Genomic DNA, 72089 nt, shown 5'->3' with positions numbered 1-72089 from the left:
ATGGGGTACGGCACCATCTCAGATGAGAAAGTGATGAGGGATGAGGGTTGGAACCCTGTGAGAGAGACCTTGGTTGAGATTTAAATAAATAAATGAGTGGATAAATACATAAATAAATAAATTTCCTTAAAAATCAAACTTTAATGGTTCAGGTAGCAAAGCAGGATTCTTCATATGATTTACTTGTGGTATTTACATTCTTTTGACATTTCTGTTGCTAAGTACTATAGAGGTTTTAAGTTAATTGTACACAGTAAGTTGATATTTCTACATGAATTCTCTTTCTTCTTTTTACTTTGTAAAATGAATATTCCCTTGCTGCTGAGTTTACTCAAAATATCCTTGCTGATAGTGACTTTGTAACCTTTCTCTTGAAAAGATTTGAATACCCTCTCATTGAGAATAGTTGAAATATTTTACTGTAGCTTCAATTCTATTCCCTAATTATAACTTGTCTGGATACATAAAAATATTGTGAATTTAAGGTTCCATTTTTTACTACAGTTACTCTTATATGAAAATATTATGTGCCTGTTTATTTGTAATTCATTTAATTTAAAAATTGTTTAGATACACATACATGTTGTAAATGTGTTCATTGTGTATCTGTGTGCATGTATGTGTGTGCACAGAATAAGTATGTATGTATATTGGCACATGGAGTCCAGGAGACAGTGTTGGCGTCACCTGCTGTTTCTGTTTGTTGTGCTGTTGCCATCCACCTACTGTCTTAATAGAGCATCTCTCTCTATGACCTCTGTCAAGACGGTAGTCCAAGGGCTTCTCCTGTCTCTGCCTCTCCAGCTCTGGGATTAGAAGTATTCACCACCTTCACCCTCATTTCAAAATTATGCTTTTTTTATTGAGAAAATTTTTTCATACAATATAGTCTGATTAGGGTTTCCCCTCTCCCTAGTCCTTCCAGTTCCTCCTCACCTCCTACCCCATCCAGTTTGACACCATTTCTTTCTCTCTTTAAAAAAGAAGCAGGGCCGGGTGGTAGTGGTGCACGCCTTTAGTCCCAGCACTTGGGAGGCAGAGGCAGGCGGATTTCTGAGTTCGAGGCCAGCCTGGTCTACAGAGTGAGTTCCAGGACAGCAAGGGCTACACAGAGAAACCCTGTCTCAAAAAAAAAAAAAAAAAAAAAGAAGCAAGCCTCTAAGTAATAACAATAAAAATAGACAAGATAAATGAAAAAATAAATGAATGACAATAGGACAAAACACACTGTAGAAAAAGTGCCAAAGCAAAGCACAACAAACAGAAAGGGAAACATACAAGTTCTCACAGAGGGATCTCATAAAATGCAAAACCAGAAGTCCTAATATAGATGCGAAGGATCAGTAAGACTCCATTAAGATTGTTTTGTGCTGGCCATAACTGCACGGCATGGAGCCTACTCTTAAGAGTGGATAGTTCCAAGGCTCCTTAAAAGAAAACTAAATTTTTATTTGCAAGTGGCTATGAAAAGGAGATAGTTTCTCTGTCATGGAGGGGATGTGTATCCACTACTTCTGTTCTAGGACCTCACTGGGTACATAACTGTGCAGTTCCTGTGCATGCTGTCACAGACTCTGGGTTTATATGGGAGTCCACTGTGGTGTGTTTAGAAGGCTTTTGCCTTAGTTTTCTCCATCAATTTTGGCTCCTCTAGTCTTTCTACCACATCTTCCACTGAGTTACATGTGCTATGAGAGAAAGTATTTAATGGAAACTTCCCATATAAGGCTGACTGTCTTAATGTTCCTCACTCTCTTCATATTTTCTAGCTGTGGGTCACTGTATTTATTGCCTTCTTTTGCTGGAGGAAGCTCTGACGATGGCTGAGTGAGACTCAGATCTATGAGCCCAGCAGAATGTCATTAGGAATTATTTTATTGCTCTATTCTTTTACAAGAACACTAGTATTTGGTTTTCTCCTTGGTCCTAGGCCTATATAATAGTCCCATGTTCTTGAAAACCCCAAGCAGTGCTGGGTATGAATTCAGTTTCATGGATTCCATGCTTTAACTCAAATCAGATATTGGTTGGTTACTCCCACAAGCTTTGTGCCACTACAACACCTGCAAATCTTTTTATTTCCATTTAGTCTTTTTTTTTACACCCTCCCAGTTCACCCTCTGACTGTTTCACATCCCACAGCTTCTCTCCTTGTCTCCACGAGGATTTCTCAACACTCACCACCAACCCTACAGCACTCTCTACAAGTCTCTTGAGGCTTAGGTGTATCTTCTCTGACTGAGTCTAGATCAGGTAGTCCTCTGTTGTCTATGTGTTGGAGGCCTCATATCAGGTGGTGTATGCTGCTTGGTGGGTGGCCCAGTGTCTGAGAGATCTCGGGGTTCCAGGTTAGTTGAGACTGCTGGTCCTCCTACAGGGTCACCCTCCTCCACAGCTTTTTCCAGCTTTTCTATGATTCAACCACAGGGGTCAGCAGCTTCTGTCCATTGGTTGTATATAAATTAAAATATGTGATATATATCATATATTATATCAAATATATGCATGTGACTCTTTCAGCTGCTTGTTGGGTATTTTGGAGGGCTGTCATGATAGGCTCCTGTTTGTAAGCACACCATAGCATCAGCAGTAGGGTCAGGCCCTGCCTCCACCCCAGAGCTGGATCCCAACTTGGACCTGCTGCTGGACCTCCTTTTCTCAGGCTCTTCTCCATTTTTGTTCCTGCAGTTATTTCAGATAGGAACAATTATGGGTCAGAGTTTTTTACTGTGGGATGGCTACCCCATCTCTCCACTTGATGGCCTATCTTTATGCTAGAGGTAGACTTTACAAGTCCCCTCTCCCTACTGTAAGGCATTTTATCTAAGGTCTCTACCTTTGCATCCAGAGAGACTCTCACATTCCAGGTCTCTGGTACATTGTGGAGGGTCCCCTGACCTCCTACCTCCCAAGGTTGCCTGCTTTGATTCTTCCTGTTGGCCCTTGGGGCTTCAGTCCTGTTCCCCAAACCCAATACCTGAATGGGTTCTCTTCTTCTACTCCCTGTTCCCTTTACCACCCATGTCCCTCCTTCCTCCTTACTGTTAATGGTTTTTTTCCCACCCAAGTGGGATTGAGGCATCCTTACTTGGGCCCTTCATCTTGATAAGCCCTTTGAGTTCTATGGACTGTATCCTGGGTATTCTGTACTTTTCTTGGCTAATATCCACTTATTAGTGAGTACATACCATGCATGTCTTTTTGGGTCTGAGGTACCTCACTCCGGATGATATTTTCTTTTTTTTTTTAATTTTTTTAAAGATTTATTTATTTAATGTATATGAGTACTGTAGCTGTCTTCAGAGTACCAGAAAAGGGTATCAAATTCTATTACAGGGTGGTTGTGAGCCACAATGTGGTTGCTGGGAATTGAATTCAGGACCTCTGGAAGAGCAAGCAGTCAGTGCTCTTAACCACTGAGCCATCTCTCCAGCCCCAGATGATATTTTCTAGTTCCTTACATTTGCCTTCAAAACTCAGGATGTCCTCATTCTTAATAACTGAGTAGATTTCACATCAAAATTCTAACAAAATTCTTCAAAAACATGGAAAGAGCAATTTTCAAATTTAATTGGAAGGGCAAAAAAAAAAAAACACTGTATAGTGAACGCAATTTTTAACAATAAGAGAAAGGCTGGGGGAATCACCATCCCTGACCTAAAGCTATACTATAGAACAGTAGTGATTAAAAACTCCATGATTCTGGTACAGAGACAGACATGTTGATAAATGGAATAGAATTAAAGATCCAGAAATAAAACCACACACTTACAGACACTTGAAGTTTGACAAAGAAGCCAAAAATATACAATGGAAAAAAGAAAGCATCTTCAACAAATGGTGCTGGTCTAACTAACTGTCTGTATGTAGAAAAATGAAAATAGATCCATATTTGTCACCTTGCACAAAGCTCAAGTCCAAGTGGATCAAGGACTTCAACATAAAACCAGATACACTGAATCTAATAGAAGAGAAAGTAGGAAAGAGCCTTGAACCCATTGGAGCAGGGGGACATTTCCTAAACAGAACTTCAATGGCTCATGATCTAAGATTAAGAAAAAAATAAATGGGACATCATGAAACTGGAAAGAACATAGAAAGTGGGACAAATCAGCAACCTACAGATTGTGAAAAAATGTCACTAACCCCACATCAGATAGGGGGCTAATATCCAAAATATATAAAGAACTCAAGAAGCTACCCACCAAAACACCAAACAACCCAATCAAAATATGGGGTATAGAACTAAACAGAAAATTCACAACAGAGGAATCTCGAATAGCTGATTAACATTTAAAGAAAAGTTCAAAGTCCTCAGTGATGAGGGAAATGAAAATTGAAAAGACCGTGAGATTCCACCATATACCAGTCAAAATAACTAAGATCAGAATCTCAGGTGACATCACATGTTGGCAAGGATGTGGAGAAAGAAGAACACTCCTCCATAGCTGGTGGGACTGCAAATTGGTACAAACACTCTGGAAATCAATCTAGAGATTCCTCAAAAAAATGAAAATAAATATATTTGAAGATTCAGGTATACAACTCTTGGGAATAAACCCAAAAGATGCCTCACCATGCTACCTGGGCAAATGTTCCACCATGTTCATAGTGGCCTTGTTTGTGATAGCCAGAAGTTGGGAAAAACCCAGATGTCCCACATCATAAGAATGGATGCAGAAAATGTGGTTCATTTACACAATGGATTACTATGCACCAGCACATCTTACAGGCAGGTCACCATTGTAGACTTAAGGTTTTATACCTGGGTTGATTTTACCTTTCTCCTTTGGTAGTGTGCAGTAACATAAGTGGACATCCACAGGTGTGAACACTTTTGATCACCATCTTGATTTCTATGTTAAATTGAGTTGTGTAAGTGCTGTCTTCAGGAATAGGGTCTTAATGGAATATTGTAGAGAACACACAATGGCCGTGTGCATTGTTTTTAAATTCCCTTTGGCCAGCACTATCATGAGATATAAACAATTCCCAGTACTGGAAGCTTCTTTGGTAATGGGAAACTTCATTTGGGGCACTGTTTCTCCTGTTTTTTTTTATTTCATTTAGATTGCTTTTTATATATGTATATACTTTTAAAAATTACTACTGCATTAAGTTTCCACATTATTGTGTGTAATATTAAAAAAATAATCCACGCTACTTTCTTGCGGTCTCAGTGTGTTCCCAGCCTGCAATCAGGACCACCAGTTTCCACTAGCCAAAGCCTCTACCACCAGCACTGGCTCTGCCTCTCCAGAGCTCTGAGGTAGCTCTCTTGATCCCTGCAGGCAGCTGTGGGTTTGCTCTCACCAGCCTGTACTCTGCTTTCTACCTTTCTCCTATAACTCATTCCTTGCCCAATCTTCCCATCCCAATGCCTAGCCGAATTCTGCCTTGGCTAAGTTCTTTTTCTCTACCCCACCTGAGTCAACTTGGAATGGAAAAGAACAGACTCTCTTAGCTTAGAATCAATAGATAACACAACCGATGGGCGTGGAATATATCATCCTAAGTTCATCAACTATTCTGCCTGGTGGATTCTGCCACCAGATTTCACCGTCCCTGGCCTACATTGTGTCTGCTTTCACTCCTCTCCTGATCCAAAAGAGGCACATTCCTTTCCCTGTATTCCCTCTTCCTCTATCAGACCTGGAAGGCTTGTCTCCTCCTCACTTAGATTCTTGTCATCTTTATTACCCAATCAATTCATTAGGGAAAAATTCTGCTACACGATATGATCCTTAATGTTCCTTAGTCTAAGCATTTCTATTCTTGCCAAACTTCTTCTTCCCAGGTTGATACTCTCATTTCAGTCCCCTCATCGATCCATATCTGTATATTCTATATTCCCTTCCTAGAAAGACCCACTCTTACCTGCCTTCCCTTAATCTATACCTAACCTCTGTGGTTATGTAGATTATGACTTGCTTATCAATGACTTAATAAAATTCACGTATAAACAAACATATATCATATTTGTCTTTCTGAGTCTGTCTTACAAACTTAGAATCCATAATTCAGAATAAGGTGTTCTAGTTTTAGCCTTTTATCTGCAAAAATCATTTCTTTTAATGGCTGAGTAATAACCTACTATGTAAATAAACCCATTTCTTACTCATTCATCTGTTAATAAATATCTAGTTTCCAAATTCTGAATATTATAAATAAGCAGTGTCTCCGTAGTAGGATGAAGTATCAACTAGATATATGTCCAGTAGTGGTAAAGATATATGTTTAAGTAAATCTATTCTCAACTTCCTGATTTCCTGCGGGGAGCCGGCAGAAGGCGGCTATCATCCTTGCAGCCATCTTGAGCCATATACCCTGACAAGAGACTTGTTTACAATAGCCTACAACAGCTGAACACACTCTGATAGCATCTTGTTTTAAATACCCAGGATTTTCTCTTGGGTGTGTGAGACTCAAAGGTGTGACTTAAGGTGTAATTTAGAGATAAGACTTAAAGTGAGACATATAAAAGGCGAGAGGCAGACAGAAGAAATTATTAGACACTTGTACTTGGAAGAGTACTTGAGACTTGAGACTCAAGACAGGCACTTGGAAGAGAACTTGGAACTGGGAAAGAGACTAGCAACTTGGAACAGAGATTACGACTTGAGATTTATTACAGAGGAAGTAAGATTTAGGACCTGAGACTTGGTGCTAGGAACTAGGGACTTGGAAAGAGAGAAGAAGAGAGACTGAAGAATAAATGGGATTGAATCACACTCTGTCTGGTCTCCATTCTTCATGTCCATTCTCACTCTCTCTTGCTGAACCCTGACCCATGGACTGGAGCATCTTGGAACAGTGCAAGCTCTAACAATTTAGCCCCCAAGACTTTTGGCAATGCGGGTTCCAACATTGATAGAGCAGTCCCCGACGTTTTGGCTCCCAAACATGGGGCAGCTCAGGCTGCAACAATTTCCTGATTTCAATTTTCTGATTCCTACTATGAAAGTATAAGTTTGTCCTCCCAAACTCCACATAACTGTAAACATGAAGTGCCATTGCTATTATCCATTTTGACCATTATGCTGGTATAAGGTTAAATCTCAAATATTTTATATTTGCAGCACACCAAGGACTTGGGAGGATGACTGTTTATTAATGTCTCTCAACCATTTGACTTTCTTCTTTTGACATTCGCTGTTTAGGTGTGTATCCACTATTAAATTGATTTTTATTGTTGTTGTTTTCTTGATATTAAGGTTGCGTGTTCTTTATATATTTTGACTATTAGCCCTGAACTGGTTGGTTTTCTGTCAACTGACACAAGCTAGAGATGTCAGAGAGGAAGAAGCCTTCGTTGAGGAAACGCCTGTAGGAGGTCCATTGTAGTGAGTAAGGCATTTTAATGTACTGATCAATGGCAGAGTGTCCAGACCACTGTGAGTGCTGTCATACCTGAGATGGTTGTCCTTCATTCTATAAGAAAGCAGGCTGAGCAAGCCAGGGAAGTAGGTCAGAAAACATTACCCCTACATTCTTCTGCATCAGCTCCAACCTCCAGGATGCTGTATAATTGAAGTTCCTGTCCTGAATCTTTGCAGATTAACAGCAATGTATGAATGTAAGCTGGATAAATCCTTTACTCCTCAACTTAGTTTTTGTTCCTCATGTTTTGTCAGAACTATAGAAACCATGAATCAAGTCCTCTATCAGATGTGTAGTTGGTAAAAATCTTTCCCCATTCTGTAGCTATCTAATTAGTCTGAATGATGTTGTCTTTTGCCACACAGAACTTTAGTTTGCAGGGTCTCACTTATTGTTGTTCTCATTCCCTGTGTAATCAGTGTTCTGTTTTGACAAACTTTTTTCTGTAAAAATTAGTTCAAAACTACTCCAACACTTCTCATTTGTCAGGTTCAGTGAATCTGGTCCTATTTTGAGGTCTTTGATCTATTTGGAGTAAAATTTTGTGTAGTGTGACAAGTATAGATCTATTTGTATTCTTCTGTATGTAGACATTAAGTTTAACCATTATCATTTGTTTAAGATACCATGTTTTTCAAAAATACTCAAGGGAGCAAATATGGAAACAAAGTGTGGTACAGAAACTAAAGGAAGGGCCTTCTGGAGACCATTCCACCTGGGTATCCATTCCATGTGCAGTCACTAAAGGTAGATGCTGATGTGAATGTCAGGAAGTCCATGCTGACAAGAGCCTGATGTAGCTGTGTCCTTAGAGGTCTGCCAGGGTCTGACATATTCAGAGGCAGATGCTCATAGCTAACCATTGATCTGATCAAGGGGTTCTCAATGGAGGAGTTAGAGAGAAGACTGAAGGAGCTGAAAGGGTTTGTGGCCCCATGAGGAAAGCAACAATACCAACCAACCAGAGCTTCCCAGGGTCTAAACCACCAGCCTGGGAGCACATAGGGAGGGACCCATGACTCCATCTGTACATGAAGGGGAGGATGGCTTTGTCTGGCATAGGTGGGAGACGAGATTCTTGATCCCATGAAGGATGAAGACCAAGTGGGGGGGGGGGATTTGAGGGTAGGGAGGTGCGAGTGGCGGAGTAGATGGGGGCACATCCTCATAGAAGCATGAGGATGGGGGATGGGATAGAAGATTCCTGGGTGGTGGGGAGAAGGGGGGAAGGGGATAAAATCTGAAATGTAAATATAATATCCAATAAAAATAAATTTAAAAAGAAAGATATCATGTTTTTTCCCTTTTGTATTTCTTACTTGATTAAAAAAAATCAGGTATCTATTTGGATATAAACTAATGTCTGTGTCATTAATTCGATTCCTCTAATGTGTCTGTTTTGTTCCAATGCCATAATTTTTATTGGATATTTTATTTATTTACATTTCAGATGTCATCATCTTTCCCCATTTTCCCTCTCTAAAACCCCCTATTCCACCCTCTCCTCCTTTTTGCTTTTATACCATTTTAATTACATGCATATATTAAGGTCAGTTCTAGGTTGAGGGTCTAGAAATACAATAGATGCAAATAGTCAAGAAACAACCAAGACAATAAACACAAATAGTCAAAGAAAAAGCAAGGCATTAAACCCAATTATGTGAACACTCCTGTGTTCACTGTTTCTAAGGGTTTATCAGGATGACCAAAATATCTGAGCCTACTTCCCTGTCCTAGCCCAAAGTCATTTTCATGTCTGAAACCTACTTCCTTGTTCTAGCCTAAAATTTAGAATCCTACCTGAAATCACTTCTTTGTTCTAGCCTAATATTTAGATTCCTGCCTGAAATTACCTCCTTGTTCTAGCCTAAGATATAGATTCCTACCTGAAATTACTTCTTTGTTCTAGCCTAATGTCAGATTCCTGCCTGAAGCCTACTTCCTTGTCCTTGGCCATGTCAGATTCTTACTAAGCAGTCCCAAAGGCTCTCCACCTCTGCCCCTTTTTTATTTCATCAACAAGACTGAGCCTGTCTTAGGTCATTCCAACAAGAATGCCTTCCTTACCCATCATGGAATATGCATTATCCAAAGCAATTCACTTTTGTCTTAGGTTGGTAAGACTCTGTGTAGAATCTTACTTGTCCTTGGCTTGCCAGCCTGTTAACTTAATAACTCTGTCTGGGGGAACATTTTCAGGTTTAAGCCATGTACTTTGGCTGCCAACATGTTGATGTTGTTGAAGAAAAGCTTTAACACAATGGGCAGGAATAAAAGTATTCCCAGGACAAAAAGGGCTAGCATGATTAAGCTATATATGCCATTTTTGAAGCTTGACCAAAATAGAAATACTGACCTCAGGCCATGGGTAATTTTATCTGCAGTGTCTACTGTATCAACGCTCAGCAGAGCAGCATTCTTGAAATTCATAAGCTCACTATGTATCATTAAAACATCCAGAGAGGTGTTAGAATTATGCCAAATATACTACAAGTGTCTTTAAACTTCATCATAATTATAATGACTACCACTGTAAATTTTAGAACTAACATAAATCCAATGGTATTTGGCATGACACTCGAGATGGCTCCTTACCCTTAAATTCCGAACCTCCTTCCAAGAATTTGAAGAGGATAAAGAGCATCAATCCATTCTTCCCAATGCCTATCTAAATCCTCTTGTATATTCAACACATTAGTAACATTTTTTGCTAAATGATTAACAAAAGTAGCTGTCTTAACTTCTTGTATTATAGTAATTGCAGAAGCAGTGGTATTAGCAATTAATGTAATTAAAGCTGTTATATGAGCAATAATCAAGCCCACTACCCTCTTGCTTCTGCTTAAAGCCTGACTCATTTCTTCCATTACTTGCAAGCTATTTTTAGAATAGCAAGGTTCTGTGATACTCAGGACACTAAAACAAAAGCTGGTTGATAGACCTCCATAACGGACATGCTGGATTTCAAAACACAAACACAATTAGAAGGTGTACAATCAATGCAACTTACATTAAATACTGTAGAAGAAACAAAAGTATTTTAACTTGACAATTAAAAGAGCCTTAACACATGTGCTGACACCTGTTTGAAATCCAGATCCTGCCCCAACTTTATCTCTTGCTAGCATAGAGAACTGCAGCTAATTTCCATATATGTCTCTGAAAATGTCTAGAAGCAGACTTCCAAATGAAAACTGTTGTTTCCAATATTGGATTGATTTCTAGACCAGTACATGATTGAGTCTGAAGAACTGGTCACATTTAAGAACAATACAAGAGTCATTATAACTTCTCTTTTTGGTTCTCTGTTCCACAAGATCTAAAAACTTGAGGCAAGGCAGCTTGTCCCATCAGGGTAGGTATAGGTAAGCAATGGTGGGTCAGGAACATATGTTCAATATAGCTTCCCAGTCACCATTGTCAGGGCACTCAGCAAGCTCACAGGTCAGCATCATTCTTTGTCCTGGCATCAGCCTGTCTCACCAATCATTCTGGTGGCTTCCATGCTCCTTCAGCATCCTGCAGAAAAAAACACAATCATGCCCTCTTCCCCATATTTAATATCTGATTGGAATCATGCCTTATGCTAGTAAGTGGATCCTTCCCTTTAACCTATGCATAAGTATGCCTAGTTGTAGGGTGCTATAGACACTCAGCAGAAAGTTCCTTGGCATCCAAATTTAAAATAAAAAAAATTACAATAAAAAATAAAAAGAACATGATTTAAATAAATTTGTGGTGTGTGGGGATATATCTCCCCCTTTTTTATTTTATGAAAATATTGTTTTAATGTTCCATGGGCCCGTTTCACAGTCTCTTGTCCTTGGCAATTCTAAAGAATCCCCGTCATACAAGTAATGTTAAATTGCTGCTAAAAAAAAGTCTCAAATGTTCTACTTCGATAGCCAGTTCCATTATCTGTTTTTTGTTTGTTTGCTTGTTTGTTTTTCTACACTCCCTGGCATGTTAGAGCTTCTGGGAGTCTAGCCTCTGGGTTTGAGGGAGTTGGAGTACAGAGCTGAAGCCTTAGGGCTGCTCTAGGCACAGGCACAGTGCATGATTTCTTTTTCTATAGCTCTAAAGTACAATTTTAAATCTGGAATGGTGATACTGAAGAATCAGTCAGCCTTCATCTTAAGCTTAAAGCCATCTGATAGAGAAGAAAAAAATTAGATTCATTCCTATTTATGATTAAAACTCTATTTCTTAAGGATTGGGCTATGCCCCACCTGTAACCCATGTAATTGTACTTTTTCTACCTATTAAATGAATGACAATTGTGTATTTGGTTCAAAGATTTATTCATAACAAACTTGCACCCCATCTTTGTTTCAAAAGTTACATGACTACCATGTTATCCCCATTTTGTAACTGTGTCTTTATTTGGTCAAATGCAAAGATGCATTAGATCAAAATAAATTTAGGCTAAAATATTAAACTGTATAGTAATCTCTTCACTGTTGTGCACAAACAAAATTGTAACAACATAAAAATCTCTCTAAATAGCTGAAAAAGCAATTAAATTCTTTAGAGTTCGATGCCATTTCAAACAGCCAGCTCAGGTGGGCATGGTAACACACATTTGTAATCCCAGCACTTGGAAGGTAGAGAAAGAAGCTCATTTGAGGAAAACCTGTCCAGCTGTGCTCAGTGGTGTGTGCAGGTGGTTCAGTTGGAACCCAGAGACCCTCTGCAGTGGCAGAGGGGTGGTGATATTCCCCTTTTTCAGGAAGAGGTATTAACTAAATTGAGTTATTCTACACTAGTCTCTATCTATGAACTTTGAGTAAGGAGTTCTCCTTGAGAATGTGTCAGTTACCACATACAGGTGGGAGAGGGCTAAGACCTGAGAAGAAAGTCCCCATCCCCACCCCATCCCAAAGAGTAGAACCTGGTGGGAGAGACCATTCACTTTTCAATTCTAATTAGTGATAGCAGGTTTGCAGTCAACTACTAAAAAGTTCATTTTTCTGGGCCAGTTAATCCTGTAGAGAAAGCAAACTTCCCAACTAAAAACAGCTTTATACAATTTAATGCATCAATTTAACTGTGTGCTCTTTAACCCAACTTGCACACCGCTTTCCTCTCCTTTCAAGCACACATAAGACAGAAATGAACTAAAGAAAGAACACACACACACACACAGACACCTTACCCCCACTGGATCGGTAAGGTTTGTCTGAGATCCTTTATTACAGGTTTACTGGGCATCTTAGTCTTCCTGGTTAAAAAGAAAGAAAGAAAAAGAAAAAACAAACAAATATACATTTCAATTCAATACTAACATAGAAGACATCACAAATTCTGACAATGGTGAACTTCCTAAGGTTTAAAAAATCATTTCCCAGCAATCCCAAAATACTGCACAGCAAATAACATGAATATAAACAATAATAAACTGTATTAGAGAAATGTGGTATATGTAATCTAACTCATTAAATTGTGATTGGGAAAATATACTTTTGATACCAGAAGTACCCAGGGGGACTTTTGTTTGATTTCTTTCTTTCTCTTTCTTTCTTTCTTTCTTTCTTTTAAGTTGGAGAGCAAATTCAGAGCTTTGCTCATGCTGGGCAGGAAGAGATTATTCACAAGGCTGAAATTTCTTCCTATTTTAAGTAAACAATATAAAAAAATTTTGATTTATTTCAACATTCTCATCATTTAACTTTTTTTCATTTATAGGCTACAAGAATATTTAACACAAATTAAACCAGAAGATTCGTTTAGACTGTAGATTATTAAAATATTTTTCTCAGTAGAGTCACAGGTAAAATAGAAGCAAACCAGTTGGGAGATATATTGTGGTAGGTATCCTTAGGTAACTATAAAGACTGACGTTTCCTCATTTTAAAAAGTTCTGTGTGTGTGTGTGTGTGTGTGTGTGTGTGTGTGTACACGCACGCGTGTGAAAGTAACGATTTCTTAAACGAGCCCTCTTTCTCAGTAAAAGGTGTAACCAGGATATGGCTCTCCTGGAGTGTCTAGGAATTACTGAGGAATGTGGATATGGGAGATAGAGTAGGCGAGTGGTATAGCCTGGGGACAAAGCACAAGGAAACTTAGCAGCAGAAGGACCCTGACCTCAAGGCTAGAACTAGAGAAGGGATGCTGAAAGGAGCTGTGGAGGCTCAACTCCGGAAGTGCCAGCACGCAGCCCGGCTGCGAGCTCCCCGGAGTCCTTAGACCTGCCATATGTACAGCGGGCAAGAGAGAAGCTGAGGAAGGATGGGCAGCCCAAAGGATGGCAGCCCGGGGCGGTAGTGGCAGACAGCCCAATTTTGTAGCCAGCCTTCGCGGGCTGAGAGGACTGTGCGGGCGTGGACACTCCGGGGTCGGTAGCCACCAGAACTCTGCGGTGAGGAGCTCCGGAATCAGCTCCCGGGCAACCCCCAGTCTCAGCGTGAGGAGGGCGGCGACTCCCACCCAGTCATCCCACCAGTCCCTTCCTGGTACTCATGCCGACTTTGTGACAGTGCTATGGTGACGCGTGCGCGGGAGGTCGAGCAGGGCTGGCGGGAACTAGGCGGTGCAGACTGCGGCCGGCCTCGGGGATCCCGACTCAATGTGAAGAGAGCCCCGCCGCGACGCTGCAAGTCCAAGTGTGTGCACAGTTCAAACTGGTCTGCGGCTTAGGGCCGGGGCCTGGGGGGCTCTCCAAGCCAACGCTGCGCTCGTCTCCTTGGCAACCCAGGGGAACCAGCGGGAGACCTGAGGAGAGCAGTGCTTGGGGAAAACCAGAGAGGGAAATCCTGACCCTTCTGCCCTTCCCCTTCGGTTCTGACAGAACAGAAACTGAGGTCGCCCTGACTTTGTCCAGAGAACCTCTAAGGAAGTAAAGCTGTGGCTGGGCATGTTCTACTCTCAGGATGGCTGCTTGGCTTCCAAGCCATCATATCATCTTATTCATTTTATATTTTATCTTTACACTTAGTTCTACGTTTACATTTTATCTTTTGATATTTAATTTAAAACAAGGGTCTCTTGTAGCCCAGGCTGGCCTCAAACTTACAGTGATGATCTTTTGTATAGTCTATACCAACTTGACAGTCAACCTTTTGTTAAGTTTCCTTCTCTGGGTCCTCCAGTTCTCTCTCTCTCTCTCTCTCTCTCTCTCTCTCTCTCTCTCTCTCTCTCTCTCTCTCTCTGTGTGTGTGTGTGTGTGTGTGTGTGTGTGTGTGCTGGGAATCAAAACTAGAGGCTCACAATGCTGGGTAAAAAGTGTTACCACTAAGCTACACAGCCTTAACCTTAAAATTCTTGATTTTGGTGTTTCCTGGATATACAGAGGTGAATAAAATCTACCTTCTGCCCTTGTGCAACCACCAGACTCTACCCTTTTTCATCCACAAATGTATTATATCTCACTTAATCCCTGCCCCACACTGACGATCCACACACCTGCGTTCTGTGACTCAAGCCCCACTCAGAACTTCCTTTAGGGCCAGCACAGATAAGGATGGTCAGTTTAATATCCAGAGTTTAATGTCCAGATTACTGGGCACTAGTCTTTCCAATATTTACTGTTGCAAACTGCTACAATGAATAAACCTGAAAATGCATCCTTGTATAGGTCAGATAAATTTCCAGAAGCAGATAGAAAGCTAACAGGCTTTGCCACCAACACCATTCAAAACAGTCCCATTTGACAGCACTCTCATCTCTAAATCACAGGTCTAGGAGACACCCTAGGGTGGGTCATCACCCTTTGCTTGAGACACTCAGCGGGGGCCCTGAGGCTAGTCTTCCTTCTCCATAGTGTCACCTTTCACGTGTCCCAAACCCAATGCACATGTTTGGAATGTATCTGTCCCCACACTCGAGTCTCCCTTCTCTCAGTCTTCCTTTCCTCTGAGAATGCCTCACCTTCTCTAGATCCTGGAGCCCCTACCGCCCCTCACTGCACCATTGATTTCAGCATCATTCCCGCCCCCACCCCACCCACCAGTGCACAGGCCCTGTTTACTGAGTCCTCTCCCAGCATATCCCCCTCATCCTCACTAGATGGCACTGTTGCATGCGAGGCGCTTACCAGCATAGGCACGGCCCCTAAGCGTTGAAAGGCTGATGGAGGCTCTCCCATGCTCCATCTGTAGCTTTTCCTCAGCCTGGGTTCTCTGTCTTGCTCCTGTCCATTCACATTGCTCCTGTCCATTCACAGTAAGGCTCTCTAGCTCATTCTTTTTTTTTTTTTCTTTTTTTTTTTGTTTTGTTTTGTTTTGTTTTTGTTTTTTTGTTTTTCAAGACAGGGTTTCTCTGTGTAGCCCTGGCTGTCCTGGAACTCACTCTGTAGACCAGGCTGGCCTTGAACTCAGAAATCTGCCTGCCTCTGCCTCCCAAGTGCTGGGATTAAAGGCGTGCGCCATCACTGCCCGGCTGCTCATTCATTTTCTTACAAGTACAATCACTAAAGCCCTGAAAGATCTGCACTTCTCTCTAGAATTATTGATGCAGACCAGAGCAAGTATGAGAAGACATTTTTTAGAAGAAACATTTTTATACAATATATCCTGATTACACTTTTCCCCTCCCACAACTCTTCCCAGATCCCCATGAACTCTCCACCGGCCCATCTCCATCCCTTTCTTTTTTTAGGGAAAAAAAAAAAAAGACAAAAGAAGAAAGAGAAACTCACACACAAATCCACAAAAACACAAACTGGAGACCATCATATACACACAAAAGCCAATAAAACAAGCAAAAAGCCTAAACAAAGCAAAATGAGACCAAAAAAAAGTCTAAAAATATTCCATTGTGTTTGTTTTGTGTTGGGGGGCCACTGCTGGGCATGGGGCCTGACCATAAGTGGGATTTGTCCCACACAGTGAGATTCCATTGGAGAAAACTAACATTTCCTTTGCAAGCAGGTCTCAAGTGCAGATAGCCTCGTGGCTTGGGGTGAGAGCCCATGTGTACCTCCCTCCCTCAGCACTGGTACCCAGATGGCTGGTGCCCCTGCAAACCCGGCACACGCTGCCACAGTCCCTGTGAGTCTGTATGTGTACCAGCCCTGCTGTGCCTGGAAGACTCTTTCCTTGGAGTCATCACGCCCTCTGGTTCTTTCAAGCTTCCTTGTCTACACATACCCCTGAGCCCGGACGGGAGGAGTTGATGAAGCCATCCCATTGAAGACTAAATGTAAAATCTCTCGCTCTCCGCACAGTATCCAGGTGGGTCTCCGAGTTAGTTCCCATCTACGGCAAAAGGAAGCTTCTCTGATGAGGGCTGAATGGGGCACGTCCTCAGAGTCATTTGATTGCCATGTTCCTTTAGCAGAGTAATAGAGAATAGTATTTGGTTTTCCCTTAGACCCATATCCTACCCACTCTTAGGCTCTTAGCCACCCCAGCCATGTCAAGCTTAGGACCCATCTAGTAGAGTGGCCCTTAACTGGGAGATTTTTTTGGTTTTGTCTTTTGGTGGTGGTGGTGGTGGTGGGTTTTTTGTTTTGATTTCTGTGTTTCGGTTTTGGTTTTTCAAGACAGGGTTTCTCTGTTAGCCTTCGCTGTCTTGGAACTCTCTCTGTAAACCAGGCTAGCCTCAAACTCATAGAGAACGCCTACCTCTGCCTCCTGAGTGCTTGAATCAAAGGTGTGTACTGTCACCACCCGGCTGGGAGGCTTTTTTGAATATCAAATTTGATGGCTCAGTGGTTAAGGGTGATCACTGCTCTTTCAGTCGATCCAAGTTCTGTTCCCAGCACCTACTTTAGGCTGCTTACAACCACCTGTAAATAACAGCTTGGGGGGGGGGGCGCCCTGGAGAGATGGCCCAGTGGTTAAGAACACTGGCTGCTCTTCCAGAGGTCCTGAGGTCAACTCCCAGCACCCACATGATGGCTCACAGCCATCTGTAATGGGATCTGATGCTCTCTTCTGGTGTGTCTGAAGACAGCTACAGAGTACTCAAATACATAAAATGAATAAAAAAGAAAAACTAAACAGCTCCAGGGGATCCAACACCCTCTCTGTTCTCTAAGGGTACCTATATTCACATGCATATATACTCCTAGACAGACACACATTTTATATTGACACATTATTTATACATAATTAAAACATAAAAATAAATCTTTTAAACATTTATTATATTTTATGAATGTTTGCCTGCTTGTATGTCTGTACACCATAGGTGTGCAGTACCTGAAGAGGCCAGAGAGTGCATCAGATCCCCAAGAACTAGAGTGAGAGATGGCCGTGAGCCACCAGGTGGTGCTGGGTACCGAATCCAGGTCCTCTGTAAGAGCAGTGAGTACTTTTAACTGCTGAACCATCTCTCCAGTTGTCTAAAACACAAATCTTTTTTGTCTTAATCATATTGAGGAGCTGGCAATAGAGCTGGACTGCTTGCCTAACATACACAAAGCCCTGGGTTCTAGCCCCAGAGCTGTATAAACTGGGTTTAGTGGCGCATGCCTATAAACTGAGTACGTAGGAGGTGAAGGCAGACAGAGCCAAGAAGTTCATGTTGATTTTTAGCTCTAAAGCCTGTTCAGGACCAGCCTTGGCTACAGAAGATTGTCTAAAAAGAAGAACAACAATGAAACCAAGTCAGGCTGCTGGGTGTGTTTGTGCACACCTTTAATCCCAGCACTCAGGAGGCAGAGGCTGGTAGATTTCAGTGAGTTTGAAGCCAGCCTAGTCTACATAGGAGCCTCCCCAGAGCTGTGGGCTTATCAACGTGGCCATACAATGGCTTTCTCCCAGCTCCCTAGGTCTGTTTCCTTGGCAGAGATTATCTTTTTCCCTACTTATCTGCACAGCCAGCAGTAAGCCCACAAAGGCAGGCCTAGAAGGGTTTCCTCACATCTCTTTTCCAGAGTGTCAGCCCTGCACCTACTGTTTTTGGTATTGTTTTTCCAATGGTCTTGGGGAACCCCTGTAAAAGGGTCATTTGACCTGCAGTGGGGTCATGACCCACCAGTTGAGGGCCACTGAAGCAGAATTATCACTGCTAATTACCTAATGAATCTCAGACTGGCCTGGAACTCACTATGGAACTGAATATGGCCTGATCCTCCTGTCCCCATACTCCAAATGCTGGAATCACAGGCATGTACACCATGCCCAGTCTATGCAGTGCTTAGTATCAAAGCCAAGGGCTGCATGCATGCCAGGCAAAAACTCTACCACTGAGCCACACACCCAGCTCAACCTTATACCTCCCCCCTCTATAAAATTGGGGCTGTGGGAATGTGCAGTAGATGGGGATGCCACTGATAGCGGCAGATTGTTGCTAAAGAACAAGATTTGTAAGACAGTTTGCAGTTAATGTACCATAAAGTTAGCAGCCTATATAATGGTATCACTCACTGTCCCTTCCCCAGGGGAAGGTAACTGATAATAAAATAATGAAACCTTATTTCTTGACCATTCACATCCAAAATATATTGGTCCTTATCATTGGAGGGTGAGGCCGTGGGCTGCTGGCAAGGTCATTGACATGGCTGAACTGCTTACTCCTGGAGGGTGTGTTATAGAACAGAGGATATTCCAGAGTCAGCAAAGAAGATCCAGCATTGTGATGGACAGCTCCCCAAAGTCATAACCAGGTGCAGCATATCAGGGGCTGGCGGGCCTCTGTTAAACTTTGTTTTGTATCGGCAACGCTTGTGAGCTACTCAAGGCTTTAGAACAGTGTCAGTTGATTGTGTGTGCGTGTGTGTGTGTGTGTGTGACTGTGTGTGTGTCTGTGTGTGAGTCTGTGTGTGTATCTGTATGTAAGTCTCTGTGTGTGTGTGTGTGTGTGTGTGTGTGTGTGTGTGTGTGTGTGTTCAGAGAGACTTAACTGAGGAAGAAAACCTGCCCTCTGAGTGCCATCTTCCGAAGAACAGCGAAAAAGAAACAGAAAAGGTGGTGTCCCCTGCCTTCTTCCTCAGCAAGAACATCTCTTACTCCTCCCACCAACCTCCCCTGCCTTCAGATTTCAGCTTCTTCAGCTTCACAGCATGGACTGATTACTACCAACTCCTCAGGTCTCGATGAGGCCGCTGGTCCTAGTTTTGAACTGTTGGTGTATCCAGCTTTGTGAGCTGAACAGCTAGCAGCTTCTCTGCCTCTCCAGCGTGCTGCCAGGCATTGTTGGACTACCTAAACCCAATCTAGTAAATCATATATCATAGATATGCACCTATATATTAAGTTCATATATATATATATATATATATATGTGTGTGTGTGTGTGTGTGTGTGTGTGTGTGTGTGTGTGTGTAACTTCTGTTCTAGAGAACCCTGCCTGGTAACACCTTACTGTATTTTTAAAAATCAATACAAGAAAACTATGAAGACTAAATAAGCAAAAGCCCTCTTCTAAACCTCTTATGCATCAACCCCATTTTCCAAAGGAAACTGTTGGGCACCCTGCTCTCCCAGGGCTAACTCTGATGTCAGCAGCATAGGACCAGCCAGCCAAGTTTTCTGTCTGCCTCTTCTCAAGTGTCTTCGTTACAACTTCTGGCAAAACAGAGACATGACCAGGGACTCTCCTTCTGGGATGCCATGCTGGCCTGAGCTCACCAGCCCCGCAGTGGTGGATAGGAGCACAAGCAGGAGGGACAGGAGTAGGCAGGGTCATGAGAAAAGGAGTCCAGGGTTAGAGAATTGGACACAAAAGGCAGGATGAGAAGATGGTACTTTCCATGACTGAACTGTGGCTCTGAGCCATTTACTTCTGAACCATTCACATTGGAAAGCCCACCCAGTGGCTATCTTAGGAGGGATAGTTAAATTCCAGTGAGGTCACTGGATATCCCTAGCTCACTGTACATGGACACAATCTACACTGAGGAAGGGTCCCATAAGACTTTGAGAAGGTACTTATCCACAGGCCAAGGAAAGAGGAGGAAGACACCATCCCACTGAGACCTCCATGTCAACTATCAGCCTTCTGAGTGTGCTTTCCTTGTGTGTGGGAACTGCAGGCCTAGCAAACCAATACAACATGACAGTTAAATAGGGCTTCTCCTCCGGACATCTATACCCAGGTGTAGTGGCACCCACTTATAACATCAGCACTCTGTAGGCCTGTGCTCCCTTGGTGCATCCTTTGCTAGGTCTGGGCTCCAAAACCCGGTCAATCACACTTATCGCCCCCTCCATCTGTGAGATAAACACAAAACAAGAGCACTGTCCTCTAGGGATGTGATGTGTGGGATGAGGGCAGGGTTACTTATCAGAGCATCGAGATAAATCTCCAAGAGCTTCTGCTGGACAAATGAATGGAAGACACAGAAGACTTTGTTTGTTAAAGTCTGTGGTAGAAGAGTAAGAAGATAACACAAATGCTCGCGAGATACTCAAGGCTCTAGAACAGTGTCAGTTGATAGAAACGGAATTGTTGCTTAAGAGCGAAATGAGACAGACATGAGTAGGATTTTTAAAAACTTTATTAAAAGCTCCTTTAAGTTGATTTTCCTTGCATCCTGTTTAAAAGCTGTGCACATACAGACACGGCTCCTCAGGTAAAGGCACTTATAGCTTTTACAGAGGATATGGTCTTGGTTCCCAGCATCCAAGTTGTGGTTCACAACCACTGGCAACCCCAGTGACCATGAGATCCAACCCCCCTCTTCTGGCCTCTGCACACAAGTGGCGGGCACATGCACATAAAAATAAATAAATTATCTCTACTATAGTGATGGAATGTAGATTAGGCCTCAGATTCCCAAACGGGTAAAGAACTCGGCACACAGGGCAGTTGTTTCCCCTATGTCCCCTTCAGTGTTTCTGTTGGACTCATAGTTCAGTGTGATGAAGGCTCGGCAGAAGTCGTGGTTACAATCAGTACTCCCAGGAGTACTTCAGGAGCTCCGAATTGGACAGGTCACCTCCTCCTTTTTCATCTCCAAGACTGATGAGGCCATAGTTGCTGTGATCCTACGTCTGTCTGTCCTGACTCCTCGCGCTTCTGCACGGATCCAGCCCAGAAGAGGAGAAGAAGGTGAATGTCTGTGCACAACATGGAGAGAGAAACTCCAGATCTTCTGTAAGAAGGACATGATGACCATCTGCTGGCTTGATGAGAGATCTCAAGAGCACGTGGTCACCAGACAGCTCTCATTGAAGAGGTCGACCGTGAATACAAGAGGAGCTGCAGGAAGCTCTTCAGGGGCTGATGAAAAATGAGAAAAGATGTCATGAACGGCAGGATGGCCTTCAACAGCAGAGAGCTGACTGGGAGAACCAAATACAGAGGAAAACAGAAAATGTTCAGATAGAGTATAACGGGACTGAGAGGCCTCCTGGACTCCAAGGAGAATGAGGAGATGCAGGGGCTGATGAAAGAGAAGGAGGATATTACGAAAGAGCTGGAAGCATCTGAAAATGAGCTAGGGAAGCAGGGGGAGTTGAGAGACCTCACGTCAGTTGTGGAACACCAGTTGGAGCTCTCAACCATGGAAACGCAGCAGGGTGTAAATTATGTCCTGACAAGGAGTCAGACCTTGAGACTGAAAGAGGCCCCAAACAGTCCCCCCAAAAGAAGAACGTTCCAAGTTCCAGATCTGAAAGGCAAGCTGCAAGCATACATAGACATCCAGCGATACTGGGTTCATATGAAAAGAACCATGCAGTCATTGTGATTAACAAAGAATTTGTATTTCACAAATACAAATATTGTATTTGTCTTCAAATACAATATAGAGGTTACAATAGAAGAAATCTTCAAGTTTCTGAGGCTTACCCTTTGGGTGTCCTGAGATATCCAGCTATTTCTTCAGGGAAGCATTACTGGGACATAGATGTTTCTAGAAGTGATGCCTGGCTCCTCAGATTAAATGATGGGAAGTATGATCAACCCCAACTTCATTCAATGGATAAAATGGGCTTTGAAATAAAACATAATCCTAACGTTTAACAAAATGGAATATATCAGCCTAAATGTGGCTCCTGGATTATAGGGATGAAGAATAGGTCTGTATACAATGCCTTTGATGAGTGTTCTGTCATTCACAATCCAGTGTCTTGGCCCTCTCTCTGTCTGGTCTTCCCAGTCATGTCGGAGTTTTCCTGGACCGGGAAACTTGCACTCTCTCATTTTATGATGTTTCTAAGTACAGGTTTCATCTATAGGTTCTATGACCCTGCCTTCCCTGTTAAAGTCTATCCATATTTTAATCTTATATAATGTTCAGAGCCAATGACAGTACGTGGGCCACCCTCTTAAACCCTACCTATATCTGTGCAGGGCTGCCACTCTGGTGTATCTCACGTGCCAGAGCTTTCCTGCATCATTGTAACTTTTTTTTTGTCTTGGGCCCTTTATTTTACTGACCTTTACTTCTAATTACAAACCGGTGTGGATTCATTTCCTTTATCCAGCTGCTTGTCTGCTCACAAGATGATTACTGTCATTTGTCATTTCCCATATTCCCAAAGAAAGGGGTTGTTCCCTCACTAAGTGAAATAGAGCCTCTATCAAAACCATCTCTGTAGGAACACAGTCAAAAGAACGCCTCATGGTAAACAATGTCTTAGGGACCTGTAAGAGAGGCCCCAGAAAGAAGGGCCTTTTACCTCAAGTATATTTTGTTCCCTGGATTGCTTTGGATGTACATTCAATTTGTAAGACATGTTTATTCTTGTTGGATGTCAGAACATAGTACAGAACCCATTCCTGTGAAAGGATCCACTGAGGCTAGCCTCAGTGCGCACTGATTCTGAATATGGGCTTGTGCCTTGATTTCGTGCTTTTCAAGATATAATCTATAGTATAGTTCTGCATAACTGTGCTTATATGGCCTGCCCTGAGACAGTTGTAGAAACAGTTTGCTCTGTTAATATTTAGTGTGTTCTTACTGGTATTTATTTACATGTTTTTCTGATTTAGTTTTTCTGAAACCAAATAACCTTACTGCTTTCTTTTGTACATTCAGCTAGGTACACCTGTGTGTGTGTGGTTTTTTTTTTTTTTTTTTTTTTCTTAATTCTATAATTTGAAGTGAGAAGAACCACTTTTAATCTGGATCTTTTGAGGCAGGAGATCCACATGGAAGAAAAAAAGCTTTTCTTTGCCTGCTTGCTTGAGATGGTACATCTACACCTTAACTGGCGTTAGAGCCTACCTAGTCAGGACTCTGGCATACACTGAAGACCAGCTTAGACATCCAGCCTTGTGAACTGAACAACTACTGGATTATTGGAACTTCCTTTGGTAGTCAGCCATTGTTAGACTAGCTGGATCCCAGCCCTAGGCTCTGCAAGATAGGCTATGAATCGAAGGAAGGAAGAGTGAATATAATAGAAGCCAAATGGGTTGGTCCACTGGCCAACCGATGGGCCAGCACCATCCACTTTCGTCTCCCTACCTAAAGACAATGGCCTTGGTTTTATTTTGTGGAGTGTAACTTTCCTTTGAAGTCTTGATTTTGTTGGTGAACATACTTGATGGTCTGATCACATTCTCAGTTCTGCTTCTCGGTGAGTGTTCCTGGAGTTGATGGCAGGAGCTTTGTGAATCCAAGAGAGTCCCAGACATTGTCATAAACTGAATAAATCTTGTTTACTGCCTGTAATAATAATAATAATAATAATAATAATAATAATAATAATAATAAGCTTTCAAATGTATAGACACTGTTATTATCATTAATAAAGTTACCAATTAGTTTCAAGAAAAGGAATGAGAATATCTGGAGTATAAAATTCACAGATGTTTTTACTTTTATCAAAATATGAATCTATGTATTTACTAAAAATAAGCACTTAAAAATAAAAAATAAATAAATAAATCTAAAATGTCCTCTAGGGAGCAATGTTGGCAAACAAATCTGGACAAGGTGGATTTTAAGCATACAGGTAGCCTACAACTGTACTGAACTCATGAGGTTCAAGTTTACAATTGTTTACTTCTCCCTTGCAGATAGAAAGTCTGAAACACAAAGCCAAAACTGACAGAGACCCTCAGGATCCCTTAGAATTTCCTACAAATGAAAAGGGGCACAAAAGCACAGGGTAGACAGTAGCTAAGAACCCTCCTCTTCCGGGACTCAGTGCACCACCTCTGAGCTACACCTGGAAATGTCCATGTAATTTACAGGGGTTGGGGGGTCCTTTCAGCAGCTAATTCTCACCAACATTCTTCCATAGAGATCCCTACAGAGAGGAACAAGGAAGGTACAATCTTGTAAATTGAAAGGGTAACTTTCACACTGTGGCACTTAATGAAGGACATGGGCAACTGCTGATGTCAGGGCTATATCTCCTTCATAAAAGCCTCTGCTCTCCCCAGACACACACCCCGTTAGGTTTCTGTGGTCCTTCCCGAAATCTCTTCCAATGATGAAGACCCCAAGTGCTTACATGTCGGACCTCTCTACTATGACACTGTTTGATTAAGACATCAAGGAGGAAAGCTAACACATTCTTGCACTCAGCTAATCACAGGTCAGCAAACACATTCTGCCCTGCCCTTTCACAAGAAAGCAGAGGTCACTATGTAGTTACAAAAGTAAAGATTCCCCCACGGGTCCACATCTAAAAAGTCACTACATCCAGGAGCTAGAACATAGATAATGACAATCCCCTCACCCAAGAGCTATCAGAATCAAAACTGCCACCGTGAGTATCAAGGTGCTCATGATTACATGTTCTGGAGCGCGTTTCCTAGCCCCTGACTCTGAGACCTGCGGGTTGCAGGACTCCCCTTTTCCCTGACTGTGTTGCCAACAACCAGCTTGCTCTCAATGGCTCACTCAGCCTGCTCTCTATAGCTTCCAGGCTGGGCTAAGCTGGGCTCTCGCCCATCAGTCTCTAAGAAAATCCCTACAGGTTTGCCTATAGCCGGATTTTATGGAGGCATTTTCTCAACTAAGATTCCTTCCTCTCCGATGGCTCTAGCTTGAGTCAAGTAGACATAAAATTAGCCATCACAAAGGAATATTCTGGTTAGATTGACTGGATAGAAAGACCCAAAGTCTTCACTTAGAAAACAGGGAAAGAATGTAATGACTGTGCCATAAAGAGTAGCTGTCAGGAGTCATAATGGGACAAGCTAATAATTAGCAGGTGATCATCCTGAAATGGCTTGCCTTGGATTATTATATAATCTGCAACAAGTGAGTCCTCATCTAGCAAGGCTGTGGGGGACTTATTTTAGGAAAGATTCCTGCTATTAATATGCTTTTCCTATTATTATTATTATTATTATTATTATTATTATTATTAAACATATGTAACAATCACTAAGCAATAGCACTAAGCAATAGCACACCCCTTTTGAGCAGATCTCTGCATATTCACGAAGAATGTACTGTCTTGTAGAGATGCTATATAGACAAATAGATGACTTCTTAAGTCTTAATGATGATCCTATAAGAATTCCTAAAATTGTATCAATGATTATTAAGCTATTTTATAACGGGACTGCTATTAGGTCCCTCTCTGATAGTCAAAACTGCAATGAGAACTCTGCCAGTCTCCCGAGTGTCTTCAGTTAATTGCCCTTAGATAGTAACCAGACTTTCTCCTGCTCAGAGCACATTCTAATGAGGTTGTAAAACAATTAACCAAAGGTCACTAAAAAGGAACTCACGATTTATTATAAGTGCTGGTACATCTATACAAAACTTCACTAATTTCTTAGTTATAGTTTTAAACCTTCAGTGAACCTATGGAGCTAGACAGGTGATAGATGTTTAGCTAGATAATTTCTCCTGATGGATATGCATGTAAACATTCTCTGTTGTAAACTTCTATTTCAATTTATGATTTGATTTTTGGTGTGAACTTGTGATGAGCTTTGTAATGTGTGACGAAGTACTCTGAAAGATGCATAAGTACTGAAGACAAAGGCAACAGAGAGCAGCAGCAGTAGCAGTAGTCGTAGATGTAAAGGTTTGTTAGGAGCCACTCGTCCCTTCCTTTCCTTTTCCCCTGCCTAGAATTCTTTCCCTTAGAACGTTTCCCTTATCAGAATTTTTTCATTTTCCCCACTCAGGACCTTTTCACTTTTCCCCTCAGATAGATTTCATAGGAAACGTTTTACACTTAGTAATAAACTCTATAGCAACTTCTCTAAGTGTCTTTTCTTTCTGCGACCTCAGACTAGCAGGCAGAGCCCAGCAGTTCCTGCTGAGATAGAACAAAGGCCACTTTGCCTAATCCTCTGCTGTTAGGCTACAGGTGTTAATCAACTAAGCCTGCAGTCTCTTACCCTCAGAAGAAGTTTTTAGGACTTTTTAGACGTTATCACCAGCATTCCAGTACAGGTCAGAGAGCCAGAAAGCCCTGAGACCCTCAGACTTTAAAGCTATCACCAGAGTCCTACTCTGTGCCCCGGCCACTACCCTCTCCGGGCCAGGAGGCTCCCGGCAAGTAGGGGCAGGTAAAAAGACAGTCATGGCATGAACAGCTGGCTACTAGCATGTTCCAAGGGTAGGGCTACAGCTTAACTCTCCTATCTACCCAATCAAAGTTCAAACCTTCCATCCCAATCAAAGCCAAGCACCTGGCTGCCAGGCAAGGTGGGGAGAGGGAAGGCAATGACTGACTGACCAAATCTGCTATCTTAGACATCTCTTCTCCACCCCTTTCCCCAACAGAGGCCAGAGGTCAACCTCCATGTTTTCATAGATACCTAGTTTTCTGTTTGTTTGTTTGTTTGTTTGTTTGTTTGCTTGCTTGTTTTGCTTTAAATTTTATTTTATGTATGTGGGTGTTTTGCTTGTGTATTATATGTCTACACACCACTTACATGTCTGGTGACCACAGAGGCCACAAGAGAATGTTGGATCCCCTGGAACTGGAGTTACAGAAGTTTGTGAGTCACCATGTCAGTGTTGGGAATGGAGCCTGAGTCCTCTGGAAGAGCACAGAATGCTCTTAACCACTGAGCCATCTCTCCAGCACCCCTATCTAGTTTGGAGTCGTTTGTTTTGTTTGTTTGTTTGTTTGTTTGTTTGTTTGTTTGTTGAGACATTGTCTCTCACTGTAGCCTGGGACTTGCTGATTACCCTAGGCTGGTTGGGTGGCAAATCCTAGGGGTTCACCTGTCTCTGCCTCCCCGTGTGCTTCCTATGTGCACTGGAGAAAGGCAATTCCCAGGACCACCCCCAACTCAATATATCAACACACAAATACACACACACACACACAAGCACAAAGTTGCTGAGTAAAGAGGCAAATAATGCTAAGAGACCTTAGAAGAAAGCCACAAAGCGTTGTTAGCAGCTCCAACACACGCTCAGCTGCAATGACTCTGTCTACATGGCGTGATGGTTAAGATCTCTCTATTGACAGTGGGGCAGGTTAACTGAGCAACTAGTACAGCAAACAGCTAGGAAAAAGCAAATGGGTCCCACAGATAGCTAGCAGATTAAGGCCCAGGCTTGATATATCAGCAAAATCCAGCGGTATCTTATGCAAAGGCCTTCATACCATTTCAGTAACACACAACTGCCAAACAGAGACAAAAATCAAGGCAAGAAGATGCACATCCCCATTGCTGCAAGGTTGTGACCATGAACAGAAGGCTTGGCTCACCCAGCATCTTAAGTGGATTACACTGCTGTGAGAAACACCATGACCAAAAGCAACCTGAGTTCTTTGGCTTATATTTCCCCATCCTAATCCCTAATCACAGAAGGAAGTTCGAGCCAGAACCTGAAGGTAGGGGCTGAAGCAGAGACCATGAGAGAATGTTGCTTTTTGGCTTGCTCAGCCTGCCTTTCTAATACAACTCAGGACCACTTGCCCAAGATTCCCACTGTTCAGTGGGTTCACTCTCACGTCAACCATCAGTCATCAGCACATGGTCAATCTGGTGAAGTGATTTCTCAATTGAGGGTCCCTCATCTCAGATGACTCTACCTTGTGTCAAGTTGACCAAAAAAGGAAAAAAAAAAACCCAATCCAAATTTTGGGTCACCGAAGTAGTTCAACCATTGGCCTCTGTTAGACTGAGGGGTGAGGAGTCTCTGCATTGTGAGAAGAAGATCCTAGAGAAACCGTTTACTGTGACTGTGAATGAAGTCAAAGGGCTTCTTGAGGAAAGGGAGTTTCCTGTTTCCCAGCCCTGAGGATGCACACTGCAGACAATGCTCAAGAGACTCTGGAGAGAGGTTAGAGCTGACCACTGGAGTATCATCCTAAACTGTGCTCCAGGCTCACCTGGAGAGCTTTAAAGAGAAAAAGAGAGGAGGCCTGGGTTACAGACATGCTATCAGATAAAATAGTTCCCAGGTGGAGCTGGACAAGAGTGTGGCTTGAAAGCTCCCACACTTTACCCCACAAAATGGAAGCCACTTTGTTGTAAGAGGTGAGATTTCTTGGGCCAGCAAGATCACTCAGCTGGTGACAACCCGAGTTCTACCCCCAAGAACCCACATGGTGTAAGGAGAACTAATTCTTGCACGTTGTCCTCTGACCTGCATGGGTGTACTGTTGAAAACAAGCACCCACGTGTACAATAAGTACATAAATGTAACCTTTAAAGTTGTAAAGACTGCCTTCTGGGCAGCAACTTCAGTTGCCTGTGATGTGTGTCACATCCCGGTTCATGAGAACACATTCTTTCCACTTTCTGTCTTTGTACAAAGATCTTTCTGAGTTGAAAGGTTGGTTTTTAATAATATTCCTTTAGTGTTCAAAGAATCACCTCTACCCAGACTGACCTCTTGAAGTTAATGTTAAGCCAGCTACAGCTTCAACTAAAATTTTAAAATTGTAATTTATCCAGGACCAGGGAGGGGGATGCTCCAACTCACTTTAAGAAACCTGGATTTCAGCTTCCTTGGCAGGGCTGTGAGGAATACCTTGCTGGTACCCCCAACCAAGTGAGACCAGCTGGCCTTCAGAGAACAAAGAAAACAAAAACTCAAGGAATATCTGTTAATACGAAAAACAATGTTTCCATACAAACAAGAAAATCAGATATCCAGAGATCAGAAAATGATGACATCTGAGGATTAGGTCCAAGAAGGGAAAAGAGTTGTGAAACTCAAAACTGACGTGGCTGATAAAGAAAATGTTGGAAGTGCAGTTGAAAAGAACTGCCTTCCATTAAAATCTGGAGAGGTAGCCAGCTCAGAAAGGCATAACTTGAAGGATAATATTCAAGCAGTGCAGTTATTATCAATGAGAGATGACTTTCTAGGCCAGACTGTGACATTAGACCAGGCATGTCACCATAAAGGAAATAAAAAGATGCAGAAGGCTGAAGAGAAGCCCAAACAAGACACTAACATGTCTAAAAAAAATGAGTGCTTGGCTATTATCATGGCCAGATTGTTCAGTCTAAGATTAATTCATTTAGAAAGCTTCCCAGTGTTAAAGGCGAAAGTCTTGCCACAACCAAGAAACTTCCCACTGCTGTGTCTAAAGCCATGAAGGCTCAGTGTGAGCCTGTAAACGCCATCAGCCATAAGAGCCTCAAAAACAACTGCTGCCACCAAGTCTGCAGACACTAAATCTGTGAGCACCTTATCGAAGAACACACTTGTGCGACCACCTATCCGAAGCCTCTCCGGTAGTGCCCACGGTGCTGAGGAACAGCCTCAGCAGGCCCCTTGCCAATGTTAGAGTCAGAAAAGGGGTGCTTGAAAAGGAATCACATTGATCAGAACCAGCTCTGTCTGTTGTCAAAACCAGTCCTTCTCAGGACACAAAAAGAGACGAGGCCCCATCAAGAAGCATAATATCTAAAGATGTAACCTGGACTAACTCATCTAATACCAGACTGATAGTAAAGTCAAAAGATACTGACCAGTGCAGACACACGATTACAGAAGGAGCAATGGTTCATAGATCAGATCAGCTCAAAGACAGCTCAGCAGAGAGGAAAGCTCAGATGACCCAGTGGAGAACTGGCCAAGGAAAGAGCCTAAAAAGACCTCCTCATTCCGTGGTTACACCCAGGCTGAGAAAAAAGAACGAAATGAAACTCAGCTGGGTCCTTCTGGTCTACCATGGCAGAAGGTGAACAGAGATTATTTACTGGAAAAGTAAACAAAACAATTTCTGATGCTGGGCGGTGGTGGCGCACGCCTTTAATCCCAGCACTTGGGAGGCAGAGGCAGGCAGATTTCTGAGTTCGAGACCAGCCTGGTCTACAGAGTGAGTTCCAGGACAGCCAGGGCTATACTGAGAAACCCTGTCTTTAAAACCCAAAACAACAATAACAAAAATAAAAACAACAACAAAAAAAGCAATTTCTGAATGCCTGAACCTCATTAATAAGAGATGCACAAAAGAAGAATTTTAGCTACAATGAAGATCTGATTCATAATATTCCAGATGCCAAAAAACTTGTTAAATATTGGATATGTCTTGTACGTATTGAACCAATCACAAGTCCTATTGAAAATACTATCTCAATCTATGAGAAGGCCATTCTGGCAGAGGCGCAGCCTGTTGAAGAGATGTGACATATAATCATAGATATTCTAACAATGAAGAATCAAGAAAAAGTCAATTTGGGAGAAAATGTTGAGGAGACTTATGCAACCAAGGAGCATATCTAAGAAGGAAATGTTGAAGCTAATCTAGGGTCAGGAAATCCAGAGGAGAAGAATGAATATCATGGAAAAGTTGAGGTTTATAAAGACGATCAAGACAACAAAACAAAAGATCCAACCAACAATTTAACAACCTGGGACTCAAAAACTGAAGCGGGTTGCCTGATTCGATATAATATATCTTCAAGCTGGGCAGTGGTAGTGCACGCCTTTAATCCCAGCACTTGGGAGGCAGAGGCAGGCGGATTTCTGAGATTGAGGCCAGCCTGGTCTACAGAGTGAGTTCCAGGACAGCCAGGGCTACACAGAGAAACCCTGTCTCGAAAAACCAAATAAATATATCTTCCACACCACAGTTGCAAAGTATGAAAAAGACGCAACATGATAAAAATTTCACATTTACAGAGCTAAAGTTTCTGACACCGGTGTGATGCTCACAATGCATTCAAGACAAGACTTTACAACTGTCAGCCATGTTAAAAGACCATGACCCCTCTGTGTCTTCCCTAGAACAGCTGTCTGAGTTGGGAGGGGATCCTTTTGTTTGCTGCCCTGATGCAGTACTGTACCCTCTGTTCTTGGAGACCCACATAGCAGAAGAGAAATAGCACTCCTGAGCCCTGAGCAGTTCTGGTTGCCTGTGTGCAACTTTATAGTAGGTCCGAAGTTGTCCATATGCCTAAGCACGATACAGGGGAACTTCACCAGCTTGGTTTTGGGGGGGTTTTATTTTGTTGTTGTTGTTGTTGTTGTTGTTTAGTGGTGGTGGGATTTTTGTTTTTTGTTTTGTTTTTTGGGGTTTTTTTTTTTTTTTTTTTTTTTTTTTTTTTTTTTGGTTTTTCGAGACAGGGTTTCTCTGTATAGCCCTGGCTGTCCTGGAACTCATTCTGTAGACCAGGCTGGCCTCGAGCTCAGAAATCTGCCTGCCTCTGCCTCCCAAGTGCTGGGATTAAAGGCGCGCAGCCATTAGCTTGTTTATTATGTTTTTGAAATATAATGTTGGCCGATTCACTTTACTAATTACCAACAGTTAAAGAAGCATAATCAGAAAATGTAGTCTATATAAATTTATATTTTTACATTGATTTTGTTCCTATATGTTTATAATAAATATATGTATGATGTCCCAATTTTTTTAAAAAGGAAGAAAGAAGGAAAGAAAGAAAGAAAGAAAGGAAGGAAGGAAGGAAGGAAGAAAGAAAGAAAGAAAGAAAGAAAGAAAGAAAGAAAGAAAGAAAGAAAGAAAGAAAGAAAGAAACCTGGATTTCGATTGCAGTGAAAGCACCTTGGCGGGAACTGCGGCAGACAGGCGGGCATTGTGGACTGGTAAGGAATGACGTGCCGCAGATCACTCAGAGTTAAGAATCTTCAGAAGTGCTAAGGGAATGTTAGTTACATCTTGCAGCCCACCCTGAGTGTCCTGATCTCCAAAGCTCATAGCAGCATCTAGCCTGCACCAAAGAGATATTGGTGAGAATGCTGCCAAGTTTCTCTGGAGGATCATCCTGAAAATCCCTCCGTGTGAGATGACGACCATCTCAGAAGCATGGGACTTTTTGTCTAAAGACCAACTGCAGACCATAAACTTGAAGCAGAGAAAGGAATTTCTAGCCCAGGAAGTGATTCTGCTATGTGAGGACAAGTGTGAAAGTCTTGATGACATGGCCCTTTTAGGCATTGTGTATACTCAATTTCACCGGCACCAGAAGCTTTGGAATGTCTTTCAGATGAGTAAAGAACTAGGCGAAGATGTTGACCTTTTTGATATAGAACAGTTCCAAAGTTCCTTTAAGAGAATACTGCAGAGAGCATTCAAAAATGTTACGGTCAGCTTCAGAGTCTACGAGAATTTGGTGTGGATTCGGTTGGCCTGGGGAACACAGTATTCACAGCCAAACCAATGCAAGCCCACGTTGATGGTGTATTATCCCCAGACTCTGCATGCCTTCATTTCTTCCTGCCATCTGAAGAGCACTGTGACACTTCTCCATCAGGCACTGAAAGTCGCTAGCAAAGACCATCAGATTGTGCAACTGGATCTGAGAATCAGGCACCTGAACTTACTCAAGATTATTGCTTTTAGAAAATATAATCAGACCTTTGAAAATTACAACTCCACGTTGTCTCTGCATGAGGGAATCCTTGGACTAGAGATAAATTTGGACTCAAAGATCATTCATGAAAACACAGAAGAAAAAGTAAGAATCCACACTGTCACTCAAGAGACCTTTGGAGCCTATCCTCAGCCACAGCTAGAGTTCGCACAGTATAAGCTGGAAACCAAGTTCAAGACTGACATAGGTGGGGGCATCTTGGCAGACAGGAAAGAGCCCCACACACACAGTGTATTGGAAAGTTCTCCAGTCCACATCTTTTGGAAGCATTGAAATCCTTAGCAACCAGCCAGCATAGCAAATGCACGACTTTCTCCACTGCTCAGCTGCATACCAAGCAAGAAAGTGAATTATTTTAAAATTAGAGATAAATGAAATACATATGGCTTAGCTTTTATTTTTTTATTGGATAATTTATTTATTTACATTTCAGATATAATTCCCTTACCCCATTTCCCCTCCCTAGAATTCCCCTATCCCATCCCCCCTCCTCCTTTTTGCTTTTATGCCATTTTAATTAAATGGGTTTTTTTTATTTTAAATTTTTTTTAAAAAAAATTTTGGATGCCAAGGAACTTTCTGCTGAGTGTCTATGACGCTCTACAACTAGGCATAGTTATGCATAGGTGAAAGGAAGGATCCACTTATACTGGCGTAAGGCATGATCCTGATCAGGTATTAAATATGGGGAAGAGGACATGATTGTGTTTTTCCTGCAGGATGCTGAAGGAACATGGTGGCTGCCAGAGTGATGGGTGAGACATGCTGATGCCAGGACAAAGAATGATGCTGACCTGTGAGCTTGCTGAGTGCCCTGACAATGGTGACTGGGAAGCTGTATTGGACATAAGTTCCTGACCCAGCATTGCTTACCTATACCCCTGATGGGACAAGATGCCTTGTCTCAAGTTCTTAGACCTTGTGGAACAGAGAATCAAAAAGAGAAGTTATAATGACTCTTGTACTATTCTTAAATGTGACCAGTTATTTGGACTCAATCATGTACTGGTCTAGAAATCAATCCAATATTGGAAACAACAGTCTTCATTTGGAAGTCTGGTTCTGGACAATTTCAGAGACATATTTGGAAGTTAGCTGCAGTTCTCTATAATGTCATTTTAGCAAGAGATAAAGTTGGGGCAGGATCTGAATTTCAATCAGGTGTTAGCACATGTGTTAAGGCTCTTTTAATTGTCAAGTTAAAAATACTTTTGTTTCTTCTACAGTATTTAATGTAAGTTGCATTGACTGTACACCTTCTAATTGTGTTTGTGTTTTGAAATCCAGCATGTCAGTTATGGAGGCCTATCAACCAGCTTTTGTTTCAGTGCCCTGAGTATCACAGAACCTTGCTATTCTAAAAATAGCTTGCAAGTACTGGAAGAAATGAGTCAGTCTTTAAGCAGAATCAAAAGGGTAGTGGGCTGAATTATTGCTGGTATAACAGCTTTAATTACATTAATTGCTAGCACCACTGCTTCTGCAATTGCTGACACAAGAAGTTAAGACAGCTACTTTTGTTAACCATTTAGCAAAAAAAAAATGTTACTAATGTGTTGAATATACAAGAGGATTTAGATAGGCATTTGGAAGAATAGATTGATGCTCTTATCCTATTCAAATTACTGGAAGGAGGTTCAGAATTTAAGGGTAAGGAGCCATCTTGAGTGTCATGCCAAATAACATTGGATTCATGTTAGTTCTACAATTCACAGTTGTAGTCATTATAATTAGGATGAAGTTTAAAGACACTTGCAGTGTATTTGGCATAATTCTAACACCTCTCTGAATGTTTTAAGGATGCATAGTAAGCTTATGAATTTCAAGAATGCTGCTCTGCTGAGCGTTGATACAGTAGACACTAGATAAAATTACCCATGGCCTGAGGTCAGTATTTCTATTTTGGTCAAGCTTCAAAAATGGCATATATAGCTTGATTATGCTAGCCCTTTTTGTCCTGGGAATACTTTTATTCCTGCCCATTGTGTTAAAGCTTTTCTTCAACAACATCAACATGTTGGCAGTCAAAGTACATGGCTTGAACCTGAAAATGTTCCCCCAGACAGAGTTATTAAATAAACAGTCTGGCAAGCCAAGGACAAGTAAGATTCTGCACAGAGCCTTATCACCCTAAGACAGAAGTGCATTGCTTTTGATAATGCATATTCCATGATGGGTAAGGAAGGCATTCTTGTCAGAATGACCTAAGACAGGCTCAGTCTTGTTAATGAAATAAAAAGGGGGAGAGGTGGAGAGCCTTTGGGGTTGATGGCAAGAATCCGACATGGGCTAAGGGACAGGGAAATATGACATTGGTCAAGGACAATGAAGTAGACTTCGGGCAAGAATCTGACATTAGGCTAAAACAAATAAGTAATTTCAGACAGGAATCTAAATTTTAGGCTAGAACAAGGAAGTAAGCTTCAGACGTAAAAATTACCTTGGGCTAGGATAGAGAAGTAGGCTCAGATACTTTAGTCATCCTGATAAGCCTTTAGAAACAGTGATCATGGGAGTGTTCGAATAATTGGGTTTAATGCCTTGCTTTTTCTTTGACTGTTTGTGTTTATTGTCTTGCTTGTTCCTTGACTATTTGCATCTATTTTATTGCTAAACCCTCAACCTAAAACTTACCTTAATATATGCATGTAATTAAAATGGTATAAAAGCATAAAAGAGGAAGGGGGTGGGATGGGGGTTCTAGGGAGGAGAAATGGAGAAAGGGAATGACATCTGTATTGTAAATAAAATATCCAACAAAAAAATTTTTAAATGCAATGGGAAGAATAAGTTGGATATTTTGAGGGGCTATTTTGAGTCCTAGGATGGATAGGAAAGGTATTAGCTGATCCTTTAGTTGGAAGGGAGAGGTAGAAGCATCTCCCCATACTAATATGTCATCCGTGTAATGGTATATATATTGAGTCCTTTGTCTAAATAGGGTTTTAATGCAGTGGCTACAGCCTCCTGACAAATTGTTGGACTGTTAACCATTCCCTGTGGGAGAACAGTCCATTCATATCTTGAGGCTGGGCCAGAGTTGTTAATGGGGGTACTGAGAATGTAAAGTGTTTGCAGTCTCGGGGGTGGAGAGGGATGGAAAAAAGGCAGTCTTTTATGTCTATTGCTAATAGGGGAATATTAGCAGGAATAGCTGAGATGTGGGGTAGCCCTCTTTGCAGGTAACCCCCAGACTCACATGGTTTTGTAAATTGCCCTCAAATCTTGCAATAGTCTCCATCCCCCTGAGCTCTTTTTTTTATAGCAGACACAGAGGTATTCCATGGAGGGGTGGATGTGTCATAGAAACAGCTGTTCTTCTACCAGTTCTGTGAGGGCTCTAAGCTTCTCCCTTCACAGAGGCCACTGTGGGAACCAGATGGCTTCCTTCCAGATCCAATCAAGACAGGGAGTACTAAATTTAACAGTCGCCCCTAGAATTAGGGGTGATTTAGAGGAGGGCTTTTAGGGTCTCCTTGGACATTATTTTCTTTATAGGTAATGTCCTCTATCTTAATGTGGTCTCTTTCTTGTTGGGTGGTAAGAACCACCTCTAAGGCTTGTAAGCTCTCTCCCTAAAAGGTTGGTAGCTACTTGAGCCGCCAGGGGGCGTATGAGGCCAGTAGCTCCATCTGGGTCTTCCCACCTGTAGAACTGTTTGGTGATGAATGCATGAGAGATGCCTACTATGCCTAGGAGCTGGGGCCCAGGGATCAGTTGCCAGTCTTGTAGGATCCCTTGCTATCTTAAAATTGTCCTGACTGCTCCAGTATCAATAAGACACCTGAATGGTTTATTATCTATTTTAATGGTTAATTTTGGGTAGGAGCCTTCTGAGATGCTGGACACTCATAAGACTTCTATGGGAGTAGTTGTCCCTCTTACTGTCGGGGCTGAGGGTTGCCCATTTGAAGTTTAAAGGCTCTCGTGGCTTACCATCCTTATCATATACAACAGTACAGTATCTCCTCCCATGGAAACCTTTTCTGCAGCAGGGACAGATTGTCTTAGAGGGATTAGGATCTGTTATGGGAAGACAGTTTTGTGGTCATTCATTTCTCCAATGTCCTGCCTCTCCACATTTGAAGCAGATTCCTTCGGGTTTTTTACTACTGCTACAAATGCCTGAGCCACAAATGCAATCTGGTGTGATGGAGTTTTTATATCTCGGATTGTCACAATCCACCTATCATGATGCTCTTCCCAGAGATCCTGGCAAGCTAGTCTGGACTCAGAAGTCATGCCTTCCCATTCAATGGTTTTAAGAAGGAGGTCCCTGGCTGTGGGGTTGGGAATTTTTCTTTCTAAGCTCATTCTAGTTCTGAGAATAAAATCAAATAGGGGTTCTCTGACCTTCTGATGGAGAGAGAGCAGGGAAGAGGTAGGGTCTTGTGACCCTGAGGATGGAGTGAGCCTATCCCAAGCTTTGGTTGCACAGAAGTGGACGTGCTGTGCTCATAGTACCCTGCTGGCTGAGTTGCCTGCTGTGTTCCAGTAGAAAACTCTTCCTGGCCAAAGAGTTAATTAAAACCCCATGGGGTGTCGCCTCTGTCCCAGTTTTGCCTGACTTGTTGATGACATTCATCATGAAATAAGGCTTCTCACTCTATAAACATTGGGCCAGGAAAGGCAGAATGGCAAATATCTTTCCAATCTTGGGGGTGTTTAAGTTAGCAATATGTCTCTATAGGAGAGACTTTGTCCATGGTGTGTGAATGCCATCTTCCTTCAATGTATGCCTGAGTTCTTTTAAGTCTGAGGCTTGGAGTGGATACCAGTTGAGTGGTTTAGTTCTACTGGGGTTGATATTAACCAGGAATGCTTGAGTATTTTGGGTATCAGGTTCTGTATCAGACTCCTGCTGTGGGGCTGTGAGAGGCAGCTGGGTACCTGGTTGAACAGGCTTTGAACCTTGGAGGCCCTCAGGAATGGTAGGAGTTTGGCCTTGCTCCTGGGCCCCTGGCTCCCTTCACATAGTTACAACCTCCCACAGAGAGGTCTGTGGCCATCAGTCACATAGGACAGTGCCCCTACTAGCCCCTTCACAGGTAGAGGGCATGACTATAGGCCACAGAGCCTTAAGATAGATCTCCATATTAATGAGATACCTAAAGGCCAGAGGGCGTAGTCAATTAAGCATTTCTTCCAAGACCTTCCTTCTTGCAAAAGGTATTTAATCTCAGGCCCACCCTGAGAATACAGGGTATAGCTTTATCCATTTTCTGCTATGACAATAAATATCTTAAGACCATGTCTTAATACTATGGACTATCTCTCTTCACTAGGGCCCAGCATGGGGAACCGTGGAGGTCTTCAACTACAGAGCCGCAGTCTAATCTCCCACCAACGACCTCTCTATGTTCCAGCCACGGAGACCCAGTCAAGCAAGAGTCTTATCCCAGAGGGATACAGCTAGAGCTTCTCCCCCTCCCCCTTTAGCTGTGGGTCGATCCAACCTGTACCCCCCAGTCTTGGCCCTTCCTGGGCCTCTCAGTGGCGCCTGAGAGCCCAAGGGCCCAAGAACCAGTCGGTTCCCAGCTGCCAATGCCCGGGGACCCCCAACGCAAGAGCTCTGGCCCCTGAGGTACTACACATTGTGTTCCCTCCACCCCTGGAGTGGAGTCTCACAGCCCAACATCCACCCTGCACTGATGTGGAGTGAACACAGTCAAATCCATGTGCTTCTGCCTCTCTGAGCCACATACATCCCTGGCCCCTTGACCTACAACTAAACCCACAGGACCCAGGTCCACAGGCATGCCACAAGCCAACAATCTTTTATTAAAATATTGAACTTTGTTTCTTACCTGTGCTTTTAGGATTCCTGGTAAGCACTGTTTTGAGGACTGTTCAGTTCTCCCACCTCAGAAGTGCTGACTGTGGTCTATAATTCTCTGATGCTTGGCGATTTAGCCTTGATTTTGTCCTTGTTAGTCTTGTAAATACTATCTCAGCAGAACATGCTCTTCTACATAGTCTCTCTCTCTCTCTCTCTCTCTCTCTCTCTCTCTCTCTCTCTCTCTCTCTCTCTCTCTCGGATTTTTTTTTTTTTTTTTTTTTTGAGACAGGGTTTCTCTGTGTAGCCCTGGCTGTCCTGGAACGCTGTAGACCAGGCTGGCCTTGAACTCAGAAATCCACCTGCCATTGCCTCCCAAGTGCTGGGATTAAAGGCATGCGCCACCACTGCCCAGCATAGATCTACATTTCTGTCTCTGTCCTATACCACAAATGTTTAGAGAGTAACGCCTGTGTCTTTATGAGAGGTTAAGAACGTGTTTAGTAATATTTACAGCAACTGTAGAATATCCCTTGACCAAGATGAGCCAAGCATTTCCTAGGCAGCTTAAGGTTCCATATGAGAAGATATTTCAGAACAGTAGGTTGGATGTACCAAGGTTCCCTGGTTTTAAAGAGAGCTAAGAAGTACAAAATAACACCATCCTTACCCACTGAGAGGATCTCAACAAAGCTTTCCAGTTTTAAGGCATACAAGCCTAGGGTTCTAAAGTCATATGAACTGGTTCTGTATTCTCCACCAGTTAATGTTTGCAGAAGGAATCAGAAAGTATCCTACTGTCTTCTAATTCACGTTTTTATCACCAAAGAAACAGACACAATGGAAAGCAACATTTGGAAGCAGCAGAGCCTCAGCTCCATGGTCTACAGAGTGTACGATCAAGATTGCATTAGTATTACACATTAAGAAAATAATCATTGATACACATTTATCATGAAGCAAAAAGAGAGAAATGAAAAAGGTAAAAAAAAAAAGCAGAAAGAATGTAGAGAATCATAAAAAAAAGATCAAGTGATAACACAAGAAAAATACCACTGGATATAAGCAGAAATGAATGGGAGTGAAATACAATTTAGCCAAATGGTGATTTTCAAGCTGAGACATAGTTTTCAGGTCCCGTCTCTTATGGCAAGGATTGGCAATAGTGATAGTGAAATGAGTTGCAGCACATCCAGCTGTGGAGTACTGTGAACACATTTAAAACAAGGAAGATTGGAGTGATGAAAAGATGAGTATAAAGGTCTATGATGATTTTGATTTTGATTTTCTTAATGGTGGGCATGTTTGAGGGTTTTCAGGGTTTTGTCCAATGTGGAAATGAACTAAAATGTAAGATAAAAGAAGATAAGGTGTGAGCAAATTCCAGTGAAAGCAGCTGGGATGGGAACTTTTCCCACAAGACTGTCACAGGCAAGCAAATCTTGGACACAGCTCAACAATGCATCCAAACACTGTCGTCAAAGATTTCTCAGAAAATAGGTTAGATGGAGGGATGAAGGGAAGCAACTGGGTGGGGAAGGGAATGACGAAGGGGGTGGGAATGGAAACAGGAGGAATGAGGTAAGAGAGGATGGAGGGAGAGATTACTAGGAGAAACAACTGTATTAGAAGGAAACAACTCTGGGACAACCTGGAAAACTAGGACAATGGAAGCTCTCGGGAATTTATGGGGGTGACTCTAGCTAAGACTCCTACCAATGAGGGATATGGAACCTGAAAATGGCATCTCCTGTAACCAGAAAAGACTTCCAATGGAGGGATTGGGACACCAACTCACCCACAAAAATCTTAGAACCACAATTTGCCTACCTACAAGACATGCAGGGGTAAAAGATGGAGCAGAATTTGAGGAAAGGCCAACTGATGACTGGCCCAGCTTGAGACGCACGTCATCAGAGGGAGCGCACCCCTGACACGATTAATGATATTCTGCTATACTTGTAGACAGGAGCCAAACTGTCATTAGAGAGGATGGAAACAGATGCGGAGATCCAAGCCAAACATTAATCGGAACTTGGAGAATCATCTGGAAGAAGGATTGAAGGAGCCAGAGGGATCAAGGACACAAGAAAACATATAGAATCAACTAACCTTGATCTATAGGGGCTCATAGAGACTGAACTGACAACCAGAGAGCATACATGGGACAGACCTAGTTCCTCTGCATATATGTAACCATTGTGAAACTGGGTTTTCACATAGAACTCCTAAAGTGGGAGCAGGGGCTATCTCTGACTATATTGCCTGCCTTTGAATCCCTTTCCCCTGACTGGGCCTCCTCATCTAGACTCCATAGAAGATGCACATTGCCTTACTGCAACTTGATATGCCAAGGCTAGTTGATATCCACGGGAAAACTACCCTCTTCTGAGAAGAAGGGGAGGAGGGGTACAGTAGGGGTAAAGGGAGTAGAGTGGGAGGGACTAGGAAGAGAGAAGGAAAGGAAAGCTGCAGTTTGGATATAAAGTGAATAAATAATAATGTTTTTTAAAAAGATTTCTCAGGGATTCTAAGATGAAAAGACATTTTGTCAAATCAGTCAGTCTCAGTGGGGTTCTTCCTGGGTATGGATGGTTTCATTGCCATGCTTATATTTCAGGGTTCTATGGCTAGCTTGCTGCACACATTACCCTAAATTCCTGAGAACTGTGCTACCCAGCAGCTCCTGCTGTATAGTGTCTTCATTTGAGGATTGCCTGTCCACAAGTCCACAAGTCCACAAGTCAAGCCAGTTTTGAAGTTTTTCACAGAGCCTTCACATCACAGTGTTTTTCATGTGACTGGCAGGGACTTTATGGAATCCAGTAGAACCACCCCTGAAGTACTTCCTATCTTTACCTTCTTCCTTGGCTTCTGCCTCCCCTTCTGATCACCAACACAGAGGCAAACAATTCTCTCTCAGGCTATGCCAGCTCATTCCAGTAAGTCTCCATAACCCACCTGCTCATCTGTGCCAATTACCTGCTAACCCTGGTGATAAATGATGTCACTTTCTTGCTAGAATAACTCAAGTAGTTTCCATTTTCATCAGTTCTCAAGCTCTTCCTTCTAGCATAGCTTTGAGGCTCCCATGACTTTACCTAGTAAACTTCTCCAGACAGGCCATACATTTTACTATTATTCTGACTTATACTCATTCTCCTGACCCCACCTGCCTATCCTCTGCCTCGACTGTTTCTTTCTTCTGGAATATTCTTCCCTTTATCATCTGTGAATCACATTCTTTTCCGTGGCTCAGCCTTACTGTTATCCCCCTTTGGTGGTCACCCTCATTCTTCCCTAAAACACTTTTATTTTTATTAAGGCCATATTTTTGTGTTAAGGCATATTTTAGCCTGATCCATATAGGCCAGCCTCTTTCCCATTCTGTTCCTTAAGGACATTCCTAAAAGGCCTGAGCCTCAATGCTATCTTCTTAGCTTTTCACCAGAGACTTGTAGGGGATATAGATGCATGGTATAGCCACCACTGGAGTAGTTGGCTGCCTGTGTTCTTTCTCTTCCAATGTACAGTTTGCCTTCAGTATCCTCAAGCACTGGCCTGGACTATACCATGCTCTCCTCAGATCAGCACTGTGAATAGCTACTCTATAAAGCTTTCCTTTGTTGATACCACAGACTTAAAAAGCTCCCCTGGCCTCTCCTGTGCATTTGTGACATTCATCACCTCTTGTTTTTCACATTCTCACAGGCCATGTGAAAGATGTCAACCAAATCCATGAAGCTACTATGGTCACTAGATCTTTGGAAGACAGGACTGGGATGGTCAGATCTGGCTTTTGGGGAATGCTTGCACCTCTTCTATTTTCGCTGAATTTGCTGGGCCAAGTGACCAGTGGGATTTTTTTTTTTTCCAAAAGGAATTTACCTATTACTTCTTGGCTATCGGCTCTCAAGAGATACCAACAAGTGTGCACATGACTTGGGTAGCCCTTGCTAAAGACTCCAAACGGGGGAAGACAGCCCAGTTACAAAAGGAGTAATAAGTTGCTTCACTCGTGTTCTCTCGCTCTTTATTCTTGGAAACCATTGAAAACAATGTAATTGTCCACAGATAAGGGAATAATTTAATATAAAATGTTATAAAATAATAAAATAAGGGGCCAGAGAGATGAAACAGTGGATAAATAATACCAAACCTAATGCCCTGAGTTTGATCCCAGGGATCCATATGTTTGAAGGAGAGAACCAACTCCCACAAGTTGTCCTCTAACTTTCACATGCACATCATAGCAGGTGTGCATCCACCATACACACATGCATACATACATACATACATACACACATACACACAGATACACATGCATACACATACACAAATAAATACATAAAAAGTTTTAAATAAATAAGGTGAATTTAGGTCAAATAAATTTGACACAAAATGACAAATATTGATGATTATATTTAAAAGAGATAAAAAATAAGCAGTCAAATTCATAGCAACTGGGGTGCCTAGTGGGGAGATAACTTCTGTTTTATATAAAAGAAGAATTGTATAATAGATGGTGGTGATCTATGCAATATGAATACTCTTAGTGCCAGAATGTAGCCGCCAGCCCATGGACAGACTAGGTTCACCTGAAAGAAGGGCTGAAAATGAAACAAAGATGGAAGGGCAAAAGAAGCATGAAACGAAGACCAAGATCTCTGATCAAGTCTCAAAGTTTAATTTTCAGCACTTTGTATATATAGGGGAAGCCCATGGAACCCATCCTTTGTTTCAGCTGGATTATGGTGCAAGGCAAGGTCAGCGGGCAGTCTGTCCTTCTAATTTCCTGTAAGAAGTTGTAAGTGCAGCCAGGGTGGATGACTCCACATGGGTCCTGTGGAAAACAAGGTCTTTCTGGCCTGCTTAAGTCTGGGGGAGGACACACCAGGAAACTGTACCCTTAAGAATGAAGTGACAGCTCTAATCCCATGTCTCAGGAGGTTAATGCAGAAGGACAATAGGTTCAACGCCAAACTGAAACTTTATGTCAAAAAGAAATGTCTTTAATTAGAAAAAGTAGTAATGTGTATATAAATATGTATAAGTGGAAACAATACCTAAACATACTAGTCAATGAAAAAAAATCAAAGAATGACATACAAAAATAAGAATTTACAAAAGCATACATATAAATAGAAAAACACATATAAGATATCAAAAATGACACATAACAAGCTATTGTGGTACTTTCCTTTGACAAGGAAAATGGAATTGAAGGGTTCAAACATGTAGGAAACTCAAGAAGCTACAGTTTTCATGGATTGCTTAATAAGTTCAAAGTGAACATGTATTAAAAGATTTCTTTTAAGTTTAACTTAAATAAATAATATAATGTGGTTTTAGGATTAAGTTTAAAGTATTGTGGATGCAAAGCAAGTGTTCTTTAAAGTTCCCTTTAAAATTTTTATTTTCCATATATGGCTGTTTTGGCGAGAAGGTAAGAAGAGGGTGTCAGATCTCCTGGAACTGCAGTTACAGATATTTGTGAGCTACTATGTGGGAGCTTGGAATTGAACCTGGGTCCTCTGCAAGAGCACCAAGTTCTCTCCAGCCCTACAGTTTTCAAATTTAAAATACATATTAAGGCCAATTTTCAAAATATTTATTTTCTTGTTTATATGAATGCTTGCAGGCTCCCATGGATGCCAGAAAAAAAGAGCTGAAGTTGCTGGCAGCCAACCCCAGTCCATGGAAAGAGCAGAGAGCACTCTTAATGCATGAGTTATCTTTTCAGGCCCTCTTACAAATTTTAATTACATCTATTTATTTTCTCATTCATTTATTTATGTGTATGTTTGTATATGTTCATAGGTGGAGATGTACCCTGGCACATGTGTGGAAGCCAAAGGAAGAAAATCAATAGAAGTCACTTCTCACCTTCTACCATGTGGCTCCCAGGGATGAATCCAGGTTATCTGTCTTGGCCACAAACATTTACATCCCACAAGCTGTTTCAGCATCTGTCTTAGTTAGAATTTTACTGCTGTGAAGAGACACCATGACCAAGGCAACTCTTACAAGGACAACATTTAATTCGGGCTGGCTTACAGGTTCAGAGGTTCAGTCCATTATCATCAAGGTGGGAGCATAGCAGCATCCAGGCAGGCATGGTGCAGGAGGAGCTGAAAGTTTTACATCTTGATCTGAAGGCTGCTAGTTGAAGACTGACTCCCCATCAGCTAGGATGAAGGTCGTAAGTCCACACCCACAGGCGTGGATATGACATAAGCCTTACAGGCGTCTATATCGTGGATAGCACGTGCACTGTGCACCTTGCAGGCTTAAATACCACGTTTGCCTTACAGGCATATATGGCCTGGATAGCACGTGGACAGCACGTGAACCGCATGCCTTGCAGGCGTGGCTACCACGTGAGCCTTGCAGCTGGGAGCAGTAAACAGCAACACAAAATATGTGGGATATCAGAGTGTGCTTCAGCTGTTGTAGGCTATTGAAAACCAAATCTCTTATCAGGGTATATGGTTCCAGATGGCTGCAAAGATAATCTAGCCGCTTTCTGCTAAAAGTCGGCTCCCAACACAAAATAAGTGTAGGAGGAGAGGGGAAATACTCTATAGACTGTTGGGGAGGGGCAAAAGTTGTGTTTTTGAGGAGTTTTATATTCTAATGGTCAAAACTTGATGAATCAGCAAATAAAACATATCCACACCTGCAAGGCACATGGTATCCACGCGCCTACAAGGCACGTGGCAAAAGCGTATAAATACCTCAGATTTCCCTTCAATAAAAGAGACTTGAGACTTGATCAGACTTTCTGTCTTGTCTCCATTCTTCGCGTCTCTTCCCCTTTATCCCCACTCTCTCTCTCGCTAGACCCTGACCCTCGGACCAGAGCGGCAGCTTGGACCAGGACACAGTGGCCGCCAAGCGTGGAGTGGAGCAGGCCGCAACATTTTGGCCCACAAAGCCGGGCAGTACGGGCCGGGACAATTTTATTCTGAATTCACAGGGATAGACTATCTGTTCACTCCCATGCAACAGTCATCACAGTGGACCACAGGTACTTTCTCTTTGACTCCATTTTTTCTTAATTATTTGCGTTCACAATCTTCAGGAAAATAGCTCAGCTCTTAGGAGAACTTAATATGCTCAGTACACTCATTCCCTTGGCAAGAATCTTGCCCTTCTCTTGTTTGCTTATAGCTAAGAGCATTTATATGTATATAGTTTAATGCTAACAGCATGCAGGGTAACACTGGAGACTTTTCTGGTTAAGCACCATGATGGTGTTAACAGCACCCATTCCCCTGATTTCACTTTCCTGTGTATTCATAAATATGTGGCCAAAGGATCAACTCTGTGTTCTCTAAAACTCTGTGTTCTCTAAAAGGCCTAGGATGCAAACACTACATGCCTTTTCTCTACCCATGTGTGTTCTTCATTCTGCTGAGTTACTACAAGATTATAATCCCCACAGGATAGTTGACCTCACCACTTGTCTGCCATGAAGTGAGCGGGTGATGCTTTTCCTCCTCCCTTGCCCCTCACCAACTGCAATAGCCAGGAGAGCTAGCCCTGCACCTTGCCTGGGTACTACAATAGGGCTGGTCCTGGCCTAGGGGACGTGGGTGAGCCAGCCCAAAAATCAAGAGCAGGGGAGAAACTTGGGATGTCACTTTCCTTAAAGGACATTCCAAGTTTCTGGCATCCTTACATCCTTGGGTTGTCATCCTATGTGGGCTTCAAGGTCTCAGCTTTATTTACTAACATATCCTCGGGGACCCTAGGGAGTCATTGCACAAGATTTATTGACCCCCTCAATCTTTTATTTTCCAATCTTGCAAAACAACTAGCATGTAGATTCTGCTGCCTCATTCTGCTACCAGCTGGGAATGGAGACTGGCCACCATGGATCATAAATGCACTAGAGTCTTTGATCTGACTCGAAGGAAACACTAGACAGCTGCTTTTTAAGAGCAGGGAATTCCTTCAGGGCAGTTTCAGTTGTGCTCTCTCTCTTTCAAATGAATTTGTATTTTTATAAGTTGGAGCCTTTTATGTATGGGTTTGTCCTTGGGGCCCATTTCCTATAGTTTCAGTGACTAGCAAGACATTTCTCTGTAGCTCACAGTCTTTATCAGCATGTACCACCTCTGTAGCTTTAAACTTACTTGAGCATGAAGAGCATGGGGAAATGGCAAAGCCTCCCTGCAACCCAGGGTCAAGATTCAGAGGGGGTCACGTGCAGATATGTGGATAATGTATGCAGAAAATGCCCATCATAGCTGTCTTCCCATTGGCTGTTTGAAGCCTGAAGCCTGTTCCCCTACAGAGATTGCTCCCACTGAAATCAGCTACACCTGCCTCCTTGTTCAGCTGTATGAAATAGTTCCACCTAACAGTTCAATTGCATGTAATAAATGCTAAGGTATGGTCCGTTGCCATGTATTTGTAATGCTAAATACTGGCCCCCAAGGTCTGGTTACCCCAGGGACAAGGAGATCCTCAAATACACCAAGTATGTACACACAAGTGTACATATACTATGTAACCTTGCTTCTTAATTTAAAACTATTGGTTGAATAAAAAAGCTGAAGGAAAGGGCGACCCCATAGGAAGACAAGTAGTCTCAACTAACCCAGACCCCAGGGAGCTCCCAGAGACTGAGCCACCAATGAGGCAGCATACACGGGCTGGTCTGAGGCCACAGGCACATATGAAGCAGAGGACTGACTGGTCTGGCCTCAGTGGGAGAAGATGCACCTAATCCTCAAGAGACTTGAGGCCCCGGGGGAAGAGAGAGGTCTGGAAGCAGGAGCACCCTCTAAGAGGCAGAGGGGGGAGAAATGGAATGGGGAACTGTGGGAGGAGGGCCTGGTGGGGGGGGGGCAATGGCTGGACTGTAAATAAATAAAATAATAAAATAGAAAGAAAGAAAGAAAGAAAGAAAGAAAGAAAGAAAGAAAGAAAGAAAGAAGGAAGGAAGGAAAGAAGGAAGGAAAGCATTCTGTACCAAATTTCCAGTTTTGTACAGAAATAGGAGGAGCCACATTAAATTATAGACACCATCTCTTCATCATCATCATAATCACCATATACACACACATATGTGCACATACATATATAAGTTGGAATAAGGTTGAGACAAGCTTTTCCCCCTACAGTCTAGTCTGGGCTAAAACCCACAATACTCTTGTATCTACCCCTAGAGTGCTAAAACTATTGGTGTATACCACCACACCTGACTTACCACTCATCCTGATAAGACTGAAAGAAGACCTGTGAAGAGTAATGTCTATGGAGAAGGAAATGAAGGTGTGTTTCACCCTTTGCCTACCCATTGCCTTATATAGAAGTCCTCAAAATGTTTCGTTTCCATTCTTTTCTACTTTTTTTTAAGACAATGACACATCACCCAAATGTTCTCTCTATATTCACCAAGAACTGACTTTCTTTTTTTTTTTTTTTTTTATACTGTGATTAACTATTCTCTTTTCATTCAACAAATCCTTACAGGGGCCTCCTTTTCTGGCTCCTGAACATGGCTATAGCATGAAAAGGTAAATACACTAGGGTCTGCTTTCTTGAGGGACCCATATGCTAGCTGATTAGAAAGCTCCTTCAGTTTTAAGGTGTGATATATAATGGCAGACACCAATGGGAGGTAGACAGTGCATAGAGACTCCAGACGGTGGAGGCAGAACTTCTGGCTTTTATTTTGGAGCCTGTATATTGCTGTATCTTATCTAAGTAGTTCTATGGTCTCAGACAGAGTCTGTGACTTCAACTCTAAATGTATAATCCATATTAAAATGTTTTGAGATTTTCTATATCTATCTTTCGATTACAACTAAAAGTTAAGAATAAACCTGGAGGGAGGGAGACTTGAATTCAAATCCGGGATCATGTTTTATGTTTCCAAAAGGTGCTTTAGTTAAATCTCTTACTCTCTTATGTCCAGAGAAGACCACACAAGTCCTGAAATTAACTAATGCGGTGTATGCAATGCTTTCTCATGCCACTTCTCACCATCTGCAGCTATTTTCACTTTTTATTTAACTTTACATGTCATAAAAAGTGCTTAATTATTGATTTGGGGGAGGATGCTTGAATCTTCCTAGGACCTTGCTCATGTTGGGCAAGTACTTTACCAGCTGAGATGTATCCTTCAGTCCCTTGTTTTAAAATATAGTATGATTTCTTTGTTTGAAGACAGTATAAACATTATAAAAATACATCACAAAGACTTCTTTAAAAACATATTTAAATTAGCAATTCATTGAGGTAAACTTATACATTCCAAGAAACCATCTGGCTAGGCAACAGAATATTCATATCAAATAGATTTTTATATTATCATTTCAAAACTATAACATATAATATTTCAAGTGACACTTTATAAAAATTATAAATATCAATCATAAATTAACTTAAAGTTTACTTATTTAAATTATCAATAAATTAAAAATAATTAAAATAGTGTCCCAACATTCATATTGTCTGTTCTTCGTAGAGAACAACATGAGTCAGATACCCGACGACAGGATACGTTTTCTGACCACAGTGAGGAATGTCCACAAACTGATATGGTTAGGCAGAGCTCACTAGGCTCTAGTAGACCTTATAGTGTCCTTTAGAAATCCTTCAAGTGCTTTCAAGATGAGTTGAATGATCTTGGTCCTTTGCCACTCCTTCTGTGACTCCAGTTTCTCCATTAGGAGAGCGTTGGAAGTTGGGCTAGGAAGGACTATTTTATTTGAATCTTTTACCTAAAGGAGGAAAAAAAAAAAGACTGATTAAATATCGCACAATTTTTTTTCTTGTGGTGTAGTGCTCTGGGCTGTGGAAAGAAGTTCTAATTTAGGATGATTGAGACAAACTAGGTCCATCTGCTTTGACTCACCCAAGCCAGAGGAGGTGCTTTTGCTCTAAGCCTACCCTGAGAGAGACCCATGCTTAACAACTCCAGTCTTTTTTTTTTTTTTTTTCAAGGTGATTATTATTAGGTTCTGGGTTTTGGGTTTTTTGTTTTGTTTTGTTTTTTTGAGACAGGGCTTCTCTGTATAGCCCTGGCTGTCCTGGAACTCACTCTGTAGACCAGGCTGGCCTCGAACTCAGAAATCCGCCTGCCTCTGCCTCCCAAGTGCTGGGATTAAAGGCATGTGCCACCACAGCCCAGCCATTAGTTTTTCAATAGCAACAGAGTTATTTACTGTTCTGTCTGACACTAGAGAGTAAGCATCCAGAGGTCAGCACCACCATCTTATTCATCTGCTATCCAAACATCCATGCTAACATACGGTGCTGCTGCTGGGTGACAGAGGCTTCCATCAGTAAAGGTGGCACAGAGGGATCTAAATCAAGTGTATTCCTTTGTCCTTTCCATTCAGACTCTGTTGAGCGTCTCTTGGTGTGGTAGCATGAAGAATGCTGGAAACACCCTTCCATGGACCCACTGGCATGGGGAAGACTAACTGGTAGGCTTGCCTCACTACTTAGGGGCCTGAATACTATAGCAAGGCCATAAACAAGCAATTGTTTACCAAAAAAATGAATCTCAGTTCCCTTCTTAGACATTCTAAGTCAGACTCTGCTGGAACAAGACCCTGGGTGATTCCTGTGCACATTAAACTGGGAAACTCTCTGGTTTAAGGCAAAAAACTACTAGTGGCAGAAGCATCCTTAGCATGAGGGTTTCATTTCAGGCCCTTCTTATTGCATTTGGCTTGGCTCATCCACACTCTGAGCCATCAATCCTCCATATCTACCATTTAATAGCTAGTGGTAGCCAGAAGCCTTTGATTCCTTCCTTTCCTGACACCTTAGCTTTTGGCTACTTAGGTCTCTGGTAGCAAAAATGTCACTTGCCAAGGACTAAATATTAAAGTCAATCCTGTGCTCTGAGTTCTCATAATGGGTGACTCCGTAAGGCTGGAAATGCTTCCTGTTGTCTGTTATAGTTTTCTTGTCTCTTAAGCAATTAGTAACATTCTATTTAATACAGTTTAAAGCAGGTATTGATGTTCTTTGCAAAAGAGAGCCCCAAACAAAACCCCAAAGTAAAAGAAAGCAAGGCCTTACAAAAATCAAAAACTATTGATCAGACTCTCTCCCTTCTGAGTGGCTGTCTGGAAAAAGTGTCACTGCCTTGAGATGCCCGGTGTTTTCCCTCAGCATTACCTCCCCACACTGCATGAGAGATGGGAAAGCACTCACCTCTTGTTTGAAGATACGAATTAGGATTTCAGTATTGCTCTGAATGACTCTGGCTTTGTCTTTCTTGTTATCCTGTAAGCTGTTCTTCATGTACTCCAGGTAGATTTGGTACTCCAGGAGACCAGAGGTGATTTTCAATAGGCAAATTTCCTATGAGTAAAATGGAAGGGGAAGTCAGTTCTTTCTAGGAGATAGACTCGATTTGAGAATAAGATTCCTGCTGTTCAGCCTCTTCTACAGAATTAGACAATAGGCAGCATCAGCTGACCTCCTTTAATTATCTGGACAAGTAGAGAGAGGCACAACTTAATATTTCTCCACAAGCCTCATAGTATAGCAGTAAGAATTCACTTCTGACCCCACCACTCCTTGCCTTCTTCACCACCACCCCCAGTGCCCTCCTGTACTCTTGTTCTTAACTGGGCTGACCTGAAACCTGCTTTTAAGAAATAATGAGAAACTCATGAAGGTTATCTCGCTGGCTGGAAGGAGAGGGGTGTCCTCAGTACGAACAGTAGGCCTGGATCATTCCAGGGTCAGCCAAAGAAGATAATGGCTCATGAATTCCTGTACTAGAAAGGAACTAGCTAAACTTGCTATGATTTCTAACATTTAACAGTGGTGAAGAATCCCAGCATGGTGGGACTTTACCTGTTCAAAGAAACTGCTTTTTAATCAAAGCTGTAAGTTACTTTCCTCATGACATTTACATAAGATTTTTTATATCTGCTCTCCCATTTATTTTTAATAAAAAAAAAATGTTTTTTAACCATCTAATACCTCAAAGCCAAAAGAAGAATAGAGACTCAAAACATTTGGCTCTTAATAGACATAGATTGAGTGGGCATTTATAGCACTGGTTGGTAAACTTTCCCTCACCCTAGCAGCCTCTGAGGTGCCTCTCAGTCTCCTTTTGTATGCAAGCTACTGCAGGCCAGTTACATTCAAGTGGTGTTGGATGCTACTCCTCATCTTTGTTGCCTGACTGGGACTGTATATAAATAGACACATATCACCCAAAAGAGAACCTTAGCTGAAGAATTGACAAAAGTAAATGTGACAAATTTCTACCTGATTGTGCCCGGTTTGCAAGCATCCATCATTTCTTTGTATCTCTGGAAGATTCAGATTGTTTTCTGACAATGCATCATCGTTGTTCATACAGTCAGGATTGCCATTGCACAACTGCAAAAAAATTACAAGAATGATCACTTAAGTAACCTCTACAACAAACACCACTAGAGGGCCAAGTCATGCTCTCCCATAGTTAGGACACACTCTAAGAAAAGGCAAGCTACACCTTCTTAGAACCTACTAAGCAGCACAATAAATAAAAAGGCACCCTTAGGCTCGAGTTCAGGCTCTCTTTTGACTTCAAGCTTGTTACTCTCCTAAGTACTTCCTATGTTTAAGTAAAGAATTATTGAAGTCCCTCTTAAACATTTGTTCCAGGGATTTGATGATAAAAACTGCCTGGCATAGAGTAAAAACTTGGTAAAGGAAAGACATTTTCATGATATCTTCAGGTAAATAAATTTAAGTCACAGAATATTCCATCTGGAAGGGTCTGTGCCACCATCTGTAACTCTGTAATTATGCAGATAAAGAGTACTAAATAGTTGGGAATTTTCCCAACACTGCAAAGTTGGTTCTACACACCCAGACCTAGGGTCTAAGCTACTAATTTTGCTTGTGATTTTTTTTTTTTCTTTCTGTCAAGCAGAGTCAAAATTCTTTACATTTAAAGATGGGAGATATTTTAATCTAGGTAAGTTTGGTTGGTTGGTGTTTTTTGTTTGTTTGGTTGGTTAGGTTTTTTTTTTTTTTTTTTTTTTTTTTTGGTTTTGGTTTTGATTTTTGGGTTTTGTTTGTTTGTTTGCTTTTGTTTTCGAGGAAGGATCTCTCAATGTAGTCCTGGGTATCCTGGAACTCAATATGTAGACCAAGCTAGCCTCTAACTCACAGAGATCTTCCTGCCTATGCCTCCCAAGTGCTGGGAGATATCCTCCACCATGCCCAGTCCAATCTAGTTTTGTTTTTTGTTTTTTTTTTTAATGTTAGTACTTTATTGGTCTGTACACAATAGGCATCTTAACTGGGCTGACCAGGGGCACCCTGATCTCATACACACAGAGAGAAAGAGAGAAGGAGAGAGAGAGAGAGAGAGAGAGAGAGAGAGAGAGAGAGAGAGAGAGAGAGAACTACATTCAGCCAAAAAGCACTTTCTGGTCCTTGTAGAGTTCAAGGAACAAATGAAGGCAAAGAGATCTTACTCTTTGGTAAGGTGCAAAGAATCCCTACCCAAGAAACAATAGCTAAATTGGAACTGAGAGTGGCTCACTGTGAATTTTCTAGAAATGCAGTCACATTTTATACGTTCCAGACAGGAAAGGAACCCCACCTCAACCCTCACCCAAACCAGCAAAGAGGAGAGAGTCTAGTCTGATCTTTAGGTTCAAATCCTAAGGGTCCTAAAATCCAGCAGAGAATTCCCAATGCAAGGAGCAAAGAGAATGAATGGGCGCCCACACTGGGCCTTCATCACTTTCATAGCCTACCCACCTCTTTTCTCATTTCCAAGATCTCCCTGAGAACAATAGTAATTAAGCCTCCGATTTGTGAAGTGGGTCTGTTGGGGGTGGTATCCTCTGTGAAGTCTCCTCTCCGGACTTGTGAAGTAGGGAAGGCTGTGGTTGTCACCAGCATCAGTCCCAAGAAGGCAACTGGTTGGAAGTCTCCTGCGTGGAGCAAAGGGAAAGCAGCAAGTGAGCAGATAGCACAGCTGGGCGCCTGCTGCTGGCAGTTGGCTGCTGGCCAACCCACAATGCTGGCTCTCTGCCTCACACTCCTCTCTAAGACTCTAGATAGCTCTGCCAGAGGGCAAGGAACTGCCTTCACTTACTTGCGGAGAGGAACTTCATAGCTGTTCCTGGAGGGCAGATGGAGTTGACTTTCGTTCCTGGTGGGCTCCAGAGCAGAGTGAGCTACAGACATCCCCAGTCTCATATTTATTGGGAGTTGACTCTCTAATTTTGAGACTCATGGGAAAATCCCACATTTGATAAAAATCTTTGTTGGAGGGTGGGGGTGGGGCCAGGGTGGGTGGGGCTGATTGGAAACCTTATTAAGATTACACAATGTGACAATGTGACGTCGAAAGAATCACAACTAGGAGGGGGAAAGTGTGCTTAAGTCATCCTTGAGGCTAGCCCTAAGAAGCTTGATCACTCTTTCTTCTCTTTTTTTCATTAAAAGTGACTCAGCACTTGAGCATGTCTGGTGTGTGGGGGGTGGAGGGGGGAATTCAAAACTGAAATGCACAATGTTTTACAAGGAGAAAGAGAAGCTAAAGCTGACGTTATTCAAACGCTTGTGTGTGCGCGCACACACACACACACACACACACACACACAAATTAATAAGAAGCTAGGATTTACTATCTGTTTCCAACGGTTTGTTCACCTCCAAATTTTGTGCAGTTATTTTCAGGAGTTGCCAGGTGGGTGAAGTGAGTGAAGGACAGAAATCTTGTCTGTCTGTCATCAAGCACTCCTGGTTTCCTCTCAAGTCCAAGCCCATTCTCTGCTTTCTCCCTAGTGGTCTCTGGCTATCATCCTAGTGAGACTGTTAGTCTCTGTATCAGAGTTTCCCTTATCTGTTACTGCTGACCCCACAGCTGCCAGAACACCCCCAAAACACTTCCAGGTCATGCAAGGAGGCTTGAAGGTCTGTTGCAATCCTCATGTTGTTGAAGTTCTTTGGTTCAGGATAAGTGGAGGATAAAGATATTGAAGAATGACCTCATTGTATCTTAGCTAGTTTGTGTTTGAAGCTCCCTTTTACTGAGTGACAGGATTTGAATTTGAAGGTGGCATGTCTCATTCTAAATAACCCTTCCAATGCCCAGGTCTTCTAGCCTGGGTCAAGCTTAAACAGACTTCTTCCCTTTGGTTAATTTCTTTTGCAGACTAGTCCCTATTTTTCTGTCCACCTGTCTCCAGATACCTAAATAGCGTTCAGAATGATTCCAGGCTGAAAGTAGGCTCTGTATATAAAACCCAGAACTATTGACAAATCACACTCCTAGCATCACAGTCAGCTTCTTTACTTTGCAGATTACCTTAAGATTCTTAGAGCAATGACTGTTGCTAGGACAGTTAGAAGATGGGTGCCTATTGAAAGAAGTGAAGTCACCCATCCTTTCACTGTGTGAAGCACTAGTCTTCACACGGGGACTGGGGGATTTTAGTTGAAAACAAAAATGGAGGGAGGAAGCAGGATGGTTTTACTTTTAGTGGCTTTGGGCCTTAAAAAGGCAGCTGAAACAGCCTAGAGCTCAGTCTGTCTCCAGCGCTGAACGAAGCCACTTCCCCTACTCCCTGCTATCGCAGGCCTCTGTAGTACAGAGTTTCTTTTCTCCACTTAACAATTTTTTAAATGACTCAATAAACAAGATTGTTAGACTTACTACAACATTCAGATTTCTGTTTTCAATTTTTGTTTTTTGTTTTTTAAGTTTTTTTAAGTAGTGGGCATGCATCCATAAAAAAAAAAAAAAAAATTAAGTAGCGGGCATGCATCCATGATAAAGTGTTCAAACAAGACAACAGAGGAAGGTAATGGCCCACAGGTGGTGCCTAATCCCCAGTAATTTTAGTGGAACTCTTGTGGGCCTCATCTGAAAGAGGTCTTCTCAGGTCATATATTTATACATATACATTTCATACATATATGTGTATAAAAATGTATATTTATACATAGAGATACACACTGTATGTTAGTGGTCTGGATGTTGTCTATATAGCTTTTCATGAGGGGACACCATAGCCTTTTGAGTAACAATTTGGGTTAGAAGTCCAACTGCACCATTTGCTAGCTGTTTGATAAACGGCTAAGTTAGTTCAAGATCTGTGTTCTTGTTTATTCGCTCTTTAACAATCTGATGCCCTTCCAGCCTCCGTTGGTACTGAATATACATGATGCACATTCCTACATGCAGATAAAGCCATGCTCAAACTTGGTCCCTTACTTAGTAATTATGCAGCTGTGCTTTTCTCCTAGTCTTTTCCAGAAGCCTTCTGCTAAGTGTTTTCACGTGAGAAGTTACAGCCTACCCATATTGTCATCTTTCAAGTTTTCTGAGCATGATTCTCAAGTATAAATGGCCTTGACAACCCCAGGGCTTGAGCTTCTAGTAGCCAGATATTCAAGGGTTGGAAGGCAGGGTGAGCCGGGTGTGGTGGCGCATGCCTGTAATCCCAGCACTTGGGAGGCAGAGGCAGGCAGATTTCTGAGTTCGAGGCCAGCCTGGTCTACAGAGTGAGTTCCAGGACAGCCAGGGCTATACAGAGAAACCTGTCTTAAGAAAAAAAAAAAAAGGAAGGCAGGGTGAGTCTGTCTTGTCCTTTTGTATGCCACCAGCATGGATCTTTCTTAATACCACTGCCTTTGATTGGCATTTGCTTATGGGAGAAAAAGACTCTTCTTAAACCAAAATATCAGCGTGGTAACTCTAAACTCTATTTCTACCATTACAGATTCTTTTCTCTGTATCTTGATGGGTTTCCCATTTGAAGAACTCCTCGTGTATGTGTGTGTGCAGTGAGTGAGTGTGTGTATAGACACTTTTTTCTGCAGTTTTAAGTTCACAGCAAAACTTAAGGCACAAATTTCCTAAGCTTCACTTACTTGCCCCCAAATCTCACTCATATTTTAGTATGTATTAATAAACAAGAAAGCGAGTACACGTTGCCATTACTAACTAGAAATTCAGGGACTTTAGCATTGCTGAGATCAAGAGATGAAGGATAGGTGAGAATATGTGTATGGGGAGGAAAAGGCATTCTCTTCTTTTGTATGGGGCTGACTGTGTCCCTCTGAATTACTACTCACACATACTTTTCTATGTGCTGATGGATTCCAGAGTTCATTAGTACATTTCAGGTAAGTGGAAGAAAGACGTTTACATCTCTAAAAGAGATGCTTTCCACACTCTCAGGCTAGGGTCATGTGTTCTTTGGCTGGGGTTGGAAATGAGTGGGTCTGCAATTTAACTAAAAAGAGTATCTCCAAGAGAAAAGAGAAGTCACTGGTACTAGGGAACTTGCAGTTACTTTTAGAATGTAGTTTCATTTGTCACCAAGGCAGATGTTTGCAAGGCGAAACAATGGGTAATTTAACAGCTTTTTCTGAGAGACAGGCTCTGGGAAATGTCTTGTATTGAGAAAACATATCGCTGTTATTTGGGAGAGAATATTAGGGAGAAGGGTGCTGTGTCTATTTGGAAGGCACTGGCTGATTTTGAAGGATGGCCAGACTAATTGCCCTAAGCCCTTGACAGCTGCCTGCCAGTTCAGTTTCAGTTCTGACCTTACAGCCTCATCTTGCCCCAACCCCAGTGTAGCTCCTAACAACTTCTTGACCCAGCCTTAGATTTTCCAATATGCAACAGGGCTAAACCTAGATCTCCTAACGCTAAACTAAATGCAAATCTACCCTATGATTTCATCCCTTCTTTGCCCTTGTTGTTTTGTTATGCATGGAGATACCTTATCCCTCCCTAGAAAACTAGAAAATCCCAGGCATTTTAGGAGTGGCCCTATGGATAGCAAGGAACAGCCTCCCTGCCTAGGCACCTGAGACTGTTTCTGTCTTATATTAATGAGAGTGCTCCGATCACAGGGTGTTGATAAACTGGCCTCTCTGAAGCTGGTTGGTGATAAGAAATCACTTTCTGATCCTGAACTCTCCCCAGTCCAGGAAGATCCATCGGGCTGTCTGTGGGGCTGATTTTCAGTGGCTGCTACTTGTGCTTCAAAATCAGGAAACTTCAGCTAAGAGAAACCAGTTCATTTATTCTGGTAAGCCACGTTAACCACCTTTAGCTTCTCCAAAGATCTCAGTTTCTGAGTTCAGAGTCATGGGCAGAAACTAAGCATGCAAAGTATCAACTATCAACTTTCCCTCAAAGCAAAGGTACTAGGAACTATTTGAAAGCATCATATGTTGTGTCAAAACCAGGGGATTCTTTTCGCCTGGCTAGGATGTATTTCACCTCCCCTCTCTGGTCTTTTTTAACAGTTATTTGCTAACGAAAGAATGTCTTAGTTCTTCTGAATAAAGTTTCTTCTGTATTCTTGAAAGCTAATCTTCATAGTGAACCATTTCCATAAGATACCCTGGATGTGTGAAGCACTCTCCACATCTGAGACACCAGATGCTTCGAAGCAGATCCACCCGGATTGATTTAAAGTGTTACAGAAGAATTCATGTCCTGGTAAGCAAGTTAAGACCAAAAAAAAAAAAAAGTGATACATTGAAACTGTTGAATATTCTCTCTGTCTCTGTCTCTCTCTCTTTGTGTGTGTGTATGTGTGTCTGTCTCTCTCTCTCTCTCTCTCTCTCTCTCTCTCTCTCTCTCTCTGTGTGTGTGTGTGTGTGTGTGTGTGTGTGTGTGTGTGTGTGTGTGTGTTTGTGACTTGTTCTGTGTATATGTGGTTTGGGGTGGGGTGAGGTGGCACAGCAGGGGAGAAATTCCCTGACCCACAGACCTACTATTGTCACAGCTCTAAAGTGCTGTCCCTTCTGTGCTGGATAACCTTGCAATCTGAAGTATCCAAGGAAGCTGGGCTATCTGTCTGCTGTCACTATTCTGCCACGGCCTGTGACTCCTCCACACTGGTGAAGGTCTGGTCTCTTGTGGGATGACTTACCCAGATCTCTTATCCAGGAAACCAGGTTACTTCCATGTAGGTAAAATTCAGGAATTCCAGGTAGTGACTGACCAGAGAGCAGGCTTGACTTTCTCACTAGTCAGCTTTACAAGGGATCGTGATGCCTGGAAATGGCAAAAGATCTGTTTTGGGGTTTGGTACCTAAGCAACAGCTGCTAGTTGCATCACATTCTCTCATGTCTCTGTAAATACAGTATAAATACAGTCACATATACTCCTCTATGACTAGTTTGTTCATTGCGGGTCTAGGAAAGCCAGTAAGGGGCCTAGGTATGTAGTCTTGGGCAGGCTGCTGAGAAGGAGAGTCAGGCCCAGGTGTTATATAGCTGTTCTTTTGGCTATGCTTCTGAAGATATGAATGGCCTTATTGAATGGAATGCAGAATTCAGACAGAATGAGGTTGCAAAACTTTTGACTGAGTGTAGGGTTCTCCTAAACTGTCCTTGTTTGTTTGTTTGTTTGTTTGTTTGTTTGTTTTTCTTACTACATTACTAAATCCTTGGGTTGTATTTTAGGAATACAACTGTTTTCAGATCTGAACATTGAGATGATGACTGGCAGGAGGGTGTCAAGCAGAGTATTTTCCTACCTAAGCCCTCTACATATTACAGTTTGTAGATACTTTCCTTGCTTCAGCAGTACATCCACACTCGGTGATTCTGCAGCTCTGCATGCTCAACACTGTTCTGTTCCAAAGTCTGTTCATCATGGGCTGTTGCCGGATATGCCCTCAGAATTGAGAAATCACTCCTGAATGTTGAGAAGTCTGATGCCATCATCTTGTTCCCACCCAAAGAAGATTCAGTAAACTAATCTCAGCTGTTTAGGATGTTTCCATTCTTACAAGTCCGGGATCTTAGTGGCCTTAAGCAAAACAAGCAAATTCAAGAAATTAGAGTCTCTTTGTGAAAACACACCAGTGCAATGAAAAAGCACATTTCTTAGTAGTTACTGTTGTCAGTTCTTGCTCTTTCAGATTGTCGGTATTGACTTGCTTGCCTGAGCTTTCTGAAAAGCTAGAATTACAAATTCACACCACCAGGCCTGGCTACTATTTTCTTTCTTTCTCGTATTTCTCTGCATATACAACACAGAGTAACTCCCTGAATATAGATAAACTCGTTGGAGTTCAGAAGGGACGCATCGAGTGAAGAATATAGACACTCACTGTTCACAAGGCACAGGGAATGATGGATTTGTAGCGCAGTAGTTATAAGATACATTGAAAATAAGCACTGGCTTCCCAAAGGTTAACTTGTTTGTAGCAATGGCGTCTCTAAATTATTAAGGTATGCTGGTTGTTTGACACCATGCACACTTTGTAGCTTGACTTGATGTTTGCTTTTCAGCTGGTCTGAAACACAGCCTAGCTCTTGTTAGACTCATGGTGGACATTAGTAGCTAATTGGTATTCAGGGATGGCAGGATATATGGACAAAGGCCGACCTGATCACGTTTCTTTTCATGTGACACTTTACTTCATCTTGAAATTCATTACTGAGGCCTGTTTCACAAAGCGACAAATAGATTATTGATAAAAGGATATTGAGGTCTTTCTCTCTTTTTACTTAAGATCTAGTTGTGTCTTCCTAGGGGACTAAGTTACGTAGTATGATAGTTTTGCTTGTTCAAGAGAAACTGTACATCCTGAAGGTAAAACCTATCACCAAGCAGGCAATGAGCAGTGGACAGTGAGGGAGCTGATGTAGATAAGGAGACAATCTGCAGCTTCTCAGAACTCAGACTCTGAGATAGGTAAACACTAAGTGTTTCAGCATATACTGAAATTTAAAATACTTTTTAAAATATAGTCATAAGTACCAGTTGTGACAGTTTGATATGCTGGCTAAAGTCATGAGAAGACCTGTCTTTAGACTCTATTGTGTTCTTTCTAAACTACTTTGAGTAAATGAAGACTGGCAGATAAGTCAAACAAGCATTTATTGAATGCCAATTGTTAGGAATGCCCTTTTTCTTGTCTAAGTTACTTTAGAATTTTATAAACAATATTAAAACTTATATAAAAAACAAAGCCACCACCATCATGAAAACCCAAATGCAGAATTTGTTAAGCTTATAACAGATTGTTTCCTCTTACAAGAGTAAACCTTGCTAAATGGTGCCAACACAATTTTATTAATTGAGACCAGTTTGGAAAATTATTTATCCATGTTGTGGGAATACTCAATTCCAGACAGATAATATCACTGTGTTCCAGGAGAGAATGAAGGTAGTAGTTTAGCAGCAGGTACAGAGCACAAGTGGGTTCTCCTAGAGAGAACAGACCACAAAGGGGCTAAAAGAAGAAAACAACAACCCATTTTTGTCTGTAATCCATCAGTTATTAAATCAATATTAGTAGAAGATCTAATTCTCTTCCTACATACAAAAATTCCTTTGCTCAAGGTGCTAGACCTTGCAAAGATACAGTGCATCTCTTCCTATATTTCATGGTTGATAGTAGATATAAATGCTTATTGAAAAATACTATCATGAGTTTCAAATTTTTTATAAAGCATGAACTGTGTGACTTTTCCTATGATCTGTGAGACTATAATGTGCACTGTAGAAAATAAAACGTCCCTTCTACCTCATAGATAGAAGCCAGAGAGACGGCCCAGGCTTCTTTATCGTCTTCAGCACTGCATCTATCACCACAGCAAGCCAGGTGCTCAAGCATCCATCAGGCAGATGTCTGCACAAGCACAATGATGGTCTCATATAACAGACAGATGCAAGCCACCAACTAAGTTAGAGGAGTAAGGATGTACTCAAGACAAAGCTCATTCTGCAGATTGAAATGCCCTTAGACTAAGAAGAACCAAATCATTTAATGTCACTTCATAGATGAAGACATAAACTTTTAAGAGGTTTAGTAACTAACCTACCATCAGTGTTTGGGTGAGTCAGGAATAGCACTGTCAGATAAAAGATGTTGCTCATATGAATTTCAGACACATATAAATAAATTTCTAGTATTTACGTATTTTGTATATCAAATGACCATGCTAAAAAGTTTTCCTTGTTCACTGAAATTACAGTATAACTGGATATTCTTTATTATTGTTAAAAGTAATGACTTTCCTTGGCAGGACCAAGGACATTGAAAATTAGGTGGCAGTAAAGGGAAACGAGCACCAAGGAAGACGGATCAAGCAGGGAATAGTGTTATGAAAGTATTTCATCTGAAGGGGCCGGAGAAAGAGCCCAAGATTGAAGTCAGGAAGTAGGGTTTGGAGGCTGTGGCAGTCATGTTCCCCTGAGAAGATGGATGGAAGTGGGCACATCCACTAGAGCTGGATTGCTCAATTAGGCTCAGGAGAAAGCTGTGTTCATCACTTCCCAATTCTGTATCCTGTTACTCCTGGTGGCAACCTGGAATTAGACAAGATGAAAATATTTACAATGTAACAATTGGCAGGAGCTGCAAATCAGAACCCTCCTCTTACTTCTCTCCCTTCCTCAGAGAGTTGTTAAATATTTCCTCATACGTTTGCTGGCCGGGGAAATGCAGGGCTGTTTTGACAGTACAATCAATTCAATATGGCGATTAGTTATTATGTGGCTACTGTTTGGGAGCATAAGAAAAAGGCACAAAAAAACATATTAAAGAATGTTTGATTAAAGAGTCTTGTGGTGGCTGGCTGACACAGCTCATCAAGTAAAGGCGTTCTGATGAACCCAATTTATATTCTCACTCATTATTCTGACTAACCCAGTCCAATCCTCAGGACCCACATGGTAGGAGAGAGACAGTTCCCACAAATTGTCCTCTGATCTCCACACACATGCCACAGCACATGTACAATGAGCCCATGAACATATAATAAATAAATAAGTGTAGTTTTTTAAAAAGACTGTTGTGGTCAAAGCATGTTGCTTCTTCTGTGCCCCCCAAATAAAGGCATCTAGCTGAATTAAAGGAGAATTAGTAAGTATGCAGGGTAGACCTTGTTCTACACATGTTCTTGGATTTTCTCCAGCCAGGAACTGGATTGTGCCTTCATGGGCAGAGGTCAAGTCCAGCTCTTACAGGCCATATTAAGACTGAAGGCTTGTCACACCATGAAGGAATTTGACCCAATATAGAGACACTTTGGAAATAAATGTTCTGCTGTGTACCTGTTTCATCCTGGTCAGGGAGGATGATAAACAAAGAAAAAGGCCCTGCATGAGACAAGATGGGCAGAGCCATGAAGACTTTAAGAGTCCCCAAAAGACTGTTTGTTATTAAACTGTGCTTTGCTTTCAAGTGCACTAGAGTGGCAAGGCACCACTTCTAATATTATTCTTGGCATCACATCTGATTCATCTCTGCTACTGCTCAGCTGATAATTTCTAGGATGCTGCCTTATAAAAACAAACAATGCCATTAAATCCAACCCCCAACTGCTTTTGACAGTACTTGTTGATGATAAGAAGCTGGTCAACATTTGACTGTGTTTTAGCTAGACTTCAGAATATTGAGTAAAATTTGAAATCCCTGACAGAAACTCGGTTCTGTTACATGGCACAATTCCCAGACATGTCATATGAGGCTCTGTGCTACAATTTCCGTCTCTTCCCTCCCCACAAAGCATGTTGATCTTTTCAGAACTGTTTCAGTGCAGGGTAGAATGACGTCTTTCGGATATTATGACGTCTCTATGCCTTAAACTTTGAGACTCAGATCCTGCCTCAATCCTCCAGGAAGCCCGTGCAGATTTCCAGGAATAGTGAAGGTTCTCCTCTGGTTTCTCCCCTAAGGTCATGCACTGTACAACTGTGTTTCCAGGCAGTGTGGTGATGGCAGACCATGGAGCCAAACTGCCTAGATTCAAATCTTTGTTCTGTAATTTACGCGCTGAGATACACTGGGGAGTTTTTAACATCAGCCTTCATTGTTTTTGCTTAGAAAATGGGAATAGCAATTATACCTTATCTCTTGGTTATTAAAGCCTGTGTGAGGTGAGGAGCATCTAGCTGTCCACTCATGCAGTACTGTGTGGTGTTAAATTTAGGCCATATAAAATACTAAGTTTCTTTGATTTGAAAACTATGAAAGAAGGCCAATGCATTATTCAAAATATATGTGCTGATTCTGTGTCACTGGTAGTGCAGTTTTCTAAAAAGAGCCTAGATTGTAGAGGTAGACTTGGTCTATAATGAGCTTCACCCTTTATTTGTTGTGTGGTTTTGCCAAGATGCTTTAATTTCTCATACCCAGGATTTCTGGGATTTTTACAGACATAATTAACCATCTGAGAGAAGTTGTGAGAATTAAATGAAGTTATATCTATCAAACAGTTATTAGAATGTACTAAGTTGTCAGTTGGTGGTAACTATTGTTGTTCAGTTGTCATGGAGGCAGGGAAAGGGGGAAATATGAAACAAAAGAAGTGAACTAAACAACACAAGAGCATGGTCACTCAAATATAAAAGCTGCTACCAGCTATGTGAGAAGCTGAGGGAGAAGAATTGCAAGCTCAAGGTCTATTTGGAATACAAAGTAAGTTCAAAGACCATCCTGGCAATCTCAGTGAAAGCCTGTCTCTAAAACAAAGGGCAGGGAGGGTGGGTTCGAGAGTAGTACCTTGTTGATAGAGCATCTTGAAGATCTAGAGTCAACCCCAGCACCAAAGCAAATAAATTGCTAATACATGGCTCAGCGGTTTCATCTTGTTTCAGAATGTTATATTTTACCTTGGTAGCTTTTGCATAAATTACACATACTTAATGGCAAATATTCAAAAAGTACAAAAGGTACACAGTGAAAAATAAGTCACATCTACCAAGCCTAACCATTAGATAGACTACTGACTTCCCATGGTTTCTTCCAGAAATACTCTATGAATTTATAATTCTCTTTTCTATTATCTATTTTCATTCACTACATATTCAGTGAGAAATTAATTCCTATGTCATCTTTCTCTATGAAGTGTGTCTTAAAAATCAATCATTCAATAAGTGATACAGGACTGCCCCTTCCTTTGTAGCACTTGTATCGTGTTTAACTGGCCCACAGCCCATCGGTGAACTTTTAGGTTGTTCCCAATCTTTTGTCATTACAGCTAAACTTGTAATAAATAATCTTGTCCAACTGTGATTTTACTTGTGTGAATCAGTGGGATTGTTTCCCAGAAATGCTATTGCTGACTCAAAGGATATGGGCAAGTTTGACAGATAGTGACAGATAGAAGTTTCACCAATGTAACACTCTTTCCACTGAGGTGCCCCAGTGCTGTCATCATCACCTCAGGCAACCATATTCTTGATCTTTCCCAGCCTGATAAGAGGAAGAGAAAACCAGATTTCACTGAAGTTCTAATGTGTATCTTATTTTAAGAAAGGTGGAGCCTTCAGTCAGGTATTTGAGAGCCACTTTAAATTTTATTATCTGTCAATTGACAGATCTGGAGTAGCTACAGAAGGAATCTGGTTTCACTCTTTGAGCTTAACAGGTTATTTAATCTGCTCTGATGTCACAAGAACATTCTCAGATGCTTTCTTCATTCAAGGTATTACGCTTCAAGACATTGGCAAATGCAGGCTATTCATCATAGAACAAAGAGGGTTGTGCTTATCAACCCTTGATATAAATAAACTAAACAGAGAAAAAAATGTAGGTCTAGCTACAAGGTCAAACTATCATGGCTTTTTTTCTTTTTATATTTTTCTGTTTTCCAGGTTTTCTGTATTAATTGTGTATTACTATTGTGTTATGTACTGGCTTATTTCAACCTTTTGGGGGCTTTTTGACTTTTTTTTTTTTTCTGAGACAGAATCTCACTATGTTCATCAGTCCTTAAATTCATAGCAATTCTGCTTCAGTGTCTGTCCTAGGATTAGAGACAAGCCATCACCCAGCTACCTTTAAACTTCCATAACATCCTTACATGGTTCCTAGGTATTGAAGAATGCTAGTAATTTTGACTGTTTGCGTTGTTCTCTGTAGTGACCCCCATTGGCGCTTATATTTAAATGCCTAGTCACCAGAGAGTGGCACTTTTTGAGAAGGATTAGGAGTTGTGGCCTTGTTGGAATTAGTGTGGCTTTCTTAGAAGAAGTATGTCTCTGGGAGTAGGCTTCAGGGTTTCAAAAGCCCATTGCAGGCCCAGTGTTCCACTCTGGGTTTATGAATCAGGATGCCGCTCTCACTACTTACACCTTCTTGCCATGATAACGGACTAAGCTTCTGAAGCTGTAAGGAAGCTCCCAATTAAATGCTATCTTTCATAAGAGTTGCCATGGTGTCAGGTCACAGCAACAGAACACTGACTAAAACTGTCTCCCTCTTAAATACCATCAGTGTGTTCCTAATGATTCCCTATTGCTAACCCCAGTGAAAGCATTTTTGGTCTACTTGTACCTCAAGTGGCATCTGTGATGCTCCTGATCCTGGCTATTCATTACTGCCAATTCTCTGTTCCCTCCTCTCTCTCTCTCTCTCTCTCTCTCTCTCTCTCTCTCTCTCTCTCTCTCTCTCTCTCTCTGAGGCCTCTCTGTCCTCTTTGCAGATGTACCTCAGACCACTGTCCCAGCTAAGTCTCCTAGGAGGTCACATTTTAGAGGTTTCTTTCTTTCTTTTTTTCTTTTTCTTTCTTTTTTTGAAATTAATTTTATTGGATACTTTATTTACATTTCAGATGTTATCCCCTTTTCCCATTCCCCCCTCCCCCAGAAACCCCCCATCCCATGCCCCCTCTTTCTGCTTCTATGAGGATGTCTGTCACCTACCTACCCACTCCCACCTCCCCACCCTCAAATTTCCCCACACTGGGGCATCCAGCCTTCATGGGACCAAGGACTCCTCTCCCACCTATGTCTGACAAAGCCATCCTCCCCTACATATACAGCTGGGGCCATTGGTCCCTCCCTATGTGCTCCCAGGCTGGTGGTTTAGACTCTGGGAGCTCTGGTTGGTTGGTATTGTTGCTCTCCTCATGGGGCTGCAAACCCCTTCAGCTCCTTCAGTCTTCTCTCTAATTCCTCCATTGGGAACCCTGTGATCAGTGTAATGGTTAGCTGTGAGCATCCACCTCTGTGTATGTCAGACTCTGGCAGAGCCTCTAAGGAGCTAGAGGTTTCAGTGTGCCTTAGTACACCTTTCTGAGGAAGCTCTGGTTAGAAACTGGAGCTAACAGGTGGGAAATCAAAGCATTAAAATTGTTAAAGAGCACACCAAAATGCACCCATCTAGAAAAGACAGAGCACAGGTTGGAAGCTAGGATGCTGTGACCTTAACTAGTATGCAGAAATAAGCTCTAGCCAGTGTGTCTATAGACAGCAGAGTTCTTGTTTCTGAACCTTCAATTCAGCCTGTATTACCTAAGATTGTGTCTGAAAGGAGGGGTTATAGTATCTGGTAGAAAAGGCTGTGAAAGGCAACATGGAAACATAAACACAGACACTGAATATCTTTCATTTAATTATTTCAGACAGCAGCACTTACTACAGGCCTTCACTTCTGACTTCAGGGGACTTTTAGTGATTCAGTTTGATTTGCATGTTTTTGCTGCTTTAAGGCCAAAAAAGTATGTTAGGAAGACATATCTTAAAGCCCTGTAAGTTGCTTATCCTGATGGGAAGGCCCATTCATCCTAAAAGTGAATTATGCTTCTGTTCAGGGAGCTATTAACATTGAAGACCAGAATCTCCCAAGAGTCTATGATCCAATCCATTGGAATTAATAATGACAGAGAATGCAAAGTAGGCCTCAGATTGAAAAACAATTACATTCCTTTGGAGAGGGGAAACTTCAACCAGAAACGAATCTAATGGCTGAAAGATTGGTGGCAGTGCCTTTGCAACTGGTTGCACTCTTTGGAGGAAAACCATTGTTAATTCCAGTTCTTCAGGGCTTCTTTCCCTATGCACGCCACCCACTCCAGTTAACATGGCTTTACAGATATGTGATATATTGTTTCTTGATATTTATTCAACCAGTCCTCCTCTCTGTGGACATCCCAGTTGCTTCTCTCGGCACAGCTGAAGCAGATATTCATGCATATACTCTTTACTATTATGAGTCCAGAAGCCATTTTGCTAGCCATTAAAGATGGCCGCCAACAGTGGCTAGTTCCTTCCCTTTCCAGCCTACATAGCACCACTGCTACTGACTGCAAGGAGCAGAAAGGAATGTTGACAACAGGCTAGAAGAAAAGGAGAGGCAGACCTAAATGAGAGCTAGAACTCCAAGTCCAGGTGAGATGCCCCCACTCTCTAGATGTCTCCATATGTAGAGATTACATTGTGGCATTACAAGAATTTCTTATTCATTTCTTTGCTAGACTAAGTGCTTTGCAAGAGTAAGAAACTGTTCTCTTGTTCATCTTCATCCTCCCACATCTGGCCCAGTCTGGTACATGTCCATATCCAGTAAACATTTGTTGAGCCTTTCTAGTCACACATTAATCATTTAGGTTTTATAGACATGTAGCTCAAGTTCAGAAAAGTCACTGGGATCATACCAGTAGAAGGTAGCAAACCAAGGCTGTCAGATTCTTAAAGCTAGACTTGTAGAAAAATTTCTAGAAGATAAGATTCAAGCCCAACAAGAAGCATTTTTCCCACTGACAATGAATTTACTCAGACAAAGAAATTCTGACTCTTTAGCACTGCAAATCTATAATGTTTGGGAGTATACGTGCGAAGAAGCCTTCTCTTGTGTTTTTGGCTATGGTGAAAATTTAAGCATTTTTTTTTCTTTTTTTGTTTTCTTTTTTTTGAGACAGGGTTTCTCTGTATAGCCCTGGCTGCCTTGGAACTCACTCTGTAGATCAGGCTGCCCTCGAACTCAGAAATCCTCCTGCCTCTGCCTCCCAAGTGCTGAGATTAAGGGCGTGCGCCACCACTGCCCGGCTAAGTATTCTTTTCTATCCAAATTCCCTTAGATATAGATTTCAAAGCAAAGCAAGAAAAGCCAGTCTTAACCTATAGAAGGACATTCACTTATGAAAAGTGTTTGTCTGTCTTCACTCTGTAGATATATAGGTACAAAAGTAAAGCTTTTATTTAAGTTCACATATACATATATGAAGTTTAAAACCAAGTTTCAGGGAGACATAGTTCAGCAGTTAAGAGGGCTTGCTGCTTTTCCAGAGGACCTGAGTTCAGTTCCCAGTACCCATATTAGGCCACTCATGACTGCCTGTAACTACAGTTTCAGAGGGTCTGACACTCTCTTCTGACCTCTGTGCACACCAGCATTCCCGTGCGTGTGCACACATACATATAATTTTAAAAAAAAATCTTAGAAAAAAAAAAAACACTGAATTTGAGGCATAGGTATGATAGCCTTGTCTCCTTTTCTTTGCCTTAAAAGCCAGCACTGCCTATGCAAACACTCACACTGCCTCGGAGTGTGACCACAGGGTGCTGAGTTAGCCTCAGATTCCAGAGTAACTTCAGGAGCATGCCACCCCGACCCTCTCATTATCTGTACCACCCTTTCAGCTCTGCACTTTCTGTGTTGCTATTTTGTATTGGGAGAAATCTGAACAATACTACAGTGCAATAATTTTATTTTCTAAAATGTAAAGACACTTGTAAAGAAAAAATTAGCTGCAGCAGAAATCCAGTTAAAAATAATTTACATGTAGAAGAATCTTCAAAAACTCAAAGCTTTTCCCTGTAAGAATTGTTTCTGATATATGCTATGCAAAAATTAATCTGATGTTGCTTTTTCAATCAACAAAATAGAAGAAAGCATTGGTTTTTTTTAACAATAGACCATTTTCAATTTTTTTTTATGTAGAAACAAAGTAAATGAGAAGTGAGACGACTTGAGATGCCTGCTTCGGTGTTTTCACATGGTTGGGAAGCTTGGCAAACTTCTTTCGAGCTCCCCTGATCTACCTTACCTTGCCCCAGCACACTACATCAGTTTTTCATACACGTACAATTATTTGAGCTCAGACTGGTGATGTACATTTTTATGTTCTCTTTAATATAAGGTAACTTCCACCTTCTATCTTATCCACTCTCCTGGACATTTTCTAATCTGAGCGTCTCAGATAGGAAATAGCAGAGGTCTCATGACTGTAAGGAAGGGAAGGGCTTTACTCACTTCCTCTCTCTCTGTTCTACTAAACTTCGGGGGAAATCCTCTGACCATAGAAACCAGGGACAGATTCTGATTGAAGACTACAGACCCCCATAGTTTTCATTGAGTCTTGACTCCTGAATAACTCAAAGAAACTGAAAACCTCTGGCCATTTATAGTCCATTGGATTTGTGAGGATAGTAGTATGGTGGTCTTGGGGAACCCTATCTCACATCTCACACATTAACGATTAAAAGTTTCTTCAGTTACACAACCTGACTCTACACAGGGTCTAGGATTAGTAACTGGCTAGGGTCTGTGGTACAGAGTAGTTTTGCAAGTGTGCTTTAGATAGGCAAGCCACACAAACTATTGACCAAAGGCTGAGACTGACTGTGGGCTCTGGGGTCTTCCCTGGAGCAGCTGGGAGTGTGCCCAAGAAACATTGTGAAAGTAGGAACTATCCAAGGTATGCAATGCTCTTCCCTGTGTAGTAAATGCTAACCATTCTCTTGATTGCTGTGGAGAGCATGTGGCACTCTGCTTTAGTTTGGGGTAAGAGGTAACATGACAGCTCTTCTTTTTCTCCAAATAATGGGCACACTAGAATCTGGAATCTGCTTACTAAGACAACCTATGGCTTGTTCCATGGCAGGAGAGAACAAGAAGCTGAACCCATTCAGCTTGGGTATATGAATCATTACACTCATTTCCCTGACACAGATGTTTGAAAAAGAATGAAGGTTTCACAGGACCAGAATTAAAGAAGATTTGGCTGCAAACCAGACAGCTGCTTGTTATGGATTTTAAAGGGGATGATTTCTTCTTAGATTCAGTAACATGCTCTCAACCCAGCGTTAGTCAAGGGGGAGCTTTTACTGATGGATTTCCTTTCAAAAATCACTGAGTTTCTATCTTTGCTATGAGAATTTGTTGAAAAAAAAAAAAAAAAAAACCACATCCCCTAGTATGAGCTTTATATTTACTCATCTTCTACGGTCATCTTACAATATATAATTATTTGCAATCTGTAAATTTTTGTTTGTATTTACTTATCTATTTTCACTTTATTTTATTGAAAAGTTCTCACTCTGCAGTCCAGGATGATCTTGAATTCAGTTTCACAATCCTCCTGCCTCAGTTAACCAGGAGTGAGATTATAGGTGTGTACTACCACTCCTGACTTGCTTTGGGTTTTTTGTTTGTTTGTTTTTTGTTTGTTTGTTTGTTTGTTTGTTTTTTAGGAAATAGAATCTCCCTTTCCCACTAGACTAAAACTCCATGGGGGCAATAATCTGTATTTTGATGCCTTCTGTAATCATCTGATCAGTAGCCATCTCTGGTCTAGGTGAGTTCTCGGTTAGCAATTACAAGTATCAGATAATTCTCAATGCAACCTAGAAAGCAGTTGACATTTTCATGCTCATTTTGTGAGTGAGGAAGTTGGGGTTCAGAGAGGGTGAGTTAATTAGGGGAACTAGAAGTTGAACCTAGTCAGTTTGGGTAGATTATTCATTACTCTTTCCCTGCCACAAAAATTTGAAAAAGAAAGTTGGCTTCACCAGACCAGATTTGAAGAAGCTTTGGTTGTGTGAGATGTGACTCAGACATGCATTCAGGATTTCAGTGATTCTGGGAGTCCTGTTATAAGCTAGAGGGGAAGAGGTGAGGTAAGGAGGGGCACAGGACAATGTGGTAAGCCTGATTATACCAATGTCAGACCCAAGGTCTGGCCTGGTATGTTTCTTAGTGCTTCTCTTCTTTTGAATTAGGAGTTAAGTTGTAGGTTGTTTCTATATGCAGAGGCAAAGTGGCTTAAGTAAGAGAAGTAATTTTATCTATTTTTGTTTGTTTGTTGTTTGTTGGGATAATGATATTTTGCTCACAGGGCCCCACCACATAGCCAAGCTTCTCTTGAATTCATTATGTAGCAAAGACTGGCCTCGAACTTTTGATAGTTCTGCCTCACCTTCGATTACTGGGATTACAGGAGCACATCACCATGACCATCTTGAGACATGTATTTTATAGGATATGAAGTCAAGCATGGAGTTCTGTCCTTTCTACACATGCCATATGACTGGTTGTAACCTAGTTATACCACTGGCAAACTAAAACGGGCAATCGTCTGGGTAACATGCACATGAACCTATGGTATATTTTCTGTCTTAAATAGGATTTCATATATGTACTTTCTGAGACCAGGTTTCTGTTACCCCAGTTAATCTTGAGCTCCTTGGCTTGAATGACCCTCTCACCTAACCCTCCAAGTAACAGCAACTTGTAGGTGTGTGCTACTGCACTGACTGAGTTCACTGCTTTACACTGGGTCTTTAATATCAGTCCTTCACACACTATTCATCTTATGGATTTTGAAAAAAGAAACCATCTGCCACATAAGGGTCCAGTGGGAAGTAGGAGCGTCCCA

At 41.8% G+C, this 72089-nt stretch overlaps 1 protein-coding gene and 3 pseudogenes across 1 annotated transcript; 3 read left to right on the top strand and 1 right to left on the bottom strand.

Moving 5' to 3' along the window:
* The first annotated feature begins 19007 nt into the window (after nucleotides 1-19007).
* On the top strand, nucleotides 19008-22542 carry LOC117721066 (tripartite motif-containing protein 30A pseudogene; annotated as a pseudogene).
* A 6524-nt stretch (nucleotides 22543-29066) lies between these two features.
* On the top strand, nucleotides 29067-30739 carry LOC117720950 (cytoskeleton-associated protein 2 pseudogene; annotated as a pseudogene).
* A 455-nt stretch (nucleotides 30740-31194) lies between these two features.
* On the top strand, nucleotides 31195-33302 carry LOC117720948 (centromere protein N pseudogene; annotated as a pseudogene).
* A 15830-nt stretch (nucleotides 33303-49132) lies between these two features.
* Il6 (interleukin 6) lies at nucleotides 49133-53864 on the bottom strand. Its single transcript, XM_034519469.2, has 5 exons — nucleotides 53808-53864; nucleotides 53468-53643; nucleotides 51977-52090; nucleotides 50906-51055; nucleotides 49133-49458 (listed from the first exon to the last, which is right to left on the bottom strand). The coding sequence occupies exons 1-5, from the start codon at nucleotides 53824-53826 to the stop codon at nucleotides 49294-49296; spliced, it is 624 nt and encodes a 207-aa protein (XP_034375360.1). The 5' UTR covers nucleotides 53827-53864; the 3' UTR covers nucleotides 49133-49293.
* Nucleotides 53865-72089: the final 18225 nt, after the last annotated feature.

This window comes from Arvicanthis niloticus, chromosome 15 (assembly GCF_011762505.2).
Source record: "Arvicanthis niloticus isolate mArvNil1 chromosome 15, mArvNil1.pat.X, whole genome shotgun sequence".
NCBI lineage: Eukaryota > Metazoa > Chordata > Mammalia > Rodentia > Muridae > Arvicanthis > Arvicanthis niloticus.
Note: the sequence above shows the minus strand (reverse complement) of the source record. Positions and strands in the feature narration are given on the sequence as shown.

What these genes read in the sequence shown, in the direction of transcription:
- Il6 (XM_034519469.2), bottom strand. An exon ending in TCTTGGAAATGAGAAAAGAG is followed by an intron (nt 52,091 to 53,467) that starts GTGGGTAGGCTA and finishes ATTTTTTTGCAG; the next exon opens with TTGTGCAATGGCAATCCTGA. An exon ending in TTCGTATCTTCAAACAAGAG is followed by an intron (nt 49,459 to 50,905) that starts GTGAGTGCTTTC and finishes TTCCTCCTTTAG; the next exon opens with GTAAAAGATTCAAATAAAAT.